The sequence below is a fragment of the Amia ocellicauda genome, chromosome 2 (genome assembly GCF_036373705.1).
Source record: "Amia ocellicauda isolate fAmiCal2 chromosome 2, fAmiCal2.hap1, whole genome shotgun sequence".
In the NCBI taxonomy this organism is placed as follows: Eukaryota; Metazoa; Chordata; class Actinopteri; order Amiiformes; family Amiidae; genus Amia; species Amia ocellicauda.
In genome coordinates, this window is record NC_089851.1 from 9,897,301 (window position 1) to 9,961,143 (window position 63,843).

The 63,843-nt window shown below is 37.2% G+C and overlaps 2 protein-coding genes across 4 annotated transcripts; both read right to left on the reverse strand.

The window, feature by feature from the left end:
- Window positions 1-19,952: 19,952 nt before the first annotated feature.
- On the reverse strand, window positions 19,953-24,594 carry bambia (BMP and activin membrane-bound inhibitor (Xenopus laevis) homolog a). The gene is made up of 3 exons (XM_066717812.1): window positions 24,070-24,594; window positions 21,671-21,952; window positions 19,953-20,816 (listed from the first exon to the last, which is right to left on the reverse strand). Exons 1-3 carry the CDS (start codon window positions 24,143-24,145, stop codon window positions 20,398-20,400), a joined length of 777 nt encoding a protein of 258 aa, XP_066573909.1. The 5' UTR covers window positions 24,146-24,594; the 3' UTR covers window positions 19,953-20,397.
- Window positions 24,595-30,719: 6,125 nt separating this feature from the next.
- waca (WW domain containing adaptor with coiled-coil a) lies at window positions 30,720-60,107 on the reverse strand. 3 transcript variants are annotated; one of them, XM_066717826.1, is made up of 14 exons: window positions 59,895-60,107; window positions 59,628-59,661; window positions 58,600-58,792; window positions 52,355-52,461; window positions 46,454-46,569; window positions 46,250-46,365; window positions 45,555-45,863; window positions 40,189-40,440; window positions 36,369-36,491; window positions 35,504-35,652; window positions 34,254-34,372; window positions 33,419-33,608; window positions 33,182-33,309; window positions 30,720-32,404 (listed from the first exon to the last, which is right to left on the reverse strand). In XM_066717826.1, exons 3-14 carry the CDS (start codon window positions 58,736-58,738, stop codon window positions 32,335-32,337), a joined length of 1,818 nt encoding a protein of 605 aa, XP_066573923.1. In that variant the 5' UTR covers window positions 58,739-58,792; window positions 59,628-59,661; window positions 59,895-60,107; the 3' UTR covers window positions 30,720-32,334. The 3 variants fall into 3 exon arrangements, with proteins under 3 accessions (XP_066573923.1, XP_066573917.1, XP_066573929.1); XM_066717820.1 differs by having other exon boundaries at window positions 59,857-60,107; XM_066717832.1 differs by lacking the exon at window positions 45,555-45,863 and having other exon boundaries at window positions 59,857-60,104.
- Window positions 60,108-63,843: the final 3,736 nt, after the last annotated feature.

The following is a 63,843-nucleotide window of genomic DNA, read 5'->3' on the forward strand; positions in this document are numbered from 1 at the left end:
CCATTTTCCACAGTCATTACAAGGACATCATTTGTGGGAACACCTGCTGTGTCCAGGTTGTGAAACCTGAAAGACTGAATCCCTTGGATGACCTGAGAGAATTAAACCAGAGAGCTACACACACAGAAACCAAACAGCAAAATAAGGAACAAAACAAACTACAGTCTTAATTTAACATGATCATAGAGTTTTTAAAACCCAAAGTCCCATCTCTGCTGCCTTATCATAGCACAGCCAATTTATTTTACATGAATAAACTAGTCTGGGCCAAATGAGACACATGCAAATTGCCACTCAATGGTCTACTTCCTTCAGCAGCTATGTGTAATTAAAGTGAACACCCTTTTCTAAATAAAGGCTTACCTTTCCTCACCTTCTTTGTCTTCAATTAAAGCTAATAACCCCATTGGGTTTAAAAAAAAACTGTAAAGTGGCCATAATATTAAACTTGCTGAATTCACATTATATGGGTGTGAGTCACATGAATGTTATTGTAAACATTGCAATAGCTAAGGTTGACTGAGGAGAATTATAGGTTGTTGTTGTTTTTTGCTTAAAATTGACTCAATGTCACATTGATTTATGAACTCCTATATTAAACTAAGGTTTAACAAACAATTATAGCAAACAAAACAAAAATGGAAGATTAAAAACAAAAACAACCTACTTTTCTGTGTTCAGTTTTGTCAATGCTTATTTAATGTTTATATGTTTTTGCAACATCTTGTTTTAATTAATACAAAATTCTAGTTATCCAGTTCAATATTTTTCCTCAAATTTGACACTTGACTATCAATATAGTTTAGTCAGGACCACTCAAGTGATAACGTGAAGATTATTGATAATGTGTTTCAATAATTTTACTTCATGTCCTCACATTCAAGGAGGCCCTGTCCGCCAGTAATTTGGTAACATTTGCATGGTGTTGGATGTCAAGCTGTGGACAGCGCAGTGCCACTCCCCCCTGACCTGAGATCCGGGACACAGGTAGAGGCTGGGGAGGTGGAGGTGAATTCAAAAGCATGGCAGTGAGGTCTGTATTGGGTGAGTTCAAATACATTGGCCTTGCCATTCATTTGAGTGTTCTTCTTCTGTGGTAACAAATGGTCTTATTAAGTGGAAGTGTTACCCAGGAGCAATCCTCCGATACCCTCAACACTTTGCATTTTGCACCAATGCCTGAATATGAAATGCCAGATAACACAGAGACATTTTTGGAACTATTCTACTTAGAATTTGGTAGTTGAATCTCTAGAGAATAGATAACTTTTGGCTTGCAAACTATGGAATCCAGGAGACATTTGATCATACATATTATATTTGAAAGAAAAAACCCTGTTATTATAGGGTGACCCTGCGTGTCAAGCTCTGCATGAAAGATAGTTTTCTCAACTCTAGCATGTCCCTGAAATAACCCTGTTTCAGGTAACTGCATAATATTCCATTTGCATTTTGAAAATGTATATTAATGGCTGTGAGCTACATCAGAATACACATTTTTCACATTTGACACTTGTTTCCTTTTGCTACACCTCTCTCCGGTTGTTGTCGTACCTGCAGTGTACACATCCTAAATGCCTAGTGGTTGTGGATCCTGTTGTAAATGTCAGTCCTGATGCTTGAGCAGGCCTCTATACATACACTACAATGTCACAACGGTCTGTGACTTAGGGTTCCTTACATGCTGGATGTTATTGCTTTACAGTCAGCGGCCACGTTAGTGTGAAATGGAACTGAATTTGGAACTGATCTTGAAAGATTTCTCACATTCATCACATAATGTACACATTATCATCGGTATTATTTTTTAATTAGTAGAGAGTACTTCCATTGAGTTGTTTTATACAGTACTGAATATGCCAAGTGGTCCCTTTGAACTAATAGCCTACAGAGAATTGCAATGTGATATATATATAGGGAATGTTGAACATGCTAATAAAGAAAATATAGAAAGCAAGCCAGAGTCCATCCCATGTGCTCCAGAAATGCCATACAAAACAAAGAGAAAAAATGCACCAAGACAAGCTGTACTCTCCGTCTTCAAAGGATTGGTTTTATAGCCCTTTAAAACTAAACAGATTGAGAGCACACAACATAAAGAGAGTATTAAAGTAATTGGGAGAGTTGTACATCGCATGGCACGGACAGTGATCTCCTGCACAGAATGGCAGCTGTTCGGCCTTTGATTCAGAAATCGCATGTCTTGCAGGAGTTCATAGGACATTTTCAGGCTCGATGGGTTGCATTATTACAATTCTAAAGGCTTGTTTGTTAGAAAGCATATGGCCAGCTGTTTCCCTGGACTGGGGCCAGACAGATATTTGAATTTCTGTTCATTTGATGTATGTGTTAGTTTGTATCTGTCTATATATAACCATAATACAATTCAATACAAAGAACAGTTCTTTCATGTGTATGTATATATTTTGTTTCAGTTCAATTATCATCACACCCTTTACTCCCCTGAAGTGTCAGGAGACGTAAACAATCATATTGCCAAACAGAGGTTTAACTAAAACCCAATAAAGTCAGACTTCTTTCGTCTTGTACAATATCTGCATAACATCATGTGTAATACAATCTGTCAAAATATCAGATATTTTAGATAAACCCCATGTCTGATGTTTAAAAAACAGAAATGCAAAACAGTTCAAATGCAAAAAGAAAAAATGTGAACACTCATTGGTCTCATACAGCACTTTCTCATATCCCTGCCAGAGCAGTGTGAGAACAAATCTGGGTAGAAAACAGATAATTGTATAAATGATTGTGTTTAAAGACCTTCTGTTTACATTGTATGTGATCTGTTCATTTTTATGTCAGCAGTTCTTTATATCCCATCATAGAAAAGTCACTGTTATACAATCACCTTGGCCATGCTGCTTTTACTCAGATGGGAAAGTTTTCTGTTGCTGGGACCATTGTAAAATTTAAAATGATTTAGGCCAAATTGGCGACTGAATTTGTGTCAGTGCTTTCCAGGTTATCGATTGAATCCTAAAATTTGGTGAAAGGCTTTTAACAGAAGTAAACAGGTTTTGTGGTCTGTGGTAGCCATTATACTCCTCCTCCATGCTGGGAGCAGCTTTGTGTGTAATTTGTGAAGAGTAGATTTCCTTAGCTGCTTTCAGATGATGTTCTTTACTGACAGTAAGGGAGTGTACAGTGGTAATTTTATCAAAGTAACCTCCTAGATCTGACCAATGGCAAAGCACCTTCATGGGGGATGGAATTGTATTTAATCTGGGGATTATTTTCAGTTCAGCATCATTTTGATTAAACTGAGTGGTAGGAAAGGATTCAGTAAAATGAAAAATGCAAGGTATTAGAGTAATACTATTTTGCACTTTTGAAGATAGCTGGCATAGCTTTCAGAATATTTTTCCCTCAGACATTGTATCCATCCTTAAAGAAAACATTATTGATAGGAACTTCTACTATGCTATACTTAACAATAATGTTTTTCATGGCAGATTTAGAACTCCAATGATAATTGGTTTCAAATTATTTTTTATTTTTTTGCTTGATAAAATGTTTTGCGTTAATTATTTGAATGAAAACGATATAGATTTGTATTTATTATACAGTGCGTATTAACAGAAGAAAAAACAAATTGTTATGTATCTTAGGTTAGCATAACTGGATTATGATGTTTTTCTTTTTCCAGTGCACCTCTGTGTTTAAAGAATTATAAGTGCTTGACATAAATGCCCAACATAAGCTTCACACATCCTGCACACTATCAATGCACAGTTTTGCCTGTTTTATGTTAATCATTAACATTAAACAACAAATGCCTGAAACCCATGCCCAATGCACAGAATGTACTGTACATGTGACTATGCATACATTTACAAATATCCATCACACCAGAAAATGTACACAGCAAGCTCAAATCTAATGAAGAATGAGAGCCCACTTGCTGAGATGTAATCTAGGTTTTTTGTAGCAGGGCCATATTTAAGCCAAATCCTATAATTGTTTTTAATGTGAATAATGGCATCTTGAACTCAGTATGATGAAGCATAGTTTAGAAATGAATTTCCCAAAATCAATTTTCCATTTCATACACAGTGTACGTATCTTCCATTCTTTGACCTGCTTTAGTATAAAGCACTATCCAGCTCCTGCTCTGGTCTATTTATCATGGTCATAAGCTAACCTTTCTTTAAACCCTCTCTGAAATACACGTTTAAAGATTGCATTTTTACACAGTAAAAATGTAATGGAGCCCAGAGGCACAGCAAAAAGGCAGAAAGGAAAATAAAAAGGAAAAATCCTGAAAATGACAGGGTGACTGACCGGCAGGCCCCACTCCAGATGTCATTAAGCTTTCAGAGTTCCTCTCAGCTACTCATTTGTGGTGAGAATGTGACTTTTAAACATATATGTCATTGTTTATTTCTAGCAAACAGACATTTTAGACTTCTATACTTGGCAGTCCAAGACAGTGGTAGTTAGGCTGTTTTTCTGTTTGCTTGGTTGGCTGTTTCATTTTAAATTATTCCAAATTCCAAATAACAATGAATAAATAAAATAAATAAAATAAATGATAATAATATGATTATTATTGTGGCTTTGTGTGAAAATGATGCCCCCCTTAGCAGAACAAAACACCAGCAAAAGGAGAAAGTCTTTGTTGTAACAGCTGTTTTTGGAGTTTGATTCTGCCCAGCTGGCTCGGACCACTACTGGAATTACAGAGACACACAGCAGCTAACATTATACTATTTACTGAAAAGCCTCTTTTCAAACTAAATTATACCTGTGATTATCAGAATTATTACTAATTCTTCACATGCTGCCGCGCAGCCACCACACTGAAAACGGATTCCTTATTACATTTATGAGGTGAAGGGTCAAAACCCACTCAGCTTTGCTTATACTGTCAGCAGGTTCGGACTTGGAAAACCATGCGCTGGTTTTTCTTTTTATATGAGCAACCATATCAGGATTCAGAAAATGTATTTTGAATATACTTGGACTGGCCATGGGGCAATTCTGACAAATCCCAGAAGGGCTGGTCCATTTTTTAGTTCAGTGGGCCAGTTGTCACGTGTGGAAACCCAGACCGCCAAAAGCCCCCCCTGGACCACCCTTCGTTGGCACTGAGATCCATACCTTGGCAACCCCCTCCCCTCCCCCGGACCGCACTTTATTGGGACCCAGACTTCACCAACCATCTTCCCCCTGGGTAAAAGTCCAGGGCTGCTTTCTGGTCCTAGTCCGCCCCTGCTTGGACCCCACAGTTTCTTTGTTTATGTTTTCTAATACTAGTTATAATAATAAGCAACTCACAGTCAAGGGCAATCTTATGATCAGCCCATTTGGCATGAAAATCCCATTGTTTCTCGGCACAGCTGTTTGACTTCTGATATTGTCTTTTACTGATGCGTGCTCAGCCACTGTTATTTCTCACCCAATGTAACAAGAAAAGGACTGTAATTCACCACAAAGCATATGGTGGAATATAATTATAAAAGACAGTTGTTTTGTTTGTGCAATGCTCCACCAAACGAAGCATACAGTAAATATTTTGATGGCGTGTGATCCACAGTCCACCATGGTAAACTCTTATTAATACATGCTGCAGCATAGCAGGAGAAGCCTGGATAACATTGCCATCCAGTAAACTAATGGCATCATTGCTTAAACAAGAGAAAAACAGCAACAACAGTGGAAAGTGTAAAATAATGATATCGCTATATAGCCGCAGTTCAAAGAGTTATGCACTGCAACCACTGCAAAGAAGGCGTTCAACTAAAGCTGGACCGTCTCGTGCAAACACTGGATGTTTTGGATGCAGATTGCGTTTATTTTCCTTGACATTAAAGGGTAAAGTACTTGAATGTACTGAATCATATTTGAAATGTAATTACAAAGCTGATGATGCGATCAGGACAGTAGTATCCACCCTCAGATTAGAAAGAAAAAATATGCAAGGCTCTAATTGAGAGGGTGGCAGATTGCTTTATAATTAAAGCTTTTCTGCTGTTCTCCAATTTGACAAATTCCATCGGGTCTTTTATAGTAGTCAGCTGTAGCCTGTGCCTCCTGAGGAGATGCCATTTTGGAAATGAAAATAATGATTTGATTCAATTACACCCTGCTCTATTACATATAATTTAGCTGAAAATGCAAGAAACATAGTTTTTGTTTTGTTCCTCTAAATGTTAATCTTGCTGTCTGGTATGATGTACTATTCCAGACCTCACTGACATTGCCCTAAATAGCCTTACCAAGCACACATTTACCTTTGTTTTATATAAGCTATGCATATCAGACATTTCTGATGTAATGTTTTTAAGATATGTTGGGTATTTAAGATATAATTACTAAGAGGTTGTTGAAGGTTATTCCAAAGAAGTAATTATATTGAAATATTTATGCGTGGGGTTTGTGTTGGAAGGCAGAAGTCAAAATGTATCATGCAGGTATAAACAGCACTCATTTTTGTTCTTGGATTCACCAGCAACTAAATCATATAACCCTGTTGATAGAACTCTAATTCTTTAACAAACCAGTGAAGGAATGAAGAAGGAAACGTGAAACATTTGAGATATTCATAATGTGTAAGTGAGGCCTACTTTTAGGCACAAATGGGTTTCCTTATATTATAGTCACTTCAGTTAAGGAAATCCCAAGCAATTATGTCAGAATTGTTCTTTTACTTTTTATTCCCTGAAGGAACAGTACAAAAATACCAAGGAACTCCCTATTTGACAGAATAAATGCAATTTGTAGTCATGTAAAAGGCAAAACAATTAAACTTAATCTTGTACCAGTATAATAAACTAACATCAGCTACAGAAAAGACGAGGGAAAAGTAATTAGGTATGGAATCACTATTGATAAGAGTGGTAATACTTCACACAAGAGACTCCTGGCCAGCATATCAGGAGTACCTCCAAACTATTTCAGAGCTACTCCTTGTTATTGGCAGTTGTTATATCCTACTAAGGAAGAATTGCAGTGATAATGACTGATTTAACATTTAAAAATATTATTTTTTAATTTGGTCTTGATACATGGTGAAAAAATACCTTTTAGGTCACTTTCTACAGTTTTACAAGTTCTGATTGTTTTTATTTGTGAATGCACTTATGTGTGGAGAAGCAGAAAGAATGAGGGCCATTTGGTGATGTAATAATGTGTTTTTTGGTTTTTAATACCCCTTGCAGTGCAATTTTTAATTATTTGTAAATAGGCAAATACTGTCTCAAGTAGGTTGTTGCCCTGCTACATTTTAACCACAGCACTCTACCATGTCAGTGTCCTCAGTCTACCACCAGCACTGTATACTTGCAATGCAAACCTCTTTCTTCAACAATAATAATAATAATATACCAATATGAGATTAATATTGATTGTTTGGATATGATCAGTATTTGGTGGGCAGCCTTTTATACTATACTTTATAGAACATGACTTCCATTCAACAGTACAGTAAAAACCAAGAGAAGGAAAGAAAGGTCTTAATTACAGTTTGGGTTGACCCACACACTATGATGCTGTACCCAATTACTGTTTAATTTATTGTTAGAAGACATTTTAATAAATCAAAATGTTATTGGGTTTAACTTTGTTACTTACTTCACAGGTGTATATCAATATTTCCAAATCCACAAATCCCTGCAGAATCCCTGTAGAAGTTCTACGGGGGGAAAACAATTAATTAATTATATATATATATATATATGTCTAACACATTGGTCCAAAATCTCCCATACATGTTCAATTGGGTTGAGATCTGGTGACTATGAAGGCCATAGCATATGATTCACATCATTTTCATACTCATCAAACCATTCAGTGAGCCCTCGTGCCCTGTGGATGGGGGCATTGTCATCCTGGAAGAGACCACTCCCATCAGGATAGAAATGTGTCACCATAGGATAAAGGTGATCACTCAGAATAACTTTGTAATGATTTGCAGTGATCCTTCACTCTAAGGGGACAAGTGGACCCAAACCATGCCAGGAAAGTGCCCCCCACAGCATAACAGAGCCTCCAGACCCCCTCACTGTAGGGGTCCAGCAGTCTGACCTGTACTGTTCTCTTGGTGTCGCCACACATGCACTCGCCCACCTGTCGAGAATATGGTGAAGGATGACTCATCTGACCATATCACTTTTTTCCACATCTCTGTAGACCAGTGCCTATGGGTTTTGCAGCAGTGAACTCTCAGATGTGCATTTGTCTTTGTAATGAGGGGTTTATGCACTGCCAACTTGATCCAAAATCGAGGTCAACTGGGCCTGCTCAGAAATTGTATACATGCCACAGAGCATGATAGGATGTTAATTGCTTAATTGTATCATGCAGTACACCTGTTTGGAGGCATCTGCATTTATTATGTTCCTCCACTAATTTAGACAGGTTTTTCCTTTAATTTGTCACCCATCTATAGATATATTTACATATACACATAAATATTGTAGTATTTATTTTTATTTTTTAATGGAGTGTAATGCATATCTTATGGCATTTTATATTTTGTTTCTAGATTAAAATTAGGTACATGATGAAATTATACATTACTTGTCCAAATTTTGCCAGAAGATCTGTGTTTTTTGTGTTTTCAATTAGTATGTTTTGCAAAGCATGGAAATGCAAAGGATTGCATGGATGGTTCATTTTCTAAATTAGCAGATCTGTTTCTGAAATATGCAGTTTTTAGTGGCTGCTGTTATTCACTGATGTGATAGAAAGACGATGTGTTGGCAGTCACCCTGAGAACTCAATATGTTTGGATTCTGAAGAAACTTCAAAGGGATCTGTAATAGGACTGTCCCTGTAGTTTCTGTCACTTTCTATGGCTAGTTTAGGTCCTTGAATCAGTAAAGCATGTCAACCCTGAAGATTAAATAAGTGACTTTGAACCGTGGTGTTCTCCATCAATATAACAATCTATAATGTATTTCAGGCAGTGCCATGCACAGTCCTGTGGGAGGGCAGGGGCTCAAATCAAAATAAGGGCACAATTGCGTGGGGGGGGCGCAGTTGATTGGCTGGAGAAGTGTGGTTCGGTGCTGGTGAAAGGTACGGGGGGTAGGGGGGCAGAGGCACGGTCAAGAAAAATAAGGCACAAATGTAATAGTTTAATAATATATCTGTAGCATAACAATAAAATGTTTGAACCTCCCTTAAACATTTGTACCTGCCTCAACAATTTATTTGAATATGATTAATTCAGTGGTATCTTTGTGTGCCACTTTTCCCTGCAGCCTAAAGGACATGTGGTTGTACTTTTTCTTATTTGTCTTTAATTCTGGAGGCCAAGGTGCCAACTTTCCTCAGCATGACATCATTAAAAAAAATAAAGGTAATCTGTGACTTCAATTTTATGTATTATTATTAGTAATAAATGTAGTAGTATTGTGTAATCTCTCTTGATTTTGTTACTTATGGGGTTCGTATAACCATTAGGTCAAAGAAATTATGTCATTGTGAATCTTTCATTTCAGCAAAAGACTAAAGCGTTGTTTAAGAGATGCTGTAGGTGTTGTAACCCCAATATACAGCAACAATAACCTTTCTGAACTCATGACTCATTTCATTGTAGAGACTGACTGCCTGTCATCACCTCTACACCACTAATCAAATTGCATCTGTTTCCTGTTTGCCGTTTACAAGACCGCCCCACTTTACTCACTCTAGCTACAATAGTTCCACATCCAGATGGCTGCATTCACCAAACACCAGCTTTGCATTCCTCGACTAAATAAGTTATCAAATGTAATCCCATTAATGAAAAACGCATGGAAACCATCGGGCATTGTATTGGCATGCATGACCGAGAAGCACAGTCAGTTGGTGGATGCTGCTTTACACCAGACTTGACTTGAACAGTGGAGACGGGTCTGATGGCATGATGGTTTTAGTGCCCCTGAGGGATCAGGATGGCAGGCAACTGCTTTGCTGAAAAGTGTTGGTTTGTTTCTAGTGTTGAAATATCATCAGAGAAAAATAAAGATTCCCTGATGAAAAACAACACAGTGTTCATTAATCCAGCCAAAAAAACTCATTCAGGTCTTGTGCTCTGTTTTGGGGAAGCAGAGGATTTCTGGCAGAACTAAGTATGTCTGAGCACCTTGTCACCTTGTCTTGTAGTTGTTTAGGAGAAATTTCACGTGGTAAAAATCACATGGAATATGAGCCGGGGTTTGTTTAAAAGAAAGGTAATGAAGGGGTTCTGGGACAAGAAAAGCACTGGGACATATGGCGTAAACTACAGGAACTAGGGGTTCAAGACTCGGCCACATCAGCTAGGATTAAGCTCAGTCCCACGTTTCAAACTGATATTAAAAGAGTGGAGAGAGGGAAATATTGTGCACCTAATATGAAATGTGCTTGACTGTAAAAATGTAACCAGCCAAGTCTGGCTAGAGTTCCAAATATTAATTTTAACTTTAGAAACTGAAGTAGAGCACACTTCCACACTTTTAGTAACACGGTTTTACAGGAGGAAAATCAGCTCCCATTGAGATTCGGCTATAAAAAAGATATTAAAACCAGAGCCTCTTAAATTTTCCAAAGGAAGTGAAACATAGCACCAATCTGTAAGTGATCACACTTGAAGTGTTTATGATCAAATGAATAAAGTTATAAACATATTTGTCAGTGTCAGGGTAAAATGTATATTGGTGGATATAAAAGTTACTTCAGCTGCAGATTATATGTTACTTATTTACTTAGTTACTTACTTCATTATTTATAATTATAAGACATTAAAATCTTTCAAATTTAGCTGGAACCTTCCTCTGGAAATGGAAAATGTAACACAAATAGGGACTGAATTGCTAAACAACCCAACCAAACAAGTGTGATGTATACCTTAATTTTTAAAAAGACTCTTGATGTCTAAATACCTACTTTTGGTCACCTTACATTCAAGTGAATTAATTAATTTATGTTAATACCAAAATCTAACAATATTCACTGAGGGTGCAGCTGCATGGCGTTTGACAGCATAACATTCAAAACAGGAGTGAAAAACAATACAAGTTTATTAAAATGGTATAAAACATGAAGGACAATTTTGACACAAGTATTTAACAAGTTATTTTAATTGAATTCCATCTTTCTCCTTAAAATATCAGAATGCCAGATTATTGTGCTTCGCAATTTCATCAAACATCTTAAAGAAAGTAAAAAAATAAATACTTTGAACAAAGGTCCCAGACAGGAAAGATAAAAGCCTATGCAACCAGGAGTAGACATATAATATGGTGTAGCCAATATGGGACAGGAAGAATTACTGTAAATCACTAGAATAGTGTAGAATTGATAAAAGGAGAAATTCTGTTGTCTATAGATATACTTACAGTAAATGAAAGAGATCAAGTAATGTTTAGTCAGTACATCAATTCTGTATGTTTGATTTGAGAGTGAGAAGCTGATAAAGGCTTTAAAGCAGTATTTATTGAATGGACAGACCAATGCAGAGAGCTGGTTGGTGTCTTTTTTCCTTGCGTTAGTTTTGTGGGCCTGCAGTGACCTTGCTGCCTATCTGGGAGTTCGTCGGATTTCTCTGCCTGTTCCAGCACAGATCGATATTTCTCTGCTTTAAATTATTTTATTTTATGTGGCTAAAGAAAATCAACATAATATTGATTTTTGCAGCACATACAATAGTTTCCAGGAAAACACAGGGACCAGATATTACAGAAAATTCTGTTTGATCATTTCACTAACCCAATTCTATGCTAGCACTGTATTAGAGATCTCAATCTAGAACTTAATGTTGTTTGTTTGTTTAATTCAATCATATGCAAATTCAATTATTTGCCTGAAATTCTGAAGAAGGGTAGATCAAAAGATATTTAAACATTTGGATTGGTGGGAAATTCTACACAGAGTTCCCACTACCATCCCATGTCTCCAAAACAGGGCTCTAGGCAGCAAATACATCTTGTGTTTCTGGAGATATTTAAAAATGGACGCTGGGGAAAATGTGAGGTATTAGAGGCTGGAGACCAGGAACGGGCTACTTGTCCCAACGCTAAATAGGGCTGTAGTTAATATACCACTTCCTGTCTGTCAACAGGGGTCTCAGATTGCACTTTGTTGCGGCCTCTGGTCTGAATTACTCCTGTCTCTGTCATCCCAGTTCACCCCCCATGGGCTTTGGACTCGCAATTACTCTCTGTTTGTGTTTTGAAAGCTTTCCATTGTTAAGGAGACACAGTTTATGTTCTTTTCACTCTTATTGCTACGTGGTTGAGGGCGACTCATCTATCAACCCACCCAGCTCTGTTCTAACATTAAGGTCTGCACTGAAGTCTTGCCACAGAACAGAGTATTTCCCAAGCATATTAAAGAACACTTGGAAGCAAGGAAAATTATTATCTAGAACCTCAAAAGGGCAAGACCATGCAAAGGCCTAGAGAAACATGTTAAAAGACGTTAATACAGGACAAATGATGATAATAACACAATGAGCTAGAGGTAATGCTTGGGCAAACCAGTGACACAAATGATAAGAGTGAGAGCTCAGTATGGTGTTTAAAAAGGAATGTGTTGCATTCTACTCATGTGACTTGAGTTGTTTGTCAAACCAACAGATTCTCAGTTTATATCAGTGTTTAGGGGTGCTACCAAAAAAAATGTTTTTTTTTTTATACAGAACAAATGATTTATTCAATCAGGTTGGTGTCAAAAAGGAACACATCATAAAGTTTGATTATTCTCAGGGACTCTGTAGTTAAAATGCACTTCAAACTACTTCAAAGACTGTTGGAATTACCAGGCAAGTTGGTAACTGTAATTGCATTGTGTTGTTGCAGTATTTAAGCAACAGTAGCAATTTAGCAAAGGTTTACCTCTTAGTTAAGGCATTCATTTCTTTCAGGTTAGGGGCAGTTCTGAAAACTTGTCCTGTCTCTGTGTGTCTGGGGATTAGGGAGGCCAGGTGGCAACCATAACCATATCATATATTTTGTAGTGTGTAAAATATGACTCTTAGTTAAGTGCAATGGCATTGTTAGAAATGCAAATACACAGCAAGATCAGTAAAATATTTTTTAACTTGTCTGGCATAGTGGGTACAATTTAGCAAAAACACCTTTGTATGGAAGTCTATAAACACATTGCTAGATCCTTGACCTCCACAGTAAACAGCCTTTCGCCTGATGATATATTGCAGCCATGAACTGCAAGGACAGGGAAAGGTACATTTCAGAGTGGTTTGTTTTTTTCTGACAACCAGTACAGTGGTAATCCTCTTTACCCTTTTACCTCTTATTAGTGCAGTATCATGTTACCAGGCAGACCACTAATTTTTCCCTAAAAGTCTACTCATGAAACGTATTTTTTCAAATATGAGAAAAGCATTATTTTTATCATATTCAAAGACTCAAGCAATCATACACTGCAATATACTGTGAAGCTATATCATGCTAGTAAGGAGAATATTAAGGACAAAAAGGTCCATTTTAATTGTATTGCTGTACCTTTTCAAAGACACATGTTTTCATTATAATACGTACTTATTAATGAAGAGTTATGACCCAATCTAATGGGCTCTACAGCAGCAACCAGGACTTTTATTTGGAACACTAAATTATTTCATTTTGGAAACATCCTTTAAAGTTGAATGTGTTTTTTTCTCTTTAAAAAGTTTAAAATGAGACATTTGTCCTGCCAGGTTGGGGATTTGAGTCTGAAGGCTGAAACAGTTACATGTGTATTCCTTGTCTACTATTAAATATACCAGTTGAACAGGCTGGGATGAGTGGCCATTTCTAGGTATGTCATATAAATAGTATTAGCCCCATCGGCATCAGAGGCCATCTTTACTGCATAAGCGAGAAAACAACACCTAAGTAGTCTTTATCATGTTAGCCAACACCTCTTGTCTAGTCCAAAGGTGTGAAACTCACCTTTTATCAGGGGCCACATATCCAAAATATTAATTTAACCATTTCTTAAAATGGGCCACATACAGTATATAGGCTTAGTTAAAAAATATTTTTATTCAGCATTAATTGCAATATTCAGCTGGTTCATGTCAAACTGTACATATGTACCAGAAACCTGAAAGCGTATCCATTGAATTCTAGCACTAGTGGGCATGGACTCGTTTAAGGTTATGCTTCATTCCCAGGCTTTAAAACTTTCAACACTGGTCTAGAATAGGGGTGTTTGCCCAGAGATCAAATTGGCAATGTCAATTAAATTGCCAGGAATCCTGGGAGTCACCCTGAAATGTAGTGTGATGAGCCTTTGTGTTTTTTGTGTTTGTTTGTTAGTTTGTTTGTTTTTATCAATTTAGACCTAAAGCATACATTAACCACAATAACATACATTATTTATTAAGTTCAACTAACTCTTTTCCAGCACCTTATGTTTTGAAAGCGTGTAAATACTATGCACACAAATGTTTAGGAATTACTAACGTTTAAATCCCAAAAGGTCATTGATAAAGTCAATGCTAACATTTTTATAAATAAAACGAAACCTTTTACTAACATGATGTGAAACATATTGCTGTACTGTATCTCAGTAGGATCCCTCACCATACTCCACTGAACAAGACTGGGAGTCTGTGTTTTGTATCCACTGGAGAAACTTTGACAACAAATACTTGTCACTTAAGACACATGTGTTACTCTAATCTTTTCTCAGCGATAATAACAACTGTCACCTTAAAGATTTGACCAAGACCTAGGGTGACAGTGAACGGCTAAAGTAAGTCTATTCATAAACACCATAGACAGTCTATGTATTACCCTCAGACATTAACCGTGGCATATCGATGCTTGACTCCTTTAACATATAGGCAGGAATAAAAGGGAGATCAACAGAAAAAGTTCTCGGCTTTCAATCAGCTAATCCAAGATCCCTCTCACAATGCAGATACGCTATTCCTTCAGAAGAGTCCCCAGGCTAGACTCAGTTAAAGGAGCACGGCGTTGTTAAAAGCTGGCTGGATTCCAGCTTGCTTCATAAAACCCATTATTAGTCTTTAGCATGCACGCAATCTTTACATTTTTGTTATTACTTTTAGAGCAGAGTTGTTGTTCTTTTCCCATGTATATTAAAGGTATCCCTGTCGTAGAAATTCTTACTCACTTGGCACCCTACAATGAGCTGCTAAATCTCCCCTTCAAAGAAATCGGTAACAAGAATTATTAATGCCTGGAGTACATTGCCAAGCTGCATCGTGGGGGCTAAAGCCTGGGATCTTGTAACATTCAGCTCAATGCTGGGATGGAATTATTCAGGGCCATGGAAACTGGGGAGCTCTGATGGGATGAATGGCCTCTTGTTGTCCTAAAACATTTGTATGTTCTCATGAAACATTTAGCACCATAATAAATGGGTAACGGACCCAACACATCTTTTTTTTTTCTTCACTAGTTCAATCCATGTTTTTGTGAAACAGATCATTTCATAATTAATACATACATTTAAAATAATGAATTGATGTATTATGATTATATATAAAGATGACATTACTACACATATATAGTGTATATAAATACAGTACTCATGTTTTAGGGAGACAGTAGCTTTGCACATTGATGTCTCATGTTACCCTCACTAAGACCTTCATTCTGCTGAGCCTGAGGAAAGATGATCATTGTCACAGGCCTCCACTGTCTCTTTCTCTATAGAGGAGATTCCCCTGTCAAGAGGAAATAGCTCACTAAGCCTGTAACTGACAAGTGCATCTTTTTGACCATTTCAAACAGTTTCAAACAGGTCCTGTCAAATGGAACTTAGATCTTAACTTACTGTAACCAAGGGCAGAATAAATCATATTCCAACATCCTCTGGGGGTTACATGTGTGTAATGTAATATTAGGAGTCTCCAAACAGCAGATGAATCTACCCCTTTGTCTCTCCCGTTCACTCAGAAGATGTCACTTTGCTTCGGTCTGCGATACACAGACAGATAAGCCAACAGTCCATCTGAGTGATGGCTCAGTTGTTCTTTAATTGCACTGTAAGAATAAAAGTCGAGTTGGATCCTTTCTCTTTTTAATTCCTACAGTAGAGTCTTTCATTTGACATACATTGTATTTGTTCATACATGTCTGAATCTTCAAATGTGCCTTCTTTTGAAAAAAGACGAAGAAAAAACAATTTACACAAGGCAACATTTAACTTATAGTACTTAACTGGGTTTTATAAACACACTGAACAGTACTATTTTTGTTTTGAATAGATCAATATCTAAATGTTAACAATACATGTGGATAAATGTTTAAACTTAGCAGGTAAACATGGACTGTGTATAGTGCATATTTTAAAAAATATGTTAAAAAAAAAAACTAATGGTCTTGAAAAGTCTAAATATTTACATCAGTTCCAATCTGGATTTATGTCCATCATTGAAAATAATTATACATGTATACTTGTACTGATAATATTAAGTCTCCTGTAGCATAATCCCTGATTCTGAAATAGTGATATATTTTTGTAAATGACTAATCAAACTTGTAATTGTAATTTGTGTATAAAAAAAAGAATTGAGCCAAGGACCAAAAGTTTAGTCTTGAATTTTGTCATAATAGCATTAGTAAGGATAAACATGTATGAAGCCTCCCAAAGAGGAACATTAGCATTTTTTTGTTTTGTTTTTTACTTTTCTTAAATATTTAGATTCAATCCATTAACTTGGGTGGGTATAATTAGAAGCAAAGGTTTTGTTTTAAAGTTCTTTATAACGATATACGTTGACTTTACTGTTTAGGGGTGTGAGCTCAGAGATAATAACAAAGTACAGACCCAAATAAAGTTTGAACAAACAGTGCCATTATTTTACTAGTTAAAGAGCACCTGTCCATCAGACTGTGATTCAACATTCATCTGTTTTATGAATTCATGGCACATTTCTGTGGAGACACACAGCAGTTTACAACTAAAGTATGCAAATTATTTTGTTTACATGCTGACGTGCTTCCATTGAAAATGTATAAATAAGAGAAAATTAAGAAAGTGGAGCAAAACAATTCTCAGAAAGTACATTTTAATGTAATAAACATTTCTTGAATTGTTTCTTCTATGTGCAATTATGTATTTGCTGTATTTTGTTAAAATCCCAGGTACAATTTTAAACTGAAGTTAGCTGCTGATAGCCATGAAAAACAGCTTCATAAATCAATTAGGGTGGTGGTTTGTAGACACTGCTAAACAAATTGAGCTATTCAAGGAAACCTGTAAGACACTGGGTTATATTTGCATGTCAATACAAACAGACTAACCACCTATTGTTATACAAGATGGCAGATGTAAATCAACCCTGCTTTGAGTTTTTATTGCCGGGCCCTAAATGGCGCTGTTTAACCGTGGTCAAAGTACTAGAAACGACGTCAAACAGACCTTGAAATATCACGGTCTGGTGTCAGTGGGTGATCCGAAGAGTTGAGAAAACGATGTTAACAAAACATTGACCACATTAGTTGTTTAAACTGAGGGGCTATGTTATTACTACAAGGCTAATAGTCCTGGGGGATTTGAAGTGCTCAGGTTGGGGATGCTAATGTGAGTATTATGCGGCTAGATAAATGGTATTTTTAAACATGCCTCCTAAGGAGTATTGTTCATTTTATAGTTCTAATATCACAACCTGGTGCAGATTCTTCATTGTGCCCACATCCCAGGATATATATATATATATATATATATATATATATATATATATATATATATATATATATATATAACAAGAAGAGATAGAACAAGAAATTAATGGATCCAAGAACTAACCAAAATATGTGACATCATTGAAAGAGTGAAAATGTTCAAATGGCACTGGGCTGGACACACTGCAAGAAGAACAGATCGAAGATGGACAAAGGAAGCTATTGAATGGATACCAAGAGATGAAAAAATACCTAGAAGATGACCTCAAGATGGGAATGTGAAATGAAAAACATTGCAAGAGAAGAGAAGAGAAGCTGTAGATCAAAGCAAGTGGGATCTTGGGGAGCCTTCATCCAGCAGTGGGTTGATATACAGATATAGCTATAGGTATATATAGAGAGATACATATATAGATATATAAACACAAAAGTAACAAAAACACATTCTACCAACTTTGCATCTGGACTTTTTGTAGATCAGAATAACCTTATTGCACTGGGTATCAAAATATAAAATTCTGATGCAATTCCTTAAGCTATGTGCCTATTCTTATAAAGCCCTGACAACCTGTGACACTTTTAAGTCCGCCTCACCATATTTCAAACATCTTTTCAAAATATGTGCAGGTGTGCCTTCTCTGATCAATACAGACGATAATGCTGATTACTGATGGTGATCACAATTATTATGACAACTGCCATTATTGGCAGTGTAGAGGTTACCACCCACCAAAACTGGTAACACAAGAATTCATTGTTTAATGTTTTTGGTGGGTTTATCTAATTAATCTTCTAATAATGATCACAGGAAACCTACACCAAACCACATTGAGGCCACTGAAATATATATTTTCAAAACCTTTTTACATACTCAACTTACAACCTTTTCCATTCACAATTTAATGTTTAAATATGAATGCTAATTTATTCTTTCAAAAGCAGATACTGAAACTCATTCAAATAAAAGTTCAACATGTTGCTACCCTGATTAAAGTATGACGTTTTCATCTAATAAACAGATCCAAAATAGCCATTTTTTAAAGTTGCACCCAAACACAGCAGACACATCACACATCCCAAAGTGCATGTTTGTATGCTTGACAGTCCACTTATTTCCATTTCAAAGCTGTTATCAGCAAAAAAGGGGGCTAACCCTGACACACAGGACAGTGCAGGAAAGTGGTGTATATATTCACTGCCTAAATGATTACCTATGTAGGCAGGCACTGCAGCAAAGTGCAGGGGCAGGAAAAGGCACATGCAGAGAAATTGAGTGGAAGGGCTTACACACATTATGGATATAAAATAAATACTACTACTTCTTCCAGGATAAATCCAGCTGTTGCTTGCAAGAGCTGTTTGAAGTGCAAAAATCTGACCTTTGGAGGTAGTTCAAGAATGAGTCACTCAGATTTGTAGAGCTACTGTAACAACTTAAAACTCTGTAACGCTTCCAGGGCTACAAATGACTTTGTAGTTTGGGTTCTTAATGAATCACCATGCCAGTAATACAGCCTCAATCCTGGAGAAAAACTAGTCCAAGCCATCTTTGTATACAAGGTGCAGAACAATTATCATATATTACAGCAGAAATCACACAAATTCCAGTTATTTCTTTCTTTGCAGAGATTTTTATCCATCATATAAATTCAAATGGTTTTCCCACTTCATTTTTAGACACTTCACAGTGACACTAGTATAGGTTTGTAAATCCAGTGTTCTCAAAATAAACCACATGACCAGAATGACCTACCTCATTTTAGAGTTTATTGGCTTCCCTTGTTTTTGGGGGTTTTTTTTTACATCTTTAACTCCCAACACCATATAAAGTAATCTCCCCACATTTCAAATTAAATGTTTTTGCTGAAATTCAAAAGCATTTTAAGCTGTGGTTGTAGGTTGAAATAAAAAAGGTGGGGAATTAGGAAAGCTACTATAGCCACGAGAAATAGAATATTGAAAGAATGAGATTAAATCCTACTGGAATTCAAATATCGGGACACACAAAATATAAATTTACTTTAGGAAAAACCTTTAGAAAACAGCTTATTCTGAATTGCAAGGAACAGGATATTTAATTAGAATTGCCCATAAAGAGTTGGCCCTGAAGATCATCCATACTCTAGGTTTACTCAATTGTATGTGTGTGTGTGTGTGTGTGTGTGTATGTTCAGTAAGAAAGATATTTAAGGAGTACAAAGGTCCTCATTAGTCTAGCAATATATGACCAATATTTACTTTTACCCTTTGTTCCTTCACAAACCACCAAAATTACCAGCTTTGCATATTCTTGCAGAAAAGGAGGGAAGAGAACCTTCAAGTCAAACAAAAGATAAGAAACACACCAAAACCAACGGATTATCCGACAAAAAAATATATATTTAAATCTTTACAATAAACTGAATCAAGAACCATACACAGAGGAGAGTGTGTAACTATGCAGTTTACACTTTATTCTTTTCAACTCCTCTGTGTCTTTTGTACCCTGGTGTCAGTGAGAATTTCTTCTATTTAGCTTTGTTAAAGCAAAACAACCTATTTTTATACAAATGTGCAAATAAGATAAAAATTTGGAATCCTTCAGCGATCAGTAAAAGTCCAGGATCCTCTGGGTCTAAGCAGAGCTTCCCCCCCGCCCCCCTTCCTGTTTTAAATTACAGCTCCTCATCAATTAGTCTTTATTTCAAGTAAAGTGCTCCTGGGCAAAACCACAAGGTTTGCAATCTTTTTTTTTTTTTCCCTATTAAAAAAAAAAAAAAAAAATTAACAAAAAGAGAAAAAGTTCTAGCCATTTGAAAGAGGATCATACAAACTCCAGCTTCCCGTGGCCACTGTACGTTCCCCAGTGAACAAGAGACAGTATTTTGTCATTGCTGAGGTCCGACTGGCGCATTTTGTCGCAGGTCATACAGCAGTTCTCATGGCCTGTTACCGGCACCATGCACTCCAAGTCCAGTTTGGCCACGTGGCCCTTCTTGGTGTGGTGTCCGTGGAAACTGTAGTGTAAGCGGGACAACATCTGCTGCCTCTGGTCCTGCAGTCTCTTGTTCTCGCTGCGGAGCATCCGCAGGGCAAGCATGATGAGAAGAACAAGTATGAGTCCCCCGGCAATGGGCACTGCGATCACTGCCGCCCTGAACCACACCTCCTTCGCTGAGGCCAACTCCTGGACTCTGGTGATGAGGTTCCTGCTGTTCTCTGGCTGGTACCTTGTTCCATGTTCTAACAAACAAATTGATTGATTAGTTGCATGCATTTCCACCTGAATGCATTTCAAATAACACAAACAATCCAGTCAAACCATTGAATGTGTAGAACATCCCAGGCCAACCTTTCACAATTACAACTTCACAAACACCACAAACAAGTAATATATATATATATATATATATATATATATATATATATATATATATATATATATATATAAACAAAGTCTTTGTTTCCAATGAGGAGACCACTTGATACAGTGAAAAATTGCTACACCCACAAGTTGTATAGCAATGTTCTCAAAACATCCTAGCGTTAAAAAAAATCACATTGAACTAACTGTTCTATTCAATCAAAAAATAGGATAACCCTGAGCTTGTTACACATTTCTGTTAATAATGCCGTCATCAGTATGGTCTGCGACTTATTTAGGTTAATCCTGTATTTATTTATTTTTTTCATTTCAAACACCTTCCTCTGTTAAATGTGTAAATCAAGAGCTAGAAATAAGATGCACACCCACAGCAATGCATCACAATTGAGAAGATTTGATTGAAGTAATGGTAAGCCATGTTGTTTCAGGAACATTTTCACAATTCACTAGCCACTGTTTAAAGGTGCATGAAATGACGAAGACTGGATCTACAGTCCACAATGCGGGAACTGTGGATTACTGTGTGAAAGGCACCAAACTCAACCATAATATAGTATCAAGATCTAGAAACTAGTAAACTAAACTGTACTTTCAAAATCAAGTAGCTTTTTCTTTCATGTTGAAAAAGCTAAAAAATATTCTGTAAGAGACAACTTGTACATCTAAAAAGGTTAAACCCAGTGTTTCAATCACAGCGTTTGTTTGCTTTTACCTGAAGTGTCGCCTCTGGTATGCGAGAGGTCGTGCAGCCCCCTGTAATTGCACATATCGTCGTGACAGCATTCGAGCCTGGAGGAGCTGCCCGTGAAATCCTCGATGGTCTTTGCATGGCAAACTTCAGCCGTGTTGGAGAAGGAGTCCAAGCAACCGTGGGTGAGGGGCGAGTTGGTGTTGCGAGGGTCCAGCAGTCTGGTGAAGCAGGCGTTCAGTTCCGACTTACACATGTAGCCTGTGGCCACGCAGTGAGGAGCATCACAGTAACACCTTATCTCTCCTGGGGGGAAGAGAAAGAACATTAGTCACATTTCAGCCATTTCTACAAGTCAATTCAATATCAAAGAAAATTAGTTTGCCCCCCAGAAAACTTATTTTCACCAAGACAACCAAATTACTGCAACACTTCAGAGACATGCAAGAGCCTATTTTGGTTCACTTTTGCTTAATTCCCTCATCTTAAACAAGGCAACAATAAATCTATTTTATTAATTCAAATACACATTATAATCGTGAATATAGGTTTTAAGCATGTCTTCCCAACAGTGTGTAATAATCCAGAGCCACACACAGAGTCTGCCAGAATGAACTTCTTGGGATAAACAATTTCCAAATCAATCAGTCAAGGGTTAATTTAAGAAAGTCCTACTTCCAACATCCAGAGAAGTGATACAATCATCTCCCAACTTCAGAGCTTGAAATGTTGGTATGACATTAAGTTTAGATCTTTTAGAAAATCTACCTACTACTTTAAGAGCTTTTCGTGCAAAAGGCCCCTTGTATTCAGTATTATAAAACAGGAACCGTGTAGCTTTATAATGAGTGGTTTGTTTGCCAAAGTCAATCTCCTTCCACCCAGATGGAAACTCGTAAAAAGGGGGTGAAAGGGCTGCGCAGGAGTCGCCTTTTCCAATTTGCACGCAAGCTAACTTTGTGGTCTGAATGGGGGAAATATTGAGATTTCAGCTCCATAAACGAGAGAGATGACATTGATTTGACACAGAGAGGAGCCTCTACTGAGCAGCGCGGCTCCATCCCAGCGGTCTGTTCAATAATATCAATATTAATAAAACATTACATCAATGCTCAAACTAAAAAAAGAAGCTACGAAAGTTACAGTAAAATGGACTACATACACACAAAAACAAAAAAGAAACTACCTTTCCCGGAAAAATAAATAAGCTGCGGCAATTTGGAGAGGGGTCGCCGTCTATCCCACCCTAATGGCCATTGTGTCCGGACGTATACAACTGAAAACATGCACACAAACAAGGGCTCATATTTCAGGTGGAAAGCAAGCTGAGGTGACAAGACAAGAAAAAGAGACTGTCCGTATCAGGGATAGATAAAGACCAAGACTAAAGAAAACTATCAAAATGATGAGCTGGGTGGGTTTGTATTCCAATTTAAAACGCATGTATATGGTCAACCCAAAATATGTATAGATTATAAGTCGCCTCCAAGGATTATAATGACTTCTAGTCAGTTTTTGTCAACATGGCTGCAGGCTTTTCCAAGCCCATTTCAGTGAATTGCGGCAGTAAGTCCTGGATCCCCTAATTATCTCAGTATCAGGCGCATACTTTCAGTATCTGACTCCCCATCAGTCACCATCAGCGCGCCTTTGATGGGGCCCGTCTCTCCAGCGCCTGCAAATCTCTTATTTAGAGCTAATTATACACCTCCTTCCCCAAAATAAACAGCAGCACATCTGAACCTCATACCTAGAGCTCAGTGAAAGGCACAAACAAAGGTTACAACTTAAAACGAGAAGATGGTGCAAATCCATTTTACGCAAACTAAGAACCATTGCACATGAAATTGTATTTTCTGGGGATTTTGATTCACTGCCATTAGGTCTGTGAAAGTCTTTAATCAGTGCATGTGCATCAGACAACCTGAGCATTAAAACTGTAAACGCTCAAATGGGTATATTTAATAACCACTGTTTTGGCTTGGCAGGATGCACATTTCCGTCCATATTTAGGAGTTTCCAATGTAAAGATGGGCACTTGCCACGGAGGTGCACATGTCCAAAAAGGACACCAACAAGGAAGCAATCGCTGTCAGGTATTGTAACAAAGACTGAACAAGAAAGCTGGTGGTTTGGGATGGGAGTCAAGGGCAAGTTTGATCAGAAAACTGCAAGATGATGCTTTACGGTTCAATTCAAAATGTGGGACTGTAACCTTTCTTAAGTGTGACTGTAATCAGTGATTCAAACCTCTCATACCAGTGCAGTCTCCCGTCTTCATTCTACTTTTCTTGCATCCATCCTCATAAAAACGATCAATTACAGCAGAACAGTATGGACTATTTTATTTCTATTTTATAGGCAGGAAAAGTATTTTATAAGACGTACAGCCAGGGCACAGTTACATTAAATCCATGCTTTACCTTTTGTGAGAAGCACAGCCATGGCACACAGTTCCAGTTGCAGCCAAATGGAAATGAAACTGGGATGGCGATCCATTTACGAAAAATTGCTTCACATTCAAGTCCACTCTCTGGTCGCTAGGTCCTCAGCGGTAAACCTGGTTTTCACAGCTGCATTAATACCCCCAAATGCATTGGTTTCCTTACAGGGTATCGGCGCAATCCTCCGACAGGGAGAGAAAAAGCATGACCAAAATTAAAGCAAAAAAACTCCGCCCGGTCACTATTAAAAACTGCATTGAAGTTAAGACTAGCCAACGCGTAACTTCGCTAACAGTCTAATAACGGTGGCATGGACTGAAACACACACATTCCTCGTATATCAAGCAAATAAATAAGTTCTCGCAGTCAGAGGAGTCCCCAACAAAAACATGTAATTCCTTTCAAGCGACTGTGTATTTAAAAAATAAAAAGATAATCCCACAAATCGCAGCCCTGCGCAGAGTGCCGTCCCGCTGCAGCTGCGCTCTTCACTGACTGCGGGCTGCGCCGCAAATATGGGCTCCACGGCGCAACCTAACTATAGCTCCTCCCATCCCGCCGCCCATTGGCTGGTAACTCCCAAGATTTACATATTGGCCACTTTCGTAGATGCGATTGGTTCTCGCTGTGTTCTAATGGCTCTTGGTTCCTCCCACTTCAGGCAAGTACGAAGAATTCTGGAGCCTGTGACGTCAGGCACAGATAATTGAAGTTCTCATTCCTGTTTTTTTGTAGCCTGTATTCTTAAGTGTGCATTCACAAAAATACGATATATATATATATATATATATATATATATATATATATATATATATATATATATAAAATGTGTAGGCTAAAGCAAATTAAATACAAACTGTTTGTTTTACATTTGTTTTCACAATTATCATTATTAATCAAAGTAATGACTTCCAAGTAGAAAATGAATATAAGGCTTACAATTATTAACATAAAAGTACACATTCAAAATAATACATTTAATATATATGAACCTCCATCATGCTCTTTACCTTATTATATCTTACAAGTGTTGAATTCCATCGGAATGCTGTGAATTCTTATGAATGTCGGCTACACTTTGGAGAGAAAGTATAACGAATAATCCTTAAAATGAGTTTATCTGCTCTTTAATTGACTAAATTAGTGATTGATAAAACAATGACAAGTACTGGCTCCGCACACCAGTTTTAAATATGCCAGCCATAAAATAAAATATGAAAAAAAAACACAGCTAGTTTACTACCAGATGAGATTGTCTACCAGATGAGAACATATCTATTGCGACTTTAAGATAACGTGATAACCGACCTGCTGTGAACTGAAGTGATATAAAATGTAATCATGAAACCACATTGTATTAAATTAGGTCTTACTGGTCTCTCTGGTGTTTTGTTTAATTTGTGTATTTTTCATTATTTAATTTGTTTTAATTATATAAGTAAATGTAGAAGTAAATGTGAAGACCAGAGGGAAACGAGGAGGAGGCTGACAGCACTGGCAGAGGTCAGCCGGGTCCGCACTGGAGGTTAAACCAGTTCTCCGGGTTGAGTTTGGAGAGCAACTCGGGGATCCTCTTGACTGGCGCTGTGCGAGTGGATGCTGTAGGCGGAGCAGCCAGGCGGTTGGCGAAATTAGCAATCCAAAAAAGCACATGGCGCCACCGAGACGACACAGACAGAGACTGACACTCAATTATCCCCCAAACAACCCCATGCAAAACACACAGCCGTCTGATCGATATCAAACCCAGCCCGATCTCCTCTGATATGTTGATTGCTTTGTTAGTGTACTGTCTGCAGCCTTGGGAAGAAGAAGGACCTTCTCCAGATTGTCTAAAGCGAAGAAGAAACCACAGCAAATAAAAATAACTCAAGAGATTCTCTGATACTTGAACAGAAACACATAGCAGGCAACTCCTGGATGTTGCGGATAATTCAGCAGGGAGGGCAAAGCAATTATCATTAATAAGTAATGCTCATATATATATATATATATATATATATATATATATATATATATATATATATATATATATATTCAGTGTATTTAACTATATTTAAGTCACATGCGTTTCACATTTTAACGAAACACTATATTGACATGTTTGCAATATCTCTGCCTCTGGGCGTTTATCTAAGCTAAATAGTTTCTAAAAATGTCGTCCAGTATTATTATTATTATTATTATTATTATTATTATTATTATTATTATTATTATTTAGTAGTAGTAATGGTACTATCTAGGTCTTGAATGATTCATTGTTTTTTAATTGCGTTTATGTGGTGTAGCGCTGAGCAAATCAGTACAGATGCAGATGGTAAAACTATGCAGTATAGATAGATGGTCATCACCAGTGTCAAAAGGTGAAGACAAAAATTCCCCTTAAAGGCACATTTCTGTATGTATGCAAAAATAACTGGATAGGCAGCAATTATTGTAATTGTAGGTAATGACGCCGAGGCGCCAGCTCCAGATCTGCTTTGCATCATCCACCCTAAGGTTTCCTAAATACACCATAGGCCTTATGTCGCTCTTGCAAACGCCTGGCTGCATAATCCTTAATTACATGTAGTCTGCGTCTCTCTCTCTCTCTCTCTCTCTCTCTCTCTCTCTCTCTCTCTCTCTCTCTCTCTCTCTCTCTCTCTCTCTCTCTCTCTCTCTCTCTCTCTCTCTCTCTCTCTCTCTCTCTCTCTCTCTCTCTCTCTCTCTCTCTCTCTCTCTCTCTCTCTCAACAGAAACCTTGGCGCACATGTGAGTGCAGGGCAGAGGGCTGTCAGCTGCTGATAGTACAAACACGAGATCCTTGTCTGGGAGACGACATGTCTTTCCTCCCACAATGATCTCTCCGGTCTTTATCAGCTGGGCCTCCTTCATGTTGCTCTTATGAAACAATCCTCTGCAATCAATGTATGTTGGCTAACGTTATACACTTTCTTTATAGAAGGCAGACGCATCACAATTCTAATTATTATTTTCAGCACAATTCGTACAATTTAATCTTGACTATTATAATATTGTGACCAATACGGCCACACACCGTAGTTTATGACACTACTACATGCCATGGCTATAAGAGCTGTCATTTGCTCAATCATATTGCAAGTTTTGCAATTTAATGTTGCCATCTGGTGGCCTCATAAGGTATACCATTCATACTTACACTACCGTTGGAAATATGAAACACAAGACAGAAAGGAACAATGATAATTTATTAACCATATACATAGAAAATGCAACAAGGTACACGTTGTAGGATTAGCAAATTGCAGCCTATGAGAGCTGAATAGTGAATATACAGGTATCACACCAAGCTTAGTGTATATACAGCTATAATTGTCACCAAAAAAGGATATTCTGCTGACAATAAGGCAACAAAGCATGACTTTTAAATCATTATATATTGTTTCACTCATGCGGTTCTGTTCAAATTCTGCTCTTCAGAAAATGTGAAAACACATTTTCTAGCATGGAGGTTGTATTTCCAGAACAATATAAATTAATTCATATAATCCATTTCTAATTTTCACTCCGGTAAATTCAGTTTCATTTCCATTTACTTCTCCCTTTTAACATGCCTGTCTCAAAAACCCAAAACAAACAACAACAAAACAAAAGCCCTCTCTATGCAGATTCACAGATTAAGAAAAGTAGAAAATGCTGTGAAACTGGATTCATTTTAAATTCAATGCTTTAAACAGGGCTTTTTAAAAAGGTGCGAGCAGGACACTAGCCTAAGAGGAGCCTGGGCTGTTAAATGCCCTCTAATTGCTTTGTGCTGCCAAAGAGACACTTTCACAAACCAATTCTGAATACAGCACCCCCAGTGAGACAACCCTTTGTTTAGGATGTAAACGATCAATTCTCCACAGGCTTGTCAAATAACTGCTAATGGAGACACTACACCTGAGACAGAAGCCCCTGACGAGACACGCATTGATCATTCTCCCACACAGACTAGACTGGGTGGTGGCATGTCCACCTGAACCCTCCACCCACACACTACAAGGACATTTCACATGTCCTTATAATAAAAGCAGGAATTGAAGCCTTCCTCTTTTTTTATTGGGAACAATCAACTTCCATGTTATTTATTGCTGTACTGACAAATGATGATGGAAACTGACACAATGGTGCCCCTTGCTGGTCAATTAGAATATGCAGTCATGCATCTGCAGCTTGCTGATGGAGAATATACTTATATTTAAATAATATGCAGTGTTTCTCGATTTCCATCCTACAATACCACAGCAGTCAAGGTTTTTCTTCCCACAGACACACATTTTTCATACTGCAAAAAAAAAAATGGTTTTACAAGAAGTGTAACAAAATACACATCAGGCTTCTTTAATTTTGATTATTATGATGAAATTGGCTTATTACAGAAGGAAACAGGGATCTGAGAATGTAATATAATTCATGGTAGTTCATTCATATCTCAAGTTAAATGAATGTACAGCAGAAACAAGTGAGGTATTCCTGAGTGCAAATACACTAACAGATTGCTACTGAGGAGGACCAATAAACAAGAGGACAAAAGTTAAGCCATCTTTGAACCCTGAACCATGGTTATAGGCGTGATGGAGACCAAAAATCATACTGGGTCACACCGCATCACAGATCTACAGGTAGATCTTACATATCTGTCTTTCAAAAATCTTTCACATACATTACATTAAAATTATTCAGATTATTCACACCACAGTAATTTGTTTAAAGCAATCTCCTTTGGCTCTGAAATCCCCAGGAAGGCACATGCTTTTTTCTTTCAATGGCTGGAGGAGGGATTCATGATGAGAACCTCTCTAGCCTCTCCAAGTTATAGATGAGAACCATTGTCATGAGTTAATAACACAAATATTATATTTGGTTGAGCTTTGATGTGCTTTGGATAGTTATCCTATTGTACTATGTACTATAAAAATACTATTTTTGTTTCCTATTTGCCCCTTCAGGGCAGACATCTATAAAAGTCTGTCACAGCCCTCAAACTAACATAACTGCATCAAATGGTTCTCTTGGAACTGCTTTACCCTGATGATACCCAAATGTCCACTCTTACATTTAACTTCCCAAACTTTTTTCCAGCTAGTTTGTGGTTTAAACTTTCTGCAAATGAATGCTACATTGTCTTCTAAGGTTTGAAACACACTGAATCTTTGATAATGCTATTATCACTGTATCAAAACTGTAGTTGAATGAGTAATGATTTTCAGGTAATAAATATTTTTTAATCAATGTATACATACAAAATTGTTACATTATACATACAAAATAATTATAATTTTACTTCTGTGGCTGTGTTAACGTTGCCATGTTAGAGCACAATATTGCAACTAATCAAAGTGCAATCAAACCACAGATCACTTAGTTACATCTTTAAACAATCACTACCATTATGGTTGCAAAATGACTCATTATGTGCCAAGTCTCAAAATCAAAGTACCTTACAACTCTGTACAAGCGAGTATATTTTTAATAAACATCAGACCAAGAAAAAGCTCAACTGAAATGATAAAGCAGCTGTGTGAACTGCTTTTATATTCATAAGGCAACTCCTAAAAGACAATTGAATACATTGTAACATTGAATATCAAACACCTGAAATGGTATTTATGAGATCAGGGAGATTTCATATAGCCATGTTTAAGTGTTTAATAAAAAACAAAAACCTTTTCAGAGGAAAAAGTTTAATTTTTTTTTTTTTTTTTAATATAAAGTTCAATTTCACTTCCATCATGTACAGTATTTGTAAAGAATTAATCCAAAACAAAAATATATTGATATATACAGACTGCAAATTAATTCACAGCATTCAAGAAAAAAAAAAAAAATTCTAGCACATTGAGGGATCCCCCCCAAAACAGCAGAATCTTCTCCACTCTGGCACTCCAGGCAGGACCTCCAGCATCTCCGGGCCTCCAGCAGTCTCCTTCAGGGCAGCCGGACCCTGAACTCACCGTATTTTATGTTCATACAAGAGCTGTAGCAGCCTATTTATTTTATTTAAAACAAATGAAGTAGTGAAAATAAGGTATTGCTCAACTGAAGGCATGGTTTCCAAACTAAAAAGAGCTTTTGAGATCAAATACACAAGCTCTGGAGTACTTGTGTGTTTAAACAGGAAAAATCGGAAAATGCAAAGGCTGAATGCTATAAAGCTTTTTTTTTTTTTTTTTTTTAAGAAACTGTTCCTTTAGGATTATAAAACATCAGCCGACACTTTGCAGTAGCTTTAGCGCTACCCCTTTCAAAAAGTGTTAGAAATGCATTTATTTTTTTATTAAACCTTGTACAACTTTTCATTTTGTTTTAGCATTTTACCAATTTATGAGAATTGCCACACAGGCTATGAAAAACAAGTAGACTATTTCCCCCATCATCACTAATCTATGGTTTCTGATGCCACAATTTTATTTATATATCAGGTTCATTAGTTAATACAGAGGGACATTAACTCAGTCTGAAAAAAGGCATTCTGACAATAAGGGGTACACAAATGTGAAAACTTTGAAATACATTTGCCATGTCAACTGAAGATCTTATCACAAGGGAAAGTGAAAGTCCATTTGCCAGGAAGGGCCTTTCTGATGCAACTTCATTAAAAAACAAAACATAAAAAGGCAAATGAATCCTGTGGTAGCATAGTTTTTATTTTTTATATACTTTAGGAAACAATATACAAAGCTGAGCTCTTCCACCATTTCTGAACAGTGGTACGCTCCAGTTACACAGACTTGCGCGTTGTGATGGTGGAGAACAGCGGTCAGCACCGGACTTGCACAGTTCGCTACAACACATACAAACACCCAGTCGAAAGGAAAGTCCTCGCAGGACAAGAAAGCCAAGACAACACAAAGGGCGATCACAGGAGAGAGGTCCAGCTCATCCTTGTTGAATTTCCTTCTCCTTTAAAAAAATAAAATTCAGTACAGTATCTTAGAAAACAAAACAAAAACAAGAGGGTGGGGAGTGCAAGGTAAAGATTTTCAACAAGGATGGCTCAGATTGAAATATTCCCTGGGCATTCCCGCTTCCAATAAGCAGTAGCTAAATAAAATGAACAACAACCAGTGCTCTTTTTTTCCTTTTTTTTTTTTTTTTTTTTTTAGCATGTTTATTACAATACATACATTTCACATTTGACCTTGTCTTCTCAATGCCCCAACCCTGCCAAGTGGGCTTCTATCACCCGGGCTGCATTTCAGTGCCCTAAACGTGTCCCAGAAGCACTTTCATTCCCTCCTTACAGGGTGCAAATGAAAAGATGTAGCAATAATTTATGTATACAAGATATTGGATATAGTAGTAATCACTGCAACTTTTAATACAATTTCTTTAAGAACTGTACACCGGAATGAAAAAATCGGGGTTGAGCCAAGGTACCTTGAAAACAACCTCAAAGTGTTAAAATGTACAGTTAAAAAAAAAAAAAAAAAAAAAAAAAAAAAGCAGCTGAAAAACAAAAACAAATGGGGCATAAAAAACTAAAAACTGCCCTGCAATGGAGCCGGTTGATGTAGCGCTGTTCTACACAGGGTGGTTGGAATTAGATCTCTTATGGTTGTGTTCTTTGACCAAACTGTTCCAAGGTGCTGCAGCTTTAATTGCACACCATCAGGCACTGGTATTAAATCTATGTAATACAGGATCACTGGATGATAAAAACAGACCCTTGAACCATTGCATCGAGACATGCCAAGCCTTCTAAAGGAGAGGCTTCCATCATTGAGCCATCTATTTGTGCTCAAACCCTTTTACATCTTGCTCAAACAAAAGGTTAAATAATAATCCTCCTTACCTTAATAAAATCAAACCAACCAGACTTTTCATTAATTTACATCTCGCCACCATTCCATGCAGATATAAAGCATGCTCGAGGCAATGGTTCACCGATCTATTAACAAAAGCTAAAGTTTGCAGACAAGTTAACATGTAAAAGGCTAGGTACTTAGCCACCTCAGCATCGATTAGTTTGGATGTGAAAGCTCCAATAAGCATGGCTTCCCATGGCTTCACTCTACAAAACATATTTACAACATGAATACATCTACAAGAAATCTACATTTCAAGAGTTTTACAAACCATACCTTGTATCACCCTTCAAATCATTTCCCCCTCCCCTGCCTTACTTTCCTTGCCCAGCCCAACGGTCCAAAGCCTACCGAACTGCAGCTCAAAAGTGTTAAGACTGGGCACAGAATAACAGTTCTTGGACTCCACCCATGTGCAATTTTCCTCAAGTTCTCAAACCATAAAGGAATTCTGATTCTTCAACTTTTCAAGTTCTTTAATTTGTTGTCTCAAAAATAGTATCCTGGAGAGAAAAGCAAAAAAACTTATGAGAGAAAAGCATACATCAAACCATATAAACTATAGAAGCGAAAACTGAAAGCACATGCAAAAGAGTTGGGTAGCATTACAATTCAGATTAAAAAGCAGACCATTAATGACATGTAATTCAGTACAATATTTTCATAACAGTATTGGAAAGTACAGGATTTAAGATAGTAGTGGGTGTCCACTCCTAAAGCATTTTGTTCAAATTTAACATGGGACACCATTTGACCAATAGTTCTTGTAGTTCTGGTCATAAACAGTTACTTCTGGAAACCATTGTCAAATTTATATTATGGTACAGAACACAAAAAGGCTCTTCATGGGAAACAGCAGAGTGAATTGCCAAAGAATGTGCTACACAACGGGTTCACTTCAAACCTTACATGTAGCATAGAAAATCATGATCTGTGCACCTGCATAACTTAATATGGAATGGCAGCTACAGAAAAGACTACACCATTATAAAAAATATAAACCTGCTAAATTTAAAAATCATACCTGGCTTAGTGAGATTTGTTTGTATTCTTTGGGCTGATCAGCACGCATAAAACTTGGAAATAATGGTCACCTTTTTCACACACTGAGCGTTCACTTTTAATGTATACTTTTAGGAATGCTAATAAAAATCAAGCTGAACAATGCAATTTATCGTTTGAACCAATAGATTCAACTTGAGTATCCTGAAGCCTTAAACATATTGCATTTCACCAAATTCCCAAATCCTTTATGAAAACTATAAAGAAGAGAGTCTTACCGTTGCTCACGCAATGTTGCCTGAATTTCACATACTCGAACTAGAGATCTTAAATTTTTTAGCTCAGTACAAATTTCCGACATATAGATGCTCCCCATGTTGTGGGCTTCTTCACGTAATCGCGATGCCTGCAAGAGTCATTAGGCACACATTAGTCCATCCAGTTCATAATCTAATTTCACTTTTCATGAAAAGTACAAAAAATAAAATAAAGGACAATCAGAAGCACTACTGTACCTGTTTCTCTGCATGGTCTGCAGGCCACCCTTGAACATGTTTGATGAGATTTTCATTGAAGTGTGCTGCTAGCGTGGGTGTGAAGGTGCACGTGGGCCTGGCAGACGCACTCTGTGGTACAGACTGTGTACCTGAAGATGCACTGCTGCTAGAGATGTGATTTGGACCTGGTGAAGGACTCCTCTGACTGCTGTGGAGAGAGGGGACAGGAGGGAAATCAAAACCAAGAAATCAAAGTAAAAACCTAACCCTTCAGCTTGCATGAACACCTGCTTCACTTTCCCTGGTATAACCACATGCATCACCATGACATGCTCAATTTGCCCGATATAAATGGTAATGAATTTCACAGACCGACTTGGGGAAAAAAATTCTTACAGTTATAAGAAATCAACTCCTTAGACTTGGTTCTGGGAAGACTTTTTGTTTTAAACCTATTTCAGGATGAGAGAGGGAGACTGACACATAAAAGGATACTGTAAAATTAACTATGGTTGGTATGAAAGTAAACTAAACTTGCAGTGCAGTTCTAAAATGTACCAGAAGATGGTGGTACAACAAATAAGATCAAATCAGACAAAATCAAACAAAATCCTGAAACCAGGTTAAAAAAAAAGGCATGCATACTAGAAGGAAGCTTTATTTACAGTTAATTTTAAAGGAGATTTGCACAATGTTTTGATGTAATATTGCCACAATATTGTCATGAGCCAGATGTCGATTAATTTCTGTAAAATTCACACAGATAAGGAAAAAAGATTTGGGAATGAGTCCAACATATAGAAATCAAAAAAAGCTTTTAACTTCTACGCAAGCAACAAGCAGGTTGTATTACCTTGACCTCTGAAGACTGCGAGGAGAGGCGGGTTCATGCCCATGTTGCTTATCAGCAGGAACAGGCTGCTGAGGTATTGGCTGTTGAACTGGTCCTTGTTTCACTACCGGCGTACTAACCTGAAACCATACAAGACAACAATGTTGAAATATGTCTAGTCTTCCTGATGGCTTTAGCCCCCCATTTTAAAGTGGAAAGTCTTCCTTGTTGACATTGGCTTTATTCTGGGGACAATTTTAAGAAACAAAGCTCATGATACCCTTCAGTATCCTCTCAAATGTCCACTTATATACAACTATCCTCACAGCGAGTTAACAATGGCTGAAATAAGTTTAGTGCCTAGAAGATCAGAAGAAAAGGAAAGTACTTGAGGGCCTGTCCAATGGGTCCAGGGCAAGCTAAATACTGATGAGATTTACTACAAGGGAGAAGAAAAATCACGGCATGGAACAAGTTACCCACAATTCTTTGTTTCACATTTAGAGAACTGGGCTGCGTCCCAAATCGCACACTTGCTCCCTACGCCGTTCGATTAATGTACGCTTCGCGTGACGTTGTATTGACGTCACAGTGTGCACTTGAGTGAGCGAGGGTGTAGGGTGAAGCTAAAAACGTTCAATGGGACACACTTCAGCGTCGGCATTCAGCGCCTTTCTGCCTTTGCCCGAAAAAGTACCTACGCAGTCTTTTCTTGTCATCGGTCTCTGTATTTCATTAAAATATTGAAATACATAGTTTGCTCATTTTATAGGATACTACTTCAGTAATTAATTGATAGGTGCTGAAAAGTTTTTGGCTGAACTTTTTAATCGTACATTTAAATCACAATTATATAATACATTATCTATATTATAATTTCCTGAATGCATAATTTAACAATTTCTACAACTGTCTAGCTAGCATTACATTTATATACAGCCACAGCTGCCATATTTTCCCAATTGACTCGTCTCCACCTTTAATGCAAGGAGTTCTGGGACTTCAGTGCTAAAACACTTCCGCATAAGTGTACTCTTTTGTACACTCCGCCGAAGGGAGCATTGAAGGGCTCAAAAAGCTCGATTAGGCTCCTTCACTCGATCCCTGAGGGATTGGGACAGCCCTTAAGATGGCCACTGTAGTACTTCCACCATGCAAGGGAAGGGAACAAGGAAGCAAGTGTGCAATTTGGGATGCAGCCCTGGTATGAGAGAATAAGGAGAAAACTTCAAAGTGAAAGAAATTGCCTAATGTGGAAATCAATAGCTTACCTTTGGCTGTGACGATACTGGCGGTGTGTTTATCAGGGGTTTTATTGGAACTGTATTTGTCTGTGGCGTGCTTATTCTAGGAGATACATATGATCTTGGTGATGAGGCGTCTGACGTTAAGGACATTGGGGACTGATTAGACTGCTGGGCTGTTATACACATTCAGAAAGGAAACAAAAGAAGAGAAAGTTGAGCACACAACTTTTCAAATATAAACTTGACAGACCATTTTTATGACCACCTGTGGTCCAAATCAAAAACTTTAACAAATAGATTAGAAAAGTGGCTTTCAGCAGTTTATATGAATTTCAAAAGAAAGCATTTGTTTCTTGAACACCATGACAAGAATATAAACAAATCAAGTAGTGGACATGCCCTTGCAGGTAAATTTACTTTATTAATAGAAAGGGTTAGTTTGTTAAGTAGCAGTTAGCTGCAGCAGCCTTGAAAATTGTCTTTTATAGGCTTAGTATATAATTATCATACAATTACAAAATATACACTTAATACCTTAATACTTCAATTTTCTAGAAAAAGAAACACTGAAGCAATAACCTGCTGGACCCTTTCAACCATTAAAACACCAGACATTGATCATCTCATTGAAGAAAGTGCCAAACCATGGAAGGGTACAAAAGCACTGTCTACATCAGAGGTCTTTTACATGTGTTGTGGTGTAAAACATTTCATCAGACCGAGGAAATTGCTGCATTGGTGAATATACATTTTAGTTTTATAATAGCCTTCAGAAACTCAATTTAAAACTAGTAAATCTTGCACACATCCTATTGAACTGCTGAAATCTACAGAAAGACTAGTTCACGAACTAAACCTTAACTTTGAACAATTTCAATTGCAGCCATACCTTGTGTAGACAGCTGAGCAGCTTGGGAAAGCAAAGTAGTGATGTTGAAAGCAGATGGTCCAGCTGTGAGAATCTTATGAAGCATAGACTGTAATGAAGCTTGTGTGACAGCAGCTGTAAGAACTAAAGGGGGGAAAAACAAAACACAGAAACAAGAGATGCATGAAGTAGATTTTTGCCTTCACAAGTCAAGCAGCGTTCTACATTAAGAGTTATTAGTTCAGATTATGGACTTAAAACCGGATCCATCGCAAACTAAAAATATTTTCAAATACTGTGGACTCTTATTTGAGCATCTCGATTTTAAATGTGATACTGGCATATTCACCAGTTTTCTTCAGTTTCATATAGAGTTGTATTTTGTTAATCTGTAAAAAGATAACAATGAGAGGCATTGGAGAAATACACTAAAAATCAAGAAAATTTTTTTTTTAAATACTTTCCCTATAATACGGTGTATACACACGTAAACTGTGGGATACAAAAGAAAAAAAACAAAAAAAAAACTATTACATTAAACTACACTAAAACAAGGCAACCGTATGTAAGAACGAACATCGATGCATGCCTCTTTTTCCCTGCATGGCTCAAAAGACAGAAGTGCAATACAGCATGGGAACAACCATGCCAAACTGACCATGGTGTTGGACAGGAAAACACTGCTTGGAAAGAATGCAATCTATTAGATTATATGAAGAGCCGTAACTTAAGAATTAACTTATTTTAAAAGTATATTTAAAAGGCAGTAGGAACTATACTAAATTCACACTGGCATGCATCAAAGCCTAGCCTTAAAAGTCCTGCAAGTGTCCTTTAATCCAATTGTGTAATATTAAAACTACAATATATGCTATTCTACAGTCTTCGCTTTGCATCTTTCCCCAAATACAAATGTTTGCAGGGTCTCTTTTGTAAATACTAGCACAGTAGGTTCTAGTTTTGTTTTTCTCCAAACATTTTAATATCTAGTAAACTTTGAACATTGGGGAGATTACAACCTCAAAATGAACACATGAAAGTCTTAAGGTATACTAATTTGAATCAGATTTCAATGATACTCCAATAAGTTACAACAAAAAAATAATTGCACTGCAAGAGTGTTGATCAATACGGGATGAAATTGATACAACAGGCCTGATAAATCTTGAAAATGGGGTCAAGAAGAATTTCTCCAGCTTCTCAACAGGTGAAAGTTCCCCAGTTTTACTTATTCTCCTTTCATAGCCCCCTAGAAGTCATGTAAAGGTGGTTTGGGTTGTGCAGTACAATCTTGAGCTTTGATTTTAAATTAGACTTCAACCTGATACATGACCATTCAACAGTTTTACCTCCCTAGGAGAGGGAAATTTAGGACTACCCAGCAGAAAAGCACTGTACCTTAGAGGTTTCAGCCCACCAGACCCCTTAATGAACTGAGCTCTCCTTTTCAAGTAATGTACGCATTTTCAATTAAACTCCATCTGCACATCTCTGGGATATGATTAAGGTTTCTAGACTGTTTCACAAGACTTAAAAGACCCACGAAGGTAACACTCACTAGTTCTCCTTACAATGAAGTTAACAAGTTGAAAAATCTTTCCACCATTTATGACTGCTGGAGAAAATTGAGATTTCATCCAACATTCCTAACTTCCATAAAAAAGGTACATTTCATACTAGTTTCCATGATAATGCTTCCATTACATTTATTATAAATATGAAGGAACCATGTATGTAAAATAGTTCATCCTACATGGGCATATGACGGTAGCAAAACCAAGTCTCAGACTGCAAGTGTCCCATTTCAAAGACTAATATCTTTGTCGTCACTACAGGTTCTACATAATTTCTATGCAAATATTTTAAGGAGCTGCTAAAAATCTTGTCAAACAAAGGTTCTATACATTTGCAAGTCAACACAAACAGTACTGAATGTTCCCATAACCACAAATCTACTTTATACACACTGAGATGGACAACAATTACACAAATCTGAGAATCTAGCAAGGCCTTTTGTGGAAATAATCCTATATCAAGAACAGTCCTGTAGATGTACATCAATCCTATGCGAGCCTCACACTGATAAATACACCCAAGGAGTTGTTAAAGGTAGCATGCTTGAGAGAAGGGACAGTTTCCAGAGCACAATGCAGGAGCTGCAGGTGGAAAGGAAAGCAAGTAGCAGAGCATCAGGCAGAGTCAGAGATGGCAGAACGGCTGCAGTGCACCAAACAGTCAGATACCAATTCCTCTGAACCCCTTTCAGTGCCCCCTACCAACTGAGGACAATTTTAGCAGATTACAAATGCCACACCTTAATACTGGAACATAAGGCTGGTGGTGACCAAGTGACCCGTCAAGCTTTTAAAATGGTCCTTCATACCAGCAGCATGAATTCCCCGCTTAGCTGGTATGAAAGACTGCAATGGTTCTAATTGAAAAGCTTTCACAGTGCACTTTATTCCTTCCCATCGCTGTCAAGGGGGAAACATTTAAAAATGCAGATGTCCATTTAAAGCCTATTACTCAATTCTGAATAAAGACATGAAAGACCTATACAAGTCAAAATACCATTCGATTCAATAAATGCTTCTGTGTTGGGAGTCCCCCAAGGGGTCGTTTTCTCAGATGACCAGCTTAAATTACATGTTTTTGTTTTACTTTTGGTGACAATTATCTGCTTTACATTCAACTTGTTTTTATCTTGGTTAAACTTTAACCATTTAATTTTAACAGCCGAGATAGCAACATACTCTAACAGTAGAACTACTCCAAGTCATTTAAGCCTATAACATGCAAATTATTATATAACTTGCAAACAATGTCACCAATGCAGCATAATTGAGACAGACCCACAACAATCTTAAATCAAGGAATGTGTTGACAAAGCGTTCAGAAGCCTTTATATAAAATGTTTTAGTGGTGCCCCATTCAATTAGATTAAATTTATACCATTAAAAATTAGGTAGTACAAAAACATCACATCACTGAGCGCTGCTTAAACTGGAACCTGATACACTAAACAGACAAAAACAAAGTCTATGATTCTGAAACAGAGGACACATTGAAGAGTTTTTGAACTTTGAAAGATGCCAATAAAGAACATTTCTCCTTCGTACATTGGAAATCCATCAAGATTTCACTGCATACTATGAGCATGGTTTTGATATTTAAAAAAAAAAAAACTCACTTGTTAAAGTCCACATCCATACCCAAAACAAACTTACAAGTGTGCAAAAAAAATAAACGTTAAATTTCCTTAGAGATTACTGAAAACAATAAACTAACTGTAAAAGGGTGGTCTATGTACATTCTTTTCTGGCCGGCTACAGAAAAGGGAGATAAAAATCTACATTCCAATTAAGGCTGTCTCATTGAAAAAAAGTAAAGAGGTGACCACATAGGGTGCATTTCTAACTTAATTGTAATAAGTGAAATATCAGATAGACATTTGAATAAATAATAAATTAGTTGACATTTACAGCTCAGCTTTTTAAAACCGCTTTGGATGCACCAAACTCATTTTCACATTCCTGCGGTTTATCAAGTGTTAATGCAAACACTAATGTTTATTTTTTGGTTCAGGGGGAGGAGAGTGCAGGACATGACTGATTTAAAGAAGCTGAAAACTAAACTAAGCCCCATGTCTCAAATCAAGCTCTTCTGGATTCACCTCCTGAGTTCCAAAAGGTTCATTTCCCATTCAAGCACATAGTGCGGCATCAAAATATAATCCAGCAGTATTTGTTAGGGGTCAATCCTTGTAATAACCAATTACAGACATTGAGATGAGACATTATACCAGTCTGAAATTAGAACACAAATAAACCACAAGTCTTACCTTCATTTATTTTGGACATGTCCACATTGGCATTATTGATTTGCAGTGTGGCCTGAAGTGCTGGTAGGAGCTGTCTCAGGAGGTTTGGGTCCTGAAGCAAAGGAGGAGCTGGGGACTGGGGGACTGGAGAGACTGGGACCGTGGAGGCGGTTGAAGCCTGCGTCCCTGAGGGGTTCAGGCCTGAACTGGAGGAGGAGGAGGAGGACTGAGAAGTACAGGAATGGGAAGTAGGCTTGTCTGAAGAGGAAGATTCTGTGGATAGAGTAGAAAATAGTGAACATTAAAACCTCACTTGGTTTCAGTTAATGTGTGCAGATTCATAATTGGACTAGTGGTGTGTTGCAGTTAATCTATTTGCAATATATTTGATTAGTTGATCAAACTTATGCATGTCATTTAATGGCACCCTTACTAGAGATTCTGTAATAACTACAGTATTCATTTGTTTACTCTGTTTTTTCTCCATCCAAATAGCAAGTATTAACATCTCAAAAACATGACAATTTACATTTGAATTATGTATATAAAAATCTGAATTGTCAGTAAAAGCAGCTTCAACAGGTTATAATTTAAAGTGCATGTTTCAGTCATGGCGTTTATGGACAAATTAATGCATTTATTAAACCAGTCCTTAATGTTTTTGAGGGAAACCCAGATCTGCTGTATTTAACTCATTCTAACTAAATCGTGTTTGCCTTCACACTGATAGTATCTGTGGTGCTGTTGTACAACAGACATGCACAACCTTCACGGGATGAAAGCCTGAAATGGGGCGTCAGCCAGTGGAAACTGGGCATTAGGCCCCCATTGGGGTCCAGGGGCAAGGCCCATAAAGAACTTTTAGCTATTTCATGGGTGTATCTTTCACTTCATGTACATACATACATGAACGCAACAAAGTCAGGCGGGATCAACACCACACTTTTTTTTTAAACATTGGATTTGCGTGTACAAACAACCCATGAGGGATAATAAATCAGCTACACGTCTGAAAACTCAAGTCTGATATAAACTATTTCAGGTTGCTCTGCAAAAGAAGGCCGATAGAAAATATTCCACACATTGCTTGAGGCAGCATTGACATTCTCCTTCTCATTGTGCCATTTTCACATTTTCAATGCATTAGAATAGCAACATGTAAATACTTTGTTCTCATTAAGTGTAAAATGTGCATGAGCACAAGTCATGAATACAATAATTTGAATACCAAAACTATTATAAATCAAATTATCTAAATAAAGCTCTAAAGTATACCATCCACACGAGTAAAATAATCACAAACAAAAGCAATGCTTTGGATTTCACACCATACAATGCATCTACTGCCTGTAATTCCATCACATAATGCGAAGCAAGTTCTCAGTTTGTGCTGTTGTATACATACTATGGTAGGTTATTCAACAGTATTAAAGGCTGATGCTCATTCTTCAAATACATCTACAACTCCATTATATTCAATTGTATTTCCAAGTGCTTGTAATACATTAGAGACATTAAATACATCAATGATCAGGTACTTGAACAACTAAACTGAGCAAAGTTAGTAGCTAGAGCAGTGTGCATGCCTTGGATGGGCCCAAAGATCTAATGCAGAATTGCATGGAGATCAATGTCAGGTTTGGCTTGATAATCACATACAGATACTAAGATTTCTGCTGGGTCATTAATTAAGATTCAGTGCATTTGTTACATTTGTTATGCTGGTGTTAGTAGTTCCAGACACCAGGGCATCACAAACTAATCTGCAACCAACCACTACCATAGAAAAAGTATAATGCACAAAGCAGAATTTAAGTAAAGTTAACGATTTTATTAATTTCAAAATGGAACAATTTTGGTTAAAAATATTAAAAGCAAGTATTTGTGTAAGTCAAAGTCTCAAAGGACACATTTTAAATTCCCATGCACAGGAATTCATATAAAAATTTCCAATTATCCACTATGATCCATGCTACATTTCCAATGTACCAAAAATGCAGTTATACATTTTTCTTTACATTCTAAAACTAAACTGATCTATAACCTGTGATTACATTTCCAACTCCAATACATTTCTTTCCTAAAAGGAAACTAATGCATATTTTGGAAAGCTGAATTCACCACAGTTTCTAACAATCTGTTAACAGCATATTCCTTTACTAGTGTTCAGGATATTGCATGTACTAACAAACAGATTGTCCCTGACAGTTAAAGTCCATAATTCAAACTATTAGTTTCCTTAAGCTAAACGAGATAAGTATTGTTCAACATTACTTTAACCGTTCACGAAGATAATTAGATTGGTATTAACTTCTAATACATTACATAGATTTACAAAATAGATTTTAAAATGGTTCATGGTATATAAATAAACAAGGTTAAAACTCAAGGGGTCAAGTGGCTCAGACACTGTCACACACCACACTCACGTGTATTGAAAAGGACAGCAAAGGTTCTCCCCTGGAACTTTCTATAGCCAATGGGCGGATGGAAGCTTCCAGACAGCAAAACATTGTAGCCGGAAACACTTTCAAAGGCACATCCCAAACTCTGTTGCTCCTCCCATAGTCCTTTATATTGTTAATTTGAATCTTCCAAAACAGATGGAGCTTTTTCAAAAAGCTAACTATGAATGGACATGTAACATACAACATACGCCACCATTTAGAGATACATATTTAAAACTTATAACTATTGGATTACAAATACAGACCAGACTAGTAATTAAATCAGAACTCTGGAAATCAAAAAATTATGTTTAAGAAAAAACAGCAGTCTTTATAAATGTCCACTCATTAAATGGAAAACTGCAATATTAAGTTTGTAGAAATAACTTGACTGGAAAGTATAGAATTGCCTAAACATTCAAACTCCAACTTAATTTCACACTCACCAAGTAACAAAGCTCTTCATATTCTACCATTTAATGCATTTCGCACATCCTTAAGGAGAATCCTTTTCATTAAATCAATATGCAAATATCCTTTTAATTAGATTACAACATGTGCTTGAGAAATCTGAAGGATCTTCCATGACACACATGCCATAACCTAAAAGGCTATTGAATTCACAGTCAAGTGCATTCCCAGATTCAGTTTGAAGTATAATTTAAAAGACTGGTTAATATCAATCAAACTAATTACGCCTGTGAGAATTTCTAAACTCATGACTTTCACATTCAGTCAATGGATAAATTGGGGGTGGAAATAAACAAAAACACCTTAATGAATGCAGCATAACAGTTAACATAAGCCATATTAATTAATTGGCAACCATCATGTGACATAAATAACCTTTGAAAATAGTAAGAAACAAATGTAAATGAAAGATGTATGGTGTACCGAACCCTACTGCACTTATGCCATTACATTTTATTAGATCAAATGTGGGATCCCTGTCACTTTTCTTTTACCATATTTGTTGTAGAAGGGATAAGCACTACCTATAAAGTCAACAAAACGAAAGATCTCATAGCAATCAAATGCAAAACAACGAACTGTGAAAGTCTGTATAAAGTCTGCTGGTCGCACTGAAGCGAAGCGAGTCATGGCGTATAAGTGATCCTACAGCCACAGGAGTCCGTCTGATTTAAACTATACCATTGACTTCTATGAGGCAGTTCCAAACTTAATGTACTTCAAAACTTGACTGCACTGTACTCATGTGTGCATATGTGCAACAGATTCCAGTACAAATCTGCCCAAAGCAATTTGATTTTCGATCTGGAAGAGAGGTATGCATCATACTTATACACTATAACAGATGCATAAAACCATGATTTTACCATCGGGACCTGTCCTTTAAGGTACAGGACAGGAAATCCATTGATAAATCAGGTACATGGCCATTTTTAGTCTCAGATTTTTGGTAAACAGTTCTTTAGCATGCATCAACAAATCAGTTTGGTGCAATCTCATCCTTGACTAATTAGGCCAGCAACATTAAAATTGTAAATGCACAAGATATCCCATCAGCACCCTGTCATTTCCAAATTAAAGAATGCTATTTGTATAAGCCCTACAGATTTCTGTTCTGTTCCAAACTGATGCATTAAGAAAATGCTGCCATTTTATGAAATGTAAAAAAAGTTTCCCCTCAAGGCAGCTTCTGCAAGTAATTCAGATGACTGCCATGCACACATCCCTAGCACAGAAAATTATGTAGAATTAAAAAAAAAAAAAAAAACTCAAAATCAGAAAAACAAATGCAATCAGTTCAGAAAAGTGTCCATGGTGTACAAAAACAAGTGAAATCACATGTTCCTTAAACAGTTCTTCTATTTCCTTGGCCTTGATTAAAACTGGAGAACAAACATGAGCCACAGTTACTGTAGAACATTTGGGCCCTTTCATACCTAGCTCATTTAGGTGGAAGCAGTTTAGGATTTCACCTGCTATCTAAGATGAAGCCAATCTACTGCAATTAGATTCAGATCTGAAAATCTCAAGCAAAATACAGTTCCTCACCAAGCAAGTTGGAAGTCTGCATTCAAAGTGGTTACCACAACAGAATGCATACTCAATCTGATTGTATACATGTGTGCACTTGACCAAAATTTATTTTCATTGATGGCCAGACAATGAATGTAAAAATGTGGAGGGTTCTCCCCGTGGCAGGCTTGCACTATTAAAACTGAACATTTGGTTTATTCATCGTTTGCTGGGACATGTCAGCACAGAAACTGGTTTATAGATATTGCGGAGGAACAACCTTTCAGTACTGCAGTAAGTTTGTTGAACACAATGCTACCAAGTACAGTAAAGACTGCAAATAATTTTAGTGATTTGGTTTGTTGCATTGTGAATTTCAACAGGATTGCTTCCACATGCTTTCAGAGGGAAACATTTCAGTTCCACCTCAAATCAAAACTAGCATCCAAAGAAATGGACTAGGATTCCACTGAACAGGTAAATACTGATGGTAACACCAGCCAAAACTAAGGAAGCTTTGCGTTTAATAACCATGTGCGAATTATACTCCAATTATACACAGTGTGAAGCATCCTCTACAAAAACCAACTAGATGTAAAAGGCCACCAAATGTAGTTGACAATCCCAACAAAGAGCTCAGATTGTTAAATTGATTTGGAGTTTGGTGAGGGGGATTATCATATGAATAAAACGTAATCAAATGACCAATACATTTAAATCAAAACCTGCATGCAGATAAACTACTTTGAAAAGGTTACAAAGAGGACAGTCAAAGAAATCCTTATAATGCAATTAGAAACAAGCTACCAAATGTCGTAATTAATGTTTGAGCAAAAAGTACAAAACTAATACAGCTTAAAAAGAGAAATCCAATAAGTAAGGGCTGGTATAAAAATCAAGTAAATAACTTATTATGCCCAAATATGAACTATTTGAAATATCCTATATTATACATACCTCGGTTTTCAGTGTTCAGAACTGGGGTTGATATGGCGAGTGTTGGCAGCTTCGATAAAGTAGTACCTCCATTTGCAGCAAAGGATTTTTTTGGCTGATGGCCAGGTTGAGTAAAAGCATTAGAAGGAACAGCGCTTGAGGCAGCAGCTGCGGGGTGAACCACGGTTTTGCCGGTATGCTGTACTGGAGCAGCACTATTGTGAGTCTCTACTCTGGGCAGTCTGTAGTCTCTGTCACTGTGTCTGCTTGTCTGGGACAAAATACTCTGAGGGTGCGCATTACTGGCCTCACTGGAATGCTTCTCTTCCACTTTAGTTCACATTCAAAGTGACGTTGCATTGAAAATAAAGGGGAAACGTTATGATTAGGATGATATTGAAGTACCGATGGCGTAGAAAAAGCAACATGCCACCTACTGCTGAATCTTTTCTCTCTACTAAATGGAAGTTTATATTTAAGGTTATAATCGCTTTGCTGGACACTTGAGATGTATAGCCTTTTTTGGAGACACTGAAAGAAATCCTACTTGCTACACTCGCAGAGACGTGCAAAATGTGTCTGCCATCAAGAACCAGAAGTAGTATGTGTTACTAAGCAACAACTGTAAAAATTCAAAAGGACTACACATCCCATACAGTATTTCACAAAGGCAAAGCATTTCCTTCCACATGTGCAGACCTCCATAAGGTACTTACTTGCACTGGAAAAGCCACTAGCAGCCGTTGCTTGCATCGCCTCTCGTCTGTAATCCCTGTCTTTGGGGAAACTGTTGACAACTGCCTGCTTACTGGCTTCCTTCTGTCTCTGCTCTCTGAAAAGTAAAAATAATGTTTACAGACATGATAATGACCTTATACCATTTTTTTTTTAAATGCACAATTGTTAACATTATCAAATACCTTTCCAGCCACTCTTTAGGTTTCTCCCACTGTGATACCTCCGTTCTGCAGTTGTAATAGTATTTCTTCCCAGAAGAGCTAATATGTTCAGACCAATCGTCTGCAGGTTCATAAGGCTGTTAAGGGAGGAAAGGAATATGCACATTGGTTAAAAAAAAGTTTTAATTACATTTTAAAACAGTGATCGTCACTTCTACTACTTCATGCATCTCAAGCATAAAAATCTAAAGTAAAATTAATGATCTGATCTGCAGAAAAATATGGGTAGGAAAAAGGAAAATTTTGTATAGGCTAGGCTTATATGGCATTTAGTCTTGCTTGTTACAGGCTGTCTGTGATTAGACTCCTCTTGCCATCAAACATCTCTGGAGTTCCCTCAAATTGAGGTAAATTCAGGAAGATGCACTTAATATGGTCCTGTAGCAAAAGGTCAAGCCAAGATGGTAAAAAGGAGAGAAGGCAGCATATTCAGTAGTTAATTAGATGTATTGCCAACCCAGCACTCATAAAATTACTAAGAATCCAGTAGTGCTACTCCGTTTCCCAAACAGCAATTGTTTCCCAAATATTTTGTTTGCAACTGTAAATATGGGACAAAATAAAAAGTAGAACTAAAACTGAAAATGAATTGAGTCAGTACTCTACTGCATGGCCATCTTCAGTCTCAGTTTTTTGGTAAACAGTTCTTTAGCATGCATCAGCTAATGATCAGTTTGGTGCAATCTCATCCTTGACTAATGAGGCCAGCCAACTAGAAATCTAATTTAAAATCTACAGAAAATTGTTAAACTACTACAAGTCCCCCAAAAAAACAAAAAACACTGCATTATACTACTTAACACCTGATCTCAGGTTAAACAAAAACTAAAAACTAAAAGTTTTGGAAGCCTTTCAACCCCACATCTTTACAATCTACAAAAAAAAAAAAAAAATTCATATCAACTTCCGCCATGGTGTCCTGTCTTTCAACAATGCTTTATGGGTCAAAGATTTACAGTCTCGGCTACACCACAGAAGCTCTATATCCGGTGAAGATTACTGTGCAAAAAGAAAGTCTGCGTAGGCTGCATACCATGAAGTTAGACAAAAGAGGTTTAATTCTGAAGGAAGTGAAGGTTAAACCTGAAGCACAAAAACTTTTTGCTCACAAATGAGAATCTCCTCTGCAGCATCTGTAGACTTTTAGGACATGAACTACCAGAGAGCTAGGAATGAGCAGTTTTATGCACACAGCCTTTACATCAAAAGAATGACAAATCAGCAGCTATCTATATATATAACACATACCCATGTATATGATATATACACACATGTATGTAGGCTATATAAATAAAAACATGTATATATTTATATATATGGACAATGATATTGGAGAAGATATTAGAGGATTGTATCAAACTTAGAAATATCAGCATTTCTCTGATAATGCACAATACATTCTCATACTATTGGCCAAATATTTTTCAAATTACCATAAAATCCTTCATCAGACATCAAAGTTCATTTCTGTATCAGTGGATTTGGTAAGTTTATTCTCATTATTAGGGAAGATTACCATATATGGTACTGAAAGACATTTTTACTGAAAATATAATTCACAATAGTAAATCAAAGCAATTATTGTAAATGTTCGCTGAAGATGTTGACTGGATATCAGCAAGCAAAAACTCTCCAAATGACAAGGAAGCTCAGATCACAGTGAACAATCTAAAGAAAATGACTTGGGGGGGGGGGGGGGGGGGGGAAGTGGATAAAACTGAGACTATAACAGATATTTATAAAACTATTTAAAATCATAGATTGTGTTTTGGCTATGATTCATATTGGAATACTTTTAACATACACAGTAATAAGTTACAATTTTGGGGGCATTTTGAAATACATTAAGAAAAAAAGCTTCATTTTGGGAGAAAATGTAGAGAAGCTGTGCTGCCTGCACTATAAACTGCCACTGCTGGATTGGCAGTATTAAGCACCGAGGACTTGCGAACCTGAGGAGAGCCTAATGTGTATAAAATGCTATTACCTAGACCAGCACTTAACACCATCTTAATCTTTGTTCTAATGTATAGGACATGCACATTTTTGTGTGAAATTTTTCATATACATTGTTCTCGGTTCTAATGTATATAATAACATGCATATTTTTTATATATTTTTCCTTCATTATCCCTTCTGATTAACTTTTGTAATGTTTAATGTGGTTATTGATGAAAATTAATGGTAACTTAGTTTATTATTCAACTGTAAAAATCCTGCCTTCAGTGCATGCCAATTTCTCAGCCAAATTTGAGGGATCCATGCAAGAAAATGTTTAACATGCCAACAACAAAAAAAGTAAATACCATCAGATCTGTAAAATCAGGAAATTTTGCTACCCAATTATCGGTATCGGACCAAAAAAAACTGCATCAGTCGGGCTCATACATTAACACATACACCTATTGGATGCCTGTGCGTATTTCTACATAATGTATAATATCTATACATCTACACACACACATATATATTATACACACACACACACACACATACAGTTTGAATACAATGTTACAAAGAAATGAGACATCTAGAGTAATAAAGTTACATATATGAACTAATCTTCATCAGATTAGCATTTATTTTAACAGTAACTATGCCATATCATCTTAGACCAAGGGTTCCCAATGTCTGGTGATGGAGGGCCAACTTCCGGAGGTTGCATGGGATGGGGGGCCACAGTAGAAAAATAATTTCCCAAATTGTACAGGAAATTAAAAAGGTACATTTGTTAGGGAACATTTATGAACTTTAATTGTTGTTTATTATTTTACCCCAAATTACATTTGTAACTTGTATCAGAAAATATTAATTGTAAAAATATAGTAAAGGTTCAGAAAAGGGCTGGCTGAAGGTTGGCTTTGGGGGACCGTACCAAACATTCCTGAGGGCCACATTTGGCCCCCAGGCTGCACTTTGGGAACCTGTGTCTTAGACCAACCTTCGTCAAATCACATCCATGTAGTGTCTATAGACTACACCGCCTTAAACTTTTGTCTTTAAGCCTAGAATGAAAAGGAAGTATTTTTATACTTGATTTACCCAACTTCCAAGAAAAACATTATCGACATGTCACAAAAAATGTCACAAATTAGCTTAGGTGTAATCAATCACCTTCAAAATCACACACCAAGTAAAGTGGCCTCCACCTGAGTGTGAGTCGCATGATTTCAGACTAAATTCAGCAGTTCCCGTAGGTTCCTTCTGCTGGGTGGTGTATTTCAAAGCAAAGCCTCAACCATGATCACCAAGGAGCTTTCAAAAGAATTCCAGGACACAGTTGCTGATAGGCACAGATCAGGGGATGTGTATATTAAAAATTATAATCACAAAGGCCATTAATATCCCTTGGAGCACAGGCAAGACTTAAAATGTGGAAGGTGTATTGACCCACCAAGAGCCTGCTATCCAAACTGGATGACTGAGCAAGGAGACCGATGAGAGGCTACGAAGAGGCCGATGGCAACTCTGCAAGAGCTGCAGGCTTTTATTGCTTAGACTGGTCATGTGCATGTGATAATATGCCAGGCATGCCACACATTTGGCCTGTATATACACTGATTAAGCATCTCTGCATCTGAAGGACAAAACATTAAAGGACTAGAAGACGAACACCTTAACATTTTGGCCAGTGACTCCCCGATTAAATGTTTTTGGCAAGCTGTCTGTATAAAAGATGTAGTATGAAATTCAGCATTTGAATGCCACTTAATTGAGAAAAATGCAAATAGTGTAACATCTGGAGGTCAATTCCTAAAATCTTAGCAACTTAGTCACAATTATAAATATACACAGAGCCATTATAGTAAAATGTTAAATTCATTCCAGATTGTGATGACATCCTATTGTCAGTCACCATTCTGCAAAAACTACACTACATAAACATGCATACTTGCTGTACTACACCTTTAGAGGGGAAGAAAACCTCTGGTGAGGATCATGATTACACATGTAGTTCACAAGATCAAGTCCAACAAGTAGCTTCTTTGTAAATTAGATTCACTGCAATGACTGAATTCATGTAGTGAGTAGGTTTAAAAGGATATTTTCCTCAATTAAGCCAGTGAAGTTTAAATGATGTGAAGTATAGTAAAATACTGCTTTAACCTTTAGACTTGAACAACTATAACAACTCAATCAGGTAATTCTACACATTACACCTACTCTGTGACATGATATAGGTATAATTCAGTTCTAGATTAGCAGGGAAACTGACAAATTTGATTGGAATGTAATACAGAAGAGGCCAAAAAGGTTTTGAATAAGGGATAGTTAAATTTCAAACCTGCTTCAATAGAGAAACATGCATTTTAAAAAGTACATTTGAAAGCTGATGGTCAACATGTTGTTTACTGTAGTGACCCAAAGGAAAAACAATGTTAAGTGTCCATTAAACAATTAAAGGCTTTTTAAAAGGGACTTCACTGTTTATTTTGCTTTTTGGTTGTCCACTGTCAATTAGAACTGACAAAAACATACTGGAGGAGAAACGGGAAGACTGCTTCCTGTTAAGCATTATAGTGTAACAAAAAGAAGGAAGTCTTCAGGACTAATAAGATCCATTCAAATACTTCCTGAAGGGTGCAAAACTACAGGTTGAAGGTGTATTAGTTCAATTCTGCATTCATTCTACCATTCATAAGAATGTCACAATAAAACTGAAAGGTTATAGTTGCGTTTGATTTTATGTACAGAAAGAAAAGGCAGGAGCAGCAACAGCACCTCTACTGTTCTTGAAGCATTACATCTTGCCTGACCATAGGTATCTGCTATACAGCCTTGGGGTCTTCAGCACATCGTGAAGAGTGCAGAGAGGAGAGCAATGGGATAGGTTGGGCAGAATCATTTGATGCAGAGGACCAGAAGAGCTCAAGGATGCAGAGTTGAGTTTCAGTGGCTGTCTCTACTTCTGATTTAATTAGGTCTCCAAAAACTTTGAAGTGGGAAGGACATGTTCTTACAGAAACTGTTCAGCATGACCAATTCTTAAAATTAAAAATGGGTGGCACGCCCTGAGGGGGGGATGGAAGCAGCAAGAACAGTAAGGAGCTAGAATTAAGGTTGAAGTCAAGAAACTGGACCTGAAGGAAAGTTTAACTGAAATCAAACTGAGGATTACAACACTGTTAACACACCTAACTAGCAACCACACATACACAAATCTGTTAAATCTGCAGCAGACAGTTTTATGTATACATGCAGGCATCAATAACATCTTAAAAGCAGAAAGGACCTCAAATCAGGGAGAAAAGCACGAGTCACAAAGAGACCTAAACCTCCGGCAGAAACAACCCTGAAGGCTGACCCTACACAATCACTGGAGGCTAAACCACTGAATTAGGAGGTGACATCTTGTTTTTCAAGGTGAAATCCCACAAAATGTTTTACATCTTTTGCCAAGACTTTTTGTCCCCTTCACTGAAAATACCAAAAGATACAGTTGTCTGGTTTTCCCTGACAGACTCTGTTTGATGTTAAAATTTGAAAATAAAATAAAATAAAAAATACATACATAGGAGTATTAATATTACTTTAGTTAGAAATAAGGCAGAAGTTAAACTTTGTGAATGATGAAAATGCAATTCTGGCAGGGACTTGAGGCTAGCAAGGAGGAGCTGCCAAACAAAAAAGGACAAATTAGAAATACTATGAATTTGTTCGAAAATAAACTAATAAGCAAACACACAGGTGTATTAAAATGACTATAGTTAGATAAAATTGCATGTTATAATTCACAACACTTTAGCTTCAGCCTTATTTCTATCTGGCAAGAACTCTTTACAGCAAAGAAAAACTCCCTGAAGGCATGGCATGTAGGGGCTGCCAAATTCACAAGAAAAGGACAATGAAAAGGGTACTTACTGCTTCTGAAGTTTTGCTTGGATTACTGCTTGGATTAGAAGAGTGTGAATTTGAACTATGAAGAGTACTGTGGTTGTGTGAATTTTCCTGTGGAGAATAACTGGTCCCTGAAATAAGAAGAGGGGGATGGGGGAACAAAACCAAACATTAAAACTACCTTGTTAACTTAAGTCAAGATACCCTTTCTCTGGAGATCAGCTGAAGGAGTAGATACTGAAAAATAAATTCAAAAATATTACCAAGTTACAGTTCATATAAGGAGAATCGGTCAATAGAAATACATTCATTAGGCCCCAATATATGGATTTCAAGTATCAGGTTCTGAGGGAGTGTGTGATTGGCTGCTGACTGCAGGAATGTCCACCAGAGCTACAGGTCAGGTCTAGACCCTGGTGAGGATGACAAGCTGCAGATGAGTTTCCAAGACACTTTCTGACAGTGTGTGCAGAAATGTTTCAGTTCATAAGATAATCTCAGACTATTCCACAGTTGAGAAAACCAGAAGTGGAAGTCCTAGGCTGGCATGGGTACACGTGGTCTGCGATTGTGAGGCAGGTTGGACGTACTGCCAAATTCTCTAAAATGACATTGGAGGCAGCTTATGGTAGAGAAATTAACATTAAGTTCTCTGGCAACAGCTCTAGTGGCCACTCCTGCAATCAGCATGCCAATCACACCCTTCCTCAAAACTTGAGGCATTGTGACAAAACTGCACATTTCAGAGCAACCTTTTATTGTCCCCAGCACAAGGTGCACCTATGTAATGATCATGCTGTTGAATCAGCTTCTTGATATGCCATACCTGTCAGGTGGATGGAGTGTCTTGGTAAATGAGAAATGCTCACTAACAGGGATATAAACATTCATGCACAACATTAGAAAAGCTTTTTGTGCATATGGAATCTTTCATTTCAGCTCATGAAACAGGGGACCAACAATTTACATGTTGCGTTATAGTAAGTATTGGCAAGAAAGTGGAGATCTGTACTTCATCGTTGTAATCCTGCTATTAACCCCACCCCCCAATCTGACCTGATCAACCTATGCCCACCTTGATTTGTTATACAGTGAAACCTATGCATTTATAGACCAATTATTAAAAAAGTGTCAGTATTTGTAAATACAATAACCAAACTTCGTTGTATAATTTATTGATCCGTCATCAGATATTAGTTTATGATGCAATTTCATCCAAGGTGGTTAAAATACAAGTGGTGGGCAATAAAAGCAAGCTAGCACGCCAAATAGGATCTTCACATAAAATTTAAAGTTTAAGTACATTTTAGCATGACAATACTAAAACTCAGAAGGTAGGAGAAAATTAAATTAAATTAAGAATCACTTGTTTGTGTGCGGCACAGTACCCTATATTTGAACCTTAAGTCATTAAACAACCATGGATTGAAAACATGCATTGTTCAATATTGTTCATCACTAAGGGCAGACTCAGTAACTATCTACTTAATTATATACTAACAGAATGAAATTACAAACTTCAAGGATTCAAACAAGTAATTTGTAGACATTCTACCCACCCCAAATGATGGCATATACACAAAATAAATGAGATGATTGATTACAATGCTCATTTACTCAATCCACTTCATATTGGGGTTTGACTAACAATCGATGTACCATCAACTAACTGATCAAAGACCATTTGGATTTTGAGCATGAGTTTGCATTTTTGCACAACCAACATAGATGCATTTTCAAATATTAATATGTATTGAATACTAGAAAAAAAGGGCTTTCATTATTCTGAATGTTCTCATCACTATCCTTAAATCAGTTGTGAATACACTGGCATATTAAATGAGAAATTGCAGTTGGCCGAACACTTGCCAGGGTTCCCTCAAGTTGATGTGCAGCAACTCCTGTAACTTACTGCACACCTGTGATGCTGCAATGTTAGTCAGATCTGCATTAGTGCTTCCTATGAATAGCTCCGATGCTTGTGTAGTGGACTTGTAGCATAAAAAGGAGCAAATGGACAGTGCATGATTCAGGGGAAATGTGCTAGCTGCCTAGACCCATCATGGGGAAGCACGTTAACTGGCAATTCAAAGTTATAATTATGAAAAACTGATTTGGGTAATGGGGGGGATGCTGACATTGAGAGGTTTAGTTAAGCTCTGCAAGCTAGACATTGAATATTTTTGTTTTACGTTTTAGGGAGTGAGAAATTGCAATGTACTCGAAGGGTTTAATTTGAATTAAATTTGTAAAAATGCACGTGTAATAATTTGTAGAACATCAGGCTTTGTAGGCTTGGAGACATTACGACTCACTCAACCCAATCAATATCAGAACTAACACTTTAAAAATGACTGAACATTATTTTCCAAATGTTGGGGCTTTTGGCCATTAGCCTTAAGATTCCTTCCAGAAGACTAAAGTCAGCAGTAGTGTGTAAAACTGTACAAATATACATATTTTTGTATACGTCTTAAAATGAGCACCAGTCTCTCTAATGGAAAAAAGCACAGACCTGTCTCCCCAGAGTCCAGGGGGCAGAAGTCAACCCCCGACTGCTGCTTGCAGCCCACGGCAGGTGGAGGTAAATATGCAGCACTGCCACAGGAGTCAAATTACTATGGCAACTAAAAGGGTAGTCTAAGCCTTAAGGACACCAACTGTGTCTCTGTAGATTAGTCTCATCAACAGCCATTAGCAAATACATCTAGAAGAGGAAGCTTTTCAAAAACTTATTTATCAATAAAATTAAATATTTCAATCTTTCCTATAGAAAGATTACATTCACAATGCACAGAAAAGGCAGAACAATTCCAGATTCCACTAAACCAGGTGTCTGTGATCCTAGTTTTAGGTTTACCTCTGAAGTGTTGATAATTATCCATGCCTATATTACAATAACCAAGCCATGACACATTTACAGGTGAACAACTGCCAGAAAGTAAAAATCTACTACAGCAGCTAGCACAGGTGTGCATAAGGCCAGACCTGGAAGACCATTGGGTCTTTCATTTTCTTCCCAGCAAATCCCTTTACTACTTATTTCAGCTACTAACTGGCTTAATTGGTGCCAATTAACAACTTGTCCCAGTTTATAAGGTAGTGATATAGTAGTGATGGAGACCTACAGACTGGACTGCAGTGCTCCAGGCCCAGAGCTGTCCAGCCCTGAGCTTGCACATAGGTCTGGTCCTGGAGGGAATCTTCATAGTTTTAATTTCAGCTGAACACTAGATTACTTAACTGGATCCATTTGCTTAAGTGGGACAAGTCAACTTTTTCCAGTTCTCTACCCATTTGAGGTAATCTATAAAACATTGAAGTTCTCAAAGACCAGCAACACATGCCATATATCTTGGAATAAAAGGGTCACTGTTACAGAGAAGTCTAGATCAGGAGAGGGATAATTAATTTATACTCAATATTTCCTATAAAATGTAATACTATGGAATGGAATCCGAAAACACTGGCCTTAAAATAATCAGTGCCACTGTCTATATTGCCACAAAAAATATATATATATAAGAGCTACAGTTAGAGTGTGTAACTGGATTAAGGAATGACCCAGGGTTGGCCAAATTCACAGAGAACTGAATTTACTTTGTACATATATGTTTTTTCAGTCAGATGAAATAAGCAGCCATGCTAACTACAAAGTATTTTAACCATTTTAATAAACCAGGTATTGGTATATGCAAGCACAATGTCTGTATTAAAAGGATTCTCTAAATGCTGAATTAGAGGAGTAACTGATTTTTACATAATACATGGAAAAAAATATAACATACAACCGTGAGCTCAAAGCTTTTGAAACTCCAATAAGCAAACTATGTTTTGTGATGCACACACAAATGCTGTAGTACAGAAACTACACCCCTTTTTAGTGCATGTTGAATTCATTCTTCTGCCAACTAAATGATAAAACTATAAGGTCTCCCTCCCTCATCTCATAACATTGTACAGCAAGCATCATTCAAATTTTGAGGGGCCCTTCCGATGAATCTTTCAAAAATTCATCCTTCCCAATAAGAAGCTGAACATTTTCAAAATTATATGAAATGTCCACATCACTTTGCAGGTGCCACTATATAACAGTAAGTTCCTGCCTATCACAAAGAGCTTTCCAAGAATTTGTATACTTAAAAGTTTTCTAAATGTTTCCTTTTATTTTTTTCCTCCTCCAAAAGTTACTTAATTTGGCATAATATATTCTGACCCAACACTAACAGAAGGGGCCAAAGAGACTCATCACAGGGTTTTGACTGCAAAGCCATGCTAGGATCATGAAAAGCAAATTTAAGTTTTATTGAAAATCCAACAATCTAATCTGAAGCAGTAAATCATGATTAGAAGGGAGAATAAATATTGGTTCAGTTTAATACATCGATTAAGGAAATGGGTGATGTAGTTTCACAGAGACTAACAGTATAAATAATTTGAAAAAAATACCATGTGCACCACAGAATGTAAAATACACAAGTACAGATGGCGTTTATTTGTACTTGTGTTCGGTAAAAAATGTACATTGAAATATTAATTTGGATACATAAAATGTCACCACTCAAAAATAAAATTGTTTAGTATTAGTTTGTAATAACTGAGGGGTTGAATGGAGGGGAAAAAAGCAGTACAAGTTATTTAAATGTTAACATCCTTCAATACCAACGCTCAGGGCACAAATCACAACTTTAACACTTTGTTTAAAGGTGACATTAGTGTAAATTTTAAAGCTTCTAAAAATGTTATAGAATCACTTTCAAGACATGCACTTACATTTGTGCAAAGGCAGTACCCTCAGCTATGCTGTTTGAGGTCACCCACTGATGCTGGAGAAATGCCAAATACAGGCAATCCCAATGCATCCCTGACTGAAGCCTCAAGTGAAAACACAAGCCCTGGACAAAGCAGACTTCTTGAAAATGATTGCATTTTACATTCAAGTTCTATAACTTTCCTGGATGACTAGAGCTACAGGCTGATTACTTACACAGTAGAAGCAACATGTGGCAAGCATTTCTCACTCTTATTTTCTCAAAATCCTGTTTTTTATGGCTCTTTAAAACATCCATAAAGAACAACTAAATGTGTAAGGGGTAAAGCTAAGAAAATAAATGACCATGTACTCTGTTCACAAAAAGCTTTAAAAAGGTTTTGAAAAACCTAGTTAAGGTGCTTTCAAAATATCTAAGTTACATGTCTTTGACTGCTTGAAATTTTCAAAACCACAATAGTAAAATATGCATTTAATTCTAAATAACAGAAGCACTTCTAAAATCGACGTATATTCATGCAAGAGAAACAATAGGAACCAAGTCCCTTAATTGAGATTAACATTTTCAGATTACTATAAATAATTCAAATTTAACCCAAGAATTTAGAATGTAACAAAATTCACAACTAAAAATAGCCCTATTGTGGTCAAATTCATGGCAAATTAGTTCTCATCCAGAGGGATTACAATGGTCCATGAAGAAAATGTGAGCATTGACATCAGAATTATCTATGTAAACATGTACATTTGACCTGTACTACTACCATTTCAACATGACCACCACCAAAAAAAAACCTGTTGGCCTGTTTTATCATTTGTTTTTCCCTGATAAAGGATACAGAGCATATACAATTGCTTGTGTGCTTCTATTAAAACATTAGCTTGTGAAAAATGGTTTTAGTTATACGACTCAAAATGCTTAAATTTTCATTAAAAAAAAACATTTCAAAAGCAGTCTTGAAGTTAGAAGTCTATAGCAGCTTCCAAGGGTCATAAATACTCAAGATGTATAAAAACAAAGGCCTATTAAATGGTGCAATTGCTCGTCTGTTTTTGGCTGTGATGGTAAACATTTAAAGTCTATAAAAACATGGGGAAGAGTAATACATTTATCTTAAAAGTAAACAAGGGGTGTGAGCTAGTTGATGGGACACTTCTGCAACCACAGTAGAAAAGTGAATTGCTTTGGTGTCGGCTTGTCAAGTTCAAAACGCTAGGACAGTGGTTCATTTTGCCTTTCTAACAATATAAACACCTGTACCATTCGGTCTTCAAATGTAGAGTATGTAACTGTCAGGGAATATCATTATTGTTTGCAGAAAATGACAAGTTCCACAAGGCAAACATTCAAAACAAGCCACCTGGTTTTGAGGTAGACAATGTGTCAAACTTCTTAGAGTACCGATATTCTTGCAAAACTCTTGGCACTGCTGGGGGATCCATTTCGGCAAGTCTGCTGTGGTTTTCGGGGGAAGGCGCTACAGAAACTCATCCCTACCTCCATCCCTCTCTCTGACCCGGTGTGTGTGCACTGCCTTCGCCTTGCTGTGGCCTGTGCTGTCACCGTGCTTGCTCTCCGGACTGTCAGACCGCCGCAGCATTTTGCAGGGTGGCGTGGGATCTGTAGCATCTCGCATCTTCTCATGACGGTGATCACTGCCAGGGTGACTCTTTGATGGGTATTTAAGAGTCTGCAAACACAAATTCAATCACTTCAGGGTTACCACGTCAAAGCATGGGCAACTTTCTTGCACGAACACAAACATTTCTCACGATCAATCACCAAGCGTGGGATTTGGCAGGATTCTGGCATCGACATGAAAACACCCAATACAAAAAAAAAACACGTGCCACTAATTTCATTTTGGAAAGAAAAGCGTTTAAATCCCTTTAAATTGACGCTCCGCAGAAGGTGGAAAAACACCCCACTAGACATTATGGAAATTCGTGTTCGTGTCGTAACTCGTCGCACGTCACTAATATATGCAATTCAATGTTAAGTTAATTTCCAAAGCCAAACACAACATCACGCACAAAGCATATATAAAGATCAATTTGACGGTGTTTGGGCGTTAAGAGCTTTATTTCATGTCTCGAATAGGGTTTATAAAAGTATAACCACAAATACATACAAACTCGTTTAGAAGTGCACGGCTTATTGTTTACTGTCGGAAATGCGTTTAGAACACAGAGGGGATTTTAAAGGTCCGTTAATGCCGTTAAAAACGAGGAAAACCCTTTTTTCCCACATATAATTGTCTGCATAGCTGCCATACAGGCCTTGCACAAAACCCCCAAAATACAACAATTTAATTTCATTGAAATTCGACGGTCAAAACAGATTACGTCATCTATCAATCCTAAATCATATTCAATTCGCCAAAAAGACTGGTTTAAACACACATTCAGCCCGCATTTGCTACTTTTCGTTTTATTTTTCCGCACTGAGGCCTGTAGGTGCTCCAAAAGCCTGCGCTAGAGTACCCCCCCCCCCCTTTTTTTAATCTTATTTCTGGTTTCTTATACCTGATAGGGTTGGGAATCCCTTCGGTCGTTACACCTAAAAAAGAAAAAGAGAAACATTAAATAACTGCAAACTCGCACACCGATGTCCCCGTACATTGCACGAAATATCAGAAGCCGAAACAGCTTCCTCAAGTTTCTACTTATTTTGGTTTACAACAAAAATGGCGGATTTGTCAAAGCGGAGAAGGAAAGGGAAAAAAATCTGAATAAAAATATTGAGCTTGTTTACCCATCACTGAGTCTCGGTTGTTTCCTTGCATACATTACCATCAATGCCGTGTGTGTGTGAGTGGAGTGGATGTGAAAGATGAACTACTGGCTTGTTTGTTTTGCTTTTGTTTTGTCTTCAGCGTCCCGATCTCGGCTGATTTCAATAGGACTGGGTATGTGAGTCGCCTAGGCTTCGCTAATCGGAAGAGCGGCCTCGGTCCATCTCCCACTCGCACACACTAGACTGAGTCGCTATCTACACAACAGCCGAGCTCAGCCCAGCGCCGCCCCGCCTCCCCTCCCACAACTACATCCGGGACACTCGGCCAGCACCTTCGGCTCCGCTCGGCTACCAGCATCCGGTCGCCGAACGGAGTGTTTCGTCAAACTGCGACGGTCACCTGTTTTTCAGTCTCGCAGGCCCCCGAGGAGGCGGCACGGAGGTGGCGGTGGCGGTCTGATAGGATCACATTTCCGCCATTCTGCACAGATCCTCACATCCGGACCGATTATAATGCAAGCGAAGTGAAGATCGCTGCAGAGCTGCCGGAATCTGCGCAGCACTTCCGCAGTTGTGCGCAGATCTGCAGAATTCCGCCGATCCCATTGGTGGGGATCCACGCAGACCTGCGAATCTGCGCTACATGTACGCGACTGGAGACTGGCATCAGCGCTGTGAAGCCAGTCGTCTCAGGCTATGACGTTCACGGCTGTGCTTTCGTATATATCAGTGCGCAAACTCCTGTCATAAAACAGTGCTCGACTGATTGATTGTTAGGTTTTATTTTTGGAATAAGTTGCGTTTTCACCATCCGGCTCGTTTACTACACTGTTGAATACGAGCGATGGCAAACCCAAATGCCATATTTTGTACGGAGGCGGGGGGAGCTAGCTGCGGATTTTACAAACTTTTGCATGTTTTATGTAATTGTAATGCATTTTAATTCTTGTAAGAATTTCTTTGCTGGTTTTAGAAAATATGGTGTGTGTAGCAAATTCAACACGTAGAGCTCTATAAAACGAATACATGATCAGGTAGTTAAAATTGGTGCTAGTGTAGGTTATATTTTAAAGTCGATGTATTTCAGATGTGGAAATCGCACTGGTTTGTCTTGTTTGTATAAGTTAATATGTGCTCCCAGTTTCTCATTCATTAATTTAAGGAATACTGTGCTGAATGTCACTTACGACACCTGGTGTTCTATTGTGAGCATTACATCTGACAAAATAAACCTATTTTCTCAATTTATTAAAACAGGTTCTTTATAAAGTACTTAAATGATGACTTTTTTGTGAGACTTTTTCTTAAGGTCTCTTGATTGAAAAATATTGAGGTTTTTTGGTACCTGCATGTATTACCTTGCACTCGTCCACATTGAATTTCATCTACCAGGTGTCAGCCCACAACTGAATATTATCCAAGTCTCTTTGAATAGCCTGTGCTGCCGAGATTGTATCTGCTGAGCCACCTATATTAGTATCATCTGCAAATTTGACAAGTTTGCTAACTATCCCAGAGTCCAGATCATTAATATAGATTAGAAAAAGCACAGGCCCTAGTACTGATCCCTGTGGAACTCCACTAACAACCTCACTCCGCTTAGAAGTGACTCCTCATGAGGAAGTTCCACAACTAACATGATTTTAGAGATCAGAAGCTGTGTAGATGGATACAAGATAAAGCCACAGGTGAATTGTCCACATGCACAGTTTTAACAGAAGAGACAAAAGTTTGTGAAGTATTAAACCCACCAAATCCACACATAACTCAAGACTTGACTTTAATTGTGTCTGTTCTTGCTGGATGTCCTTTTTACGTATTTTTTGTACTTCTCTTTTAGTTTATTATCTGTTTGTTTCAATAAGGATATTGTTCCCAAAGATAAACAAATTACTCCAGCAATCTAACTTCTGAAAATGCTATTCTAAGTTGAATACAAGGATGTATACACAGAATGTCATTTTAAAACAAGTTTTTGAGTCCCATTGTTGCCTTATACCCAAAAGCCTATGCAAGCCTTTTAAACTTCTGTCCTTTTTGTTTCACCACATTTATGTTCACTTTTGAAGAAACATAATAGAAAATAACACTGTAAAAAGTTAACAGTGGATTACTAAAAACACATCATTTTTTGTATTAATTAACCAAGTAACAGTAAAACCAAATTATGTTAACTATCACTTCAGGTTAGAAAGAACAAAATATATAAGGCAATACTGTCATCTAGGTAGTTGACTAAATTGAATGTGCACATGAACACATATCTTTCATTACATGTTTCCTACATATAGTAAATGGTTTTAACCCTGTTTTGATATATGGAATGAGCGTATCACTGAACACCAAAATCCTTGCAGCAGATACTATTTTTATAGCTCACAATATAAGCATTTTAAATATAAATATATATATTTAAAAAACAGCAAGCAAGGCCAGTTTCAAAAGAAATTCAACAATGTTACTAACAAAGAAAGCATGGTGATCAGCAAATAGCCAATAATGGTCATTGGTGAGAGGTCAAGAGGTCAGGAAGCGAGGGGGGTGCTCTTTGTTAATAATTTCTAGAACTTCACTGTACCAGCATTACATTCTGTTGGAGACAGTAACGGATGACAAGCAGATATGCTGTAGCTGTGACTGGACACCTTAGTTTTGTCACCAAAAATGATTTATATTCCATTTGAATTTAGAAACGTATTTCATTGAGACACACTCATTTAATTTTAGTTGTGGAAATTGATACTCAAAGTGGGGGTTGGGGTCACATATCCCATTGACAGTCTTATCTCAGGTGGTAACATTATAGTTGCTTGTGGCTGAAGATGAAGTTTCTAATGAAAGGTACCTCTGGCAGCTATCACTGAGTAAAACGTCTCACATTACCTCCGGCACTGTTTGATTGTATTTTGGGTGTGGTCTTCTGCATCTTCCCATATTCTTGCATTGTTAGTCCAGGAACAAAAGCCAATACACACCTGCCAAATTAATTGCTGGTTTAAATGGGAAGCTATCCAAACTGGCCAACAATATTAATGAACAAAAAAGCAGAATTATCCATTAAATGTGTGGGTGGTATCACATATTTACCAGATGCACAATAATCCAAGCAACTCAGTAATTAAGAGCTAAAATCTTAATTGTTATATAATTATCTTTTGATCACAACTTGTTAGGACTTGAGAAAGACAATGGCCCATTTTGTAAATTCCTTTCACAGACATTAAGGTTTTTTCCCCTTTTTCAATTATTACTGTCAATCTACCTCTATACAACTCTACCTAAGTATTATATGGTATTCTCATATCCATCTATATATTCCCTGACCTGTAAATTATTTGTATATGAATTTAGTTTGTTTAGTTACATTTTTATGGGGTTTTGTATTGTACTTCACAAAACACTGAGCTTTGGATATCTGTTCTCAATATATCCTCTTTTCATAGCATGTTAATATATGCTGGGAGGAGAGGCTTGGATGTTTATTAAGCATAAAGCTTACTGGAAATGATATCCTAAAAAACAACAACAATCATATAAGTTTCATAATGCTTCCATTTACCTCTGTTGTCATAAATACAGAACACCCAGAGAATGTAATGTAAAATAATTATATTTTCACTCAACTTTCCTTTAATATTTAATTACATTTTCCTGCAATGCTATTAATCCACATGAACCTAAAGATCATCTGAGGCTTTGATTGTCAAAATAAATTACAGTAATGCAATGAGCTTTACTGTCATGGAAACTGTTGTGCTCTGTGAAGGTACCTCAGTGGCAACACAGTTATGCACATGTTTTGTTAGCTGGTAAATTCCACAGCCCCATGTCATGGAGCTATGTATGGTCCAGCCCTCTGTGTCCCTTATACCCTGTTTTTGATGTCCAATGGTTAATATGGCATAAATATGTACATATATCAGTAGCTGGTTATTTTATATACAAATATAAAATAATTATTTAGAGTTATTGTATATACAAATATTCCATTATATTATACACATC

Bases quoted from the DNA above. Each gene is read 5' to 3' on its own strand.
- bambia (XM_066717812.1), bottom strand. From the start codon at position 24,145: ATGGATCGCCATCCCAGTTTCATTTCCATTTGGCTGCAACTGGAACTG. The intron at 21,953-24,069 runs GTAAAGCATGGA...TCTTCCCCCCAG, and splicing joins GGCTGTGCTTCTCACAAAAG to GAGAGATAAGGTGTTACTGT. The intron at 20,817-21,670 runs GTAAAAGCAAAC...TTTGTTTGTTAG, and splicing joins TACCAGAGGCGACACTTCAG to AACATGGAACAAGGTACCAG.
- waca (XM_066717820.1), bottom strand. From the start codon at position 59,897: ATGGTAATGTATGCAAGGAAACAACCGAGACTCAGTGATGG. The intron at 52,462-58,599 runs GTAGGGATGAGT...TTCTTATTTCAG, and splicing joins GGTCAGAGAGAGGGATGGAG to GGACCAGTTATTCTCCACAG. The intron at 32,405-33,181 runs GTAAGACTCTCT...TTTTCTCTCCAG, and splicing joins GCAACATTGCGTGAGCAACG to GATACTATTTTTGAGACAAC.